The sequence below is a fragment of the Mesoplodon densirostris genome, chromosome 9 (assembly GCF_025265405.1).
Source record: "Mesoplodon densirostris isolate mMesDen1 chromosome 9, mMesDen1 primary haplotype, whole genome shotgun sequence".
In the NCBI taxonomy this organism is placed as follows: Eukaryota; Metazoa; Chordata; class Mammalia; order Artiodactyla; family Ziphiidae; genus Mesoplodon; species Mesoplodon densirostris.
The window spans coordinates 107,409,038-107,478,874 of record NC_082669.1 but is presented as its reverse complement, the minus strand read 5'-3'; the positions used below and the strand labels follow the sequence as shown (position 1 = coordinate 107,478,874).

General features: G+C 52.2%; 3 protein-coding genes across 8 annotated transcripts; all 3 read right to left on the bottom strand.

Annotated features, from left to right (window-relative positions):
- Positions 1-29,135: 29,135 nt before the first annotated feature.
- LOC132496360 (zinc finger and SCAN domain-containing protein 2) lies at positions 29,136-32,545 on the bottom strand. 2 transcript variants are annotated; one of them, XM_060108722.1, is made up of 2 exons: positions 32,483-32,545; positions 29,136-30,340 (listed from the first exon to the last, which is right to left on the bottom strand). In XM_060108722.1, the coding sequence occupies exon 2, from the start codon at positions 30,310-30,312 to the stop codon at positions 29,701-29,703; it is 612 nt and encodes a 203-aa protein (XP_059964705.1). In that variant the 5' UTR covers positions 30,313-30,340; positions 32,483-32,545; the 3' UTR covers positions 29,136-29,700. The 2 variants fall into 2 exon arrangements, with proteins under 2 accessions (XP_059964705.1, XP_059964704.1); XM_060108721.1 differs by lacking the exon at positions 32,483-32,545 and adding an exon at positions 32,054-32,118.
- Positions 32,546-40,175: 7,630 nt separating this feature from the next.
- On the bottom strand, positions 40,176-60,848 carry ZNF775 (zinc finger protein 775). 2 transcript variants are annotated; one of them, XM_060108351.1, is made up of 3 exons: positions 60,773-60,848; positions 50,285-50,365; positions 40,176-42,369 (listed from the first exon to the last, which is right to left on the bottom strand). In XM_060108351.1, exons 2-3 carry the CDS (start codon positions 50,316-50,318, stop codon positions 40,847-40,849), a joined length of 1,557 nt encoding a protein of 518 aa, XP_059964334.1. In that variant the 5' UTR covers positions 50,319-50,365; positions 60,773-60,848; the 3' UTR covers positions 40,176-40,846. The 2 variants fall into 2 exon arrangements, with proteins under 2 accessions (XP_059964334.1, XP_059964336.1); XM_060108353.1 differs by lacking the exon at positions 60,773-60,848 and adding an exon at positions 60,338-60,364.
- A 3,559-nt stretch (positions 60,849-64,407) lies between these two features.
- On the bottom strand, positions 64,408-69,594 carry REPIN1 (replication initiator 1). Of its 4 annotated transcripts, none has more exons than XM_060108601.1 (3): positions 69,448-69,594; positions 68,585-68,770; positions 64,408-67,191 (listed from the first exon to the last, which is right to left on the bottom strand). In XM_060108601.1, exons 2-3 carry the CDS (start codon positions 68,727-68,729, stop codon positions 65,477-65,479), a joined length of 1,860 nt encoding a protein of 619 aa, XP_059964584.1. In that variant the 5' UTR covers positions 68,730-68,770; positions 69,448-69,594; the 3' UTR covers positions 64,408-65,476. The 4 variants fall into 4 exon arrangements, with proteins under 4 accessions (XP_059964584.1, XP_059964582.1, XP_059964583.1 ...); XM_060108599.1 differs by having other exon boundaries at positions 68,585-68,699; XM_060108600.1 differs by having other exon boundaries at positions 64,408-67,188; positions 68,585-68,699.
- Between the last annotated feature and the right edge of the window lie 243 nt (positions 69,595-69,837).

Below are 69,837 nucleotides of genomic sequence, written 5' to 3'. Positions count from 1 at the left end.
CATCAACAGACGAATGGATAAAGAAGATGTGGTACATATCTACAATGGAATATTACTTGGGCATAAAAAGGAATGAAACTGGGTCATTTGTAGAGACGTGGATGGACCCAGAGACTGTCATACAGAGTGAACTAAGTCAGAAAGAGAAAAACAAATATCAAATATTAATGCATATATGTGGAATCTAGAAAAATGGTACAGATGAACCGGTTTGCAAGGCAGAAATAGAGACACAGATGTAGAGAACGAACGTATGGACACAAAGGGGGGAGGGGGTGGTGGTGGGATGAACTGGGAGATTGGTATTGACTAATACGTATAAAATAGGTAACTAATAAGAACCTGCTGTATAAAAAAATAAATAAAATAAAATTCAAGAATTTTTTAAAAACTTTAAAAGAAAAAGAAAAATCTTTCTCCTGAACTCTTGCTGAGATTCTAAAGCAGCCTCCACCTTCTTCCCAGGATATAGCCCAAGGGGGACGAGGCTTCAGGCATCCAAGCAAAGCTTCCAGTGATGTAGGGATTTGTCCCACATCAGGGGCAGTTCAGGTGCACAGAAAAAGGTGGTCAGAGAAGCTTCTGGAGCCCGGCCTGGAGAGAACTCAGTCCCAGCCCAGCAGGAGGAAGGAAAAGAGTTCATGGGTGAGAGCCCAGGAGGCTTAAATTTAGATAAAATCAGAAAGAGTGTTTTTGGCAAACACTGACCACTTTCAATGATCAGTTAATGGAATCCTAATCGTGCAAGGGCTGGGAAATATCGGGAGAGTGAATGTGAAAAATCAGTGTCCAAACGGCCGGCTTCCCTGCCCGCTTCTTCCCAAGGAGACAGGCAGCTCCCGCTGACTTCCCTGGGGTGAGGGTGGGAGTTTGCTTTGTGTCACAGTCGTGAAGTCAGAGGATGCGGGGGGAGCGGACCTACCCCCCTTTTTCTTCCAGGCCTTCATCTCAGCCCTGGGTGGGGCGAGCAGCCCCCTCCCAGACCCGCCTCTTTCTAGGAAGGCTGCCCACAGACACGACTCCCCGGGGAGGGGGGTGACCTCTGTGCCCCCCCAGGCTGGGGAGACCTGCGCTGGGGCGGGAGGAACATTCCAGAGCCCCTGAAATCAAGCCCTCCAGGTGGCTGTCTCCCCGCCCTGCGTCGGCCGCCTTTCCCATCCTCATGTTTACGTGTCCAGCACAGAAACCGCCACCACGCACACACGTACCTCAGTCCTGTCCCCTGACCGGTCCCAGTCTCAGAACCTCCAGGTTCCGCCCGCCTCCGTCCCTGCATCGCTCGGCTGGGTGAAGCGGCTACTCTATCCCCTCGGAGGATGGAGCAGCCGCGCGGAGAGAGGAGAGCAGGGTCTGGACCAGCTTCGCAGGGTCGGGATCTTCCTGACAAGTGTTTCTGAGGAGGGAGAGGTTTTTAGAAATAGGTTTTCAATGCAGTCAGAGGGGAAGTTCAGAAGTGATGCCAGATCACAGGGTGAGAACGTCTGGGTCCCGAAGGGACCGCGCTCACCTACCCGGCGCGGCCAAAGGCTGGTGGGAGGTGGAGGGCGGAGGCTCCGCTGGGGCTGAGGGGACCCGGGCTGAGCCCCAGCCGAGCTTCGGAAAGGTCCCTCGAGAAGGATCGCTGTGCCGACGGCACAGGCGGCCGTGCGGAGAACAATCGGGGGCTTTTCAAGGCTTTGCGCGAGCGGGGAGGGGAGGTGGGGGGGAGGGCCCGGAGCAGGTGTTTCTGCTCCCAGCAGATCCCAGACTTCACCGCTCAGCCCTGCCCTTTCCCGAGATTGGGGTGAAAACCCAAAGACATAGTTTACCTTCTCCCACCAACTCCTCGCCCTCCGTCTGCCCTGCAGCAGCCCTTACAGCTTCCTGTAACAGCTCCTCTCCTGCCTTCCAGAGGGCTCTCCCCCAACGCCCCCTCCGGAGAAACTCGGGGCCTCGGACCAACGCTGCTTCCCAGGAGAAAGTGTGCTTTCCTGGAGCTAGACAAACATTTGAAATGCTAGAACTTTGATGCTTTCAAAGAGCTCATAAAACAAAACCCTATTGTGAGCCAAAGCGTTCAAAGCTTCCTTCTAGAGAAGGAAGTGAAACACAGAGAAAGACCTTATTTTATTTTATTGTGCTAAAAAAACAAACAAAAAAACCCACACATGCAACATTGAATTGACCATCTTAGCCATCTTTAAACGTACAGCTCAGCAGCTTCAGGTGCATTCTCGACATTGTGCCAAGAGTTCCAGAACTATTCCATCCCACAGCCTGAAGCTCTGGACCCATTAGATGCTAATCCTCCTCCCCCCTCCCCAGCCCCTGGTAACCACCATCTACTTTCTGTGTCTATGATTTAGAAACTTCCTGTGACTGGAATCAGACAGTATTTGTCCTGTGTGACTGGCTTTTTTCACTCAGCTTAATGTCCTCCGTGTAAGAGGACTTTCAATCACGGTGCAGAGGCCCCTGAGCTCACACTGTCACTCCAGGCTGGGTCTATGAATTGTCTGAGGTGGGGCTGAGCCTTCCAGAGACCCCATGGAAGGAGGAGCAGGGGGGGCTGGACTGGGCTTGGAGGGGCTGCCATGTCTCCTGGGGTCCCCCTCCCCTCTGGTCTGCAAGTTCAGTCTGCTGGCACTGCTACCAAGGGCTGGGGTGACACGGCTACACTTGGAGGGAAAACCGAAAGAAGGTCTCCCATCCCCCCACCCTCTTAGTAAGGAGGACCAGGTCCAGGAAGAAGCCCCACCCTCCATGGGGCACTAGGTCAATTCACATAAAATCAACACATCAAAACCATCAGACAGGGACTTCCCTGGTGGCGCAGTGGTTGAGAATCTGCCTGCCAATGCAGGGGACACGGGTTCGAGCCCTGGTCTGGGAAGATCCCACATGGCGCGGAGCAACTAGGCCCGTGAGCCACAACTACTGAGCCTGTGCGTCTGGAGCCCGTGCTCCACAACAAGAGAGGCCGCAACAGTGAGAGTCCCGCGCACCGCGATGAAGAGTGGCCCCCGCTTGCCACAACTAGAGAAAGCCCTCACACAGAAACGAAGACCCAACACAGCCAAAAATAATTAATTAATTAATTAATTAATTAAAAAAAAAAAACCATCAGACAGAAGCCTGCCACATGGCCAATCATCCCAGCTGTGTCTGTCACTCCCAGAAGTGGAGGTCAGGTCAAGGCAGGGTCAGAGGCCTGGTGGGATACCATTTCTCCAAAACAGAGAACACAGTAAACTGAGATCAAGAAAAGCTCCCTCTTTCTTAGATGAAATATGAAGCTTTGGGGAGCACTCTGAATAAAACCAGAGCCTCAAATAACTCCACGATGAGTTAGCAGTTGGTTATTTGCTGAGTCAACGAGTTTGCAAAATGATCCTCAGCACATCAGCTTTTGGAGAATGGACTTCTGTGGGGAAGGCAGCTGATTCTGGTTGGGCCCGGATCTAGGGAAGGATGGGGCTTTCCTGCTCCCTAGTGGCTGTGTGGGTAATGACAAGGGCAGCAAAAGCACTCCCCAGGGGGCTCTTGCGAGGACTCCGCAGGTAAGACACCCCTCTTTCCCCTCCCTCTCCCAGACTCTCAAAGTGGCGGGAGGGAGAGGGACTGGATTTTCAGAAGTACACATGTAACATGTGTACTTCCTCCTGGAAGGCACAAGTTATGCCAACAAGGAGGAAGCTACCAGGACCCAGCCCTGTATCAGACACAGAGGCTCAAAGACTCTCCAGACACATCCCTGGCTCAAGGAGCTCAATCAAATGACAGGAAAAGAGACTAAATCTATGGATATGAAAAGTGTACATGTGCTGCCATAGAAGCGTGTTCAGGAGGCCATGGGAGCAAAGAGGAAGCCTGTCAGCTCTGCAAGATGGAGAAACAACCAAGTGGGAAGCAAACTTATCAACAAACTCATAAACCAGCCCTTTACTGTGCCAGGGACTTTAATGGAGGAGATTAGCAGGCACAGTAGAGGCAGAAGCTACACAGGGGAGCTTAAGCCTACCCGCAGTCTTGAAGGACAGGTAGAAATTTCCCTGGGAAGGACACTCAGGCAGAGGGAGAGTGGCAAATGCCACAGGCAGTCAGCGTGATGAGAGCAGCTTCGGCATGTGGAGGAAATGGGGTCAGGCTGCAGGACCACTGAGAGGCTACTGCAATAGTCCAAGCTAGAAACAAGGACATGAACGAAAATAGTGACAGGGAAAATGGACGTGGAAAAAGGAACAGATTTATGATAGATTTAGGAGCTAGAAACAGCACAAGAATAAAAAAGACTCATTCAGGGTTGCTCTTACAAGTGTTCCAAGTTGTCACATCAAAGGGAGTGCTACTCACAACATAGACATTTCTTATTTCGAAAAAAAAATTTATAGGTTGTTTTATTTCCAAGATAGGACATGTGTGCTTACTACAATTTTGGCAGATGGCAGTAAAAGTGTCTTGTAACTAAATTTGTATATTTTGACAGTTTTCAGATGTAATTAAAATGTCTTATTCAAACAGACTCCTTGTTTGTTACAATATTTATTATTAAGAAATAATATGCAGCCCTGAACCAAGATGGCGAAGTAGAAGGACGTGCTCTCACTCCCTCTTGCGAGAACACCAGAATCACAGCTAGCTGCTGGACAATCATCAACAGGAGGACACTGGAACTCACCAAAAAAGATACCCCACATCCAAAGACAAAGGAGAAGCCACAATGAGATGGTAGGAGGGGCGCAATCACAGTAAAATCAAATCCCATAACTGCTGGGTGGGTGACTCACAGACTGGAGAACACTTATACCACAGAAGTTCACCCACTGGAGTGAAGGTTCTGAGCCCCACGTCAGGCTTCCCAACCTGGGGGTCCGGCAACGGGAGGAGGAATTCCTAGAGAATCAGACTTTGAAGCCTAGTGGGAATTGATTGCAGGCGACAGGACTGGAGGAAATGGAGACTCCACTCTTGGAGGGCACACACAAAGTAGTGTGCGCATCGGGACCCAGGGGAAGGAGCAGTGACCCCAGGGGAGACTGAACCACACCTACCTGCTAGTGTTGGAGGGTCTCCTGCAAAGGTGGGGGGTGGCTGTGACTCACCATGGGGACAAGGACACTGGCAGCAGAAGTCCCGGGAAGTAGTCCTTGGTGTGAGCCCTCCCAGAGTCTGCCATTAGCCCCACCGAAGAGCCTAGGTAGGCTCCAGGGTTGGGTTGCCTCGGGCCAAACAACCAACAGGGAGGGAACCCAGCCCCACCCATCAACAGTCAAGTGGATTAAAGTTTTACTGAGCTCTGCCCACCAGAGCAACAGTCAGCTCTACCCACCACCAGTCCCTCCCATCAGGAAACTTGCAGAAGCCTCTTAGATAGCTGCATCCACCAGAGGGCAGATAGCAGAAGCAAGAAAAACTACAATCCTGCAGCCTGTGGAACAAAAACCATATTCACAGAAAGATAGACAAGATGAAAAGGCAGAGGGCTATGTACCAGATGAAGGAACAAGATAAAACCCCCAAAAAACAACTAAATGAAGTGGAGATAGACAACCTTCCAGGAAAAGAATTCAGAATAATGATAGTGAAGATGATCCAGGACCTCAGAAAAAGAATGGAGGCAAAGATCGAGAAGATGCGAGGAATGTTTAACAAAGACCTAGAAAAAGTAAAGAACAAACACCTAGAAGGATTAAAGAACAAACAAACAGGGATGAACAATACAATAACTGAAATGAAAACTACACTAGAAGGAAGCAATAGCAGAATAACTGAGGCAGAAGAACGGATAAGTGACCTGGAAGGCAGAATGGTGGAATTCACTGCTGCAGAACAGAATAAAGAAAAAAGAATGAAAAGAAATGAAGACAGCCTAAGAGACCTCTGGGATAACATTAAATGCAACAACATTCGCATTATAGGGGTTGCAGAAGGAGAAGAGAGAGAGAAAGGACCAGAGAAAATATTTGAAGAGATTATAGTCAAAAACTTCCCTAACATGGGAAAGGAAATAGACACCCAAGTCCAGGAAGGGCAGAGAGTCCCATACAGGATAAACCCAAGGAGTAACATGCCGAGATACATAGTAATCAAACTGGCAAAAATTGAAGACAAAGGAAAATTATTGAAAGCCGCAAGGGAAAAATGACAAACAATATACAAGGGAACTCCCATAAGGTTAACAGCCAATTTCTCAGCAGAAGCTCTACAAGCCAGAACAGAGTGGCATGATATACTAAAAGTGATGAAAGGGAAGGACCTACAACCAAGATTACTCTACCCGGCAAGGATCTCATTCAGATTCTAAGAGGAATCAAAAGCTTTACAGACAAGCAAAAGCTAAGAGAATTCAGCACCACAAAACCAGCTCTACAACAAATGCTAAAGGAACTTCTCTAAGTGGGAAACACAAGAGAAGAAAAGTACCTACAAAAACAAACCCAAAACAATTAAGAAAATGGTCATAGGAACATATATATTGATAATTACCTTAAACGTGAATGGATTAAATGCTCCAACCAAAAGACACAGGCTTGCTGAATGGATACAAAAACAAGACCCATATATATGCTGTCTACAAGAGACCCACTTCAGACCTAGGGACACATACAGACTGAAAGTGAGGGGATGGAAAAAGATATTCCATGCAAATGGAAATCAAAAGAAAGCTGGAGTAGCCATACTCATATCAGATAAAATAGACTTTAAAATAAAGAATGTTACAAGAGACAAGGAAGGACACTACATAATGATCAAGGGATCAATCCAAGAAGAAGGTATAACAATTATAAATATATATGCACCCAACATAGAAGCACATCAATACATAGAGCAACTGCTAAAAGCTATAAAAGAGGAAATCGACAGTAACACAATAATAGTGGGGGACTTTAACACCTCACTTACACCAATGGACAGATCATCCAAAATGAAAATTAATAAGGAAACACAAGCTTTAAATGACACAATAAACCAGATAGATTTAATTGATATTTATAGGACATTCCATCCAAAAACAGCAGATTACACTTTCTTCTCAAGTGCGCACAGAACATTCTCCAGGATAGATCACATCTTGGGTCACAAATCAAGCCTCAGTAAATTTAAGAAAATTGAAATCATATCAAGCATCTTTTCTGACCATAATGCTATGAGATTAGAAATGAATTACAGGGAGAAAAACGTAAAAAACACAAACACATGGAGGCTAAACAATACGTTACTAAATAACCAAGAGATCACTGAAGAAATCAAAGAGGAAATCAAAAAATACCTAGAGACAAATGACAATGAAAACACGACGATCCAAAACGTATGGGATACAGCAAAAGCAGTTCTAAGAGGGAAGTTTATAGCTATACAAGCCTACCTCAAGAAACAAGAAAAATCTCAAATAAACAATCTAAACTTACACCTAAAGGAACTACAGAAAGAAGAACAAACAAAACCCAAAGTTAGCAGAAGGAAAGAAATCATAAAGATCAGAGCAGAAATAAATGAAATAGAAACAAAGAATACAATAACAAAGATCAATAAAATTAAAAGCTGGTTCTTTGAGAAGGTAAACAAAATTGATAAACCATTAGCCAGAATCATCAAGAAAAAGAGGGAGAGGACTCAAATCAATAAAATTAGAAATGAAAAAGGAGAAGTTACAACAGACACCGCAGAAATACAAAGCATCCTAAGAGACTACTACAAGCAACTCTATGCCAATAAAATGGACAACCTGGAAGAAATGCACAAATTCTTAGAAAGGTAGAACTTTCCAAGACTGAACCAGGAAAAAACAGAAAATATGAACAGACCAATCACAAGTAATGAAATTGAAACTGTGATTAAAAATCTTCCAACAAACCAAAGTGCAGGACCAGATGGCTTCACAGGTGAATTCTATCAAACATTTAGAGAAGAGCTAACACCCATCCTTCTCAAACTCTTCCAAAAAATTGTAGAGGAAGGAACACTCCCAAACTCATTCTATGAGGCCACCATCACCCTGATATCAAAACCAGACAAAGATACTACAAAAAAGAAAATTACAGACCAATATCACTGATGAATATGGATGCAAAAATCCTCAACAAAATACTAACAAACAGAATCCAACAACACACTGAAAGGATCATACACCATGATCAAGTGGAATTTATCCCAGGGATGCAAGGCTTCTTCAATATACGCAAATCAATCAATGTGATACACCATATTAACAAATTGAAGAATAAAAACCATATGATTATCTCAATAGATGCAGAAAAAGCTTTTGACAAAATTCAACACCCATTTATGATAAAAACTCTCCAGAAAGTGGGCATAGAGGGAACCTACCTCAACATAATAAAGGCCATATATGACAAACCCACAGCAAACATCATTCTCAATGGTGAAAAACAAAGCATTTCCTCTAAGATCAGGAACAAGACAAGGATGTCCACTCTCACCACTATTATTCAACATAGTTTTGGAAGTCCTAGCCATGGCAAATCAGAGAATAAAAAGAAATAAAAGGAATACAAATTGGAAAAGAAGAAGTAAAACTGTCACTGTTTGCAGATGACATGATACTATACATAGAGAATCCTAAAGAAGCCACCAGAAAACTACTAGAGCTAATCAATGAATTTAGTAAATTTGCAGGATACAAAATTAATGCACAGAAATATCTTGCATTCCTATACACTAATGATGAAGAATCTGAAAGAGAAATTAAGGAAACACTCCCATTTACCATTGCAGCAAAAAGAATAAAATACCTAGGAATAAACCTACCTAGGCAGACAAAAAACCTGTATGCAGAAAGCTATAAGCCACTGATGAAAGAAATTAAAGATGATACCAACAGATGGAGAGATATACCATGTTCTTGGATTGGAAGAATCAATATTGTAAAAATGACTATACTACCCAAAGCAATCTACAGATTCAATACAATCCCTATCAAATTACCAATGGCAGTTTTTACAGAACTAGAACAAAAAATCTTAAAATTTGTATGGAGACACAAAAGACCCCAAAGAGCCAAAGCAGCCTTGTGGGAAAAAAACGGAGCTGGAGGAATCAGACTCCCTGACTTCAGACTATACTACAAAGCTACAGTAATCAAGACAATATGGTACTGGCACAAAAACACAAACATAGATCAATGGAACAAGATAGAAAGCCCAGAGATAAACCCACGCACCTATGGTCAACTAATCTATGACAAAGGAGGTAAGGATATACAATGGAGAAAAGACAGTCTCTTCAATGAGTGGTGCTGGGAAAGCTGGACAGCTACATGTAAAAGAATGAAATTAGAACACTCCCTAACACCATACACAAAAATAAACTCAAAATGGATTAGAGACCTAAATGTAAGACCAGACACTATAAAACTCTTAGAGGAAAACATAGGAAGAACACTCTTTGACATAAATCACAGCAAGATCTTTTTTGATCCACCTCCTAGAGTAATGGAAATAAAAACAAAAATAAACAAATGGGACCTAATGAAACTCAAAGCTTTTGCACAGCAAAGTAAACCATAAACAAGACGAAAAGACAACCCTCAGAATGGGATAAAATATTTGCAAACGAATCAACAGACAAAGGATTAATCTCCAAAATATATAAACAGCTCATGCAGCTCAATATTAAAAAAAGAAACAACCCAATCCAAAAATGGGCAGAAGACCTAAATAGACATTTCTCCAGAGAAGACATACAGATGGCCAAGAAGCACATGAAAAGCTGCTCAACATCACTAATTATTAGAGAAATGCAAATCAAAACTACAATGAGGTATCACCTCACACCAGTTAGAATGGGCATCATCAGGAAATCTACAAACAACAAATGCTGGAGAGGGTGTGGAGAAAAGGGAACCCTCGTGCACTGTTGGTGGGAATGTAAACTGATACAGCCACTATGGAGAACAGTATGGAGGTTCCTTAAAAAACTAAAACTAGAATTACCATATGACCCAGCAATCCCACTACTGGGCATATACCCAGAGAAAACCATAATTCAAAAAGACACATGCATCCCACTGTTCATTGCAGGACTATTTACAATAACCAGGTCATGGAAGCAACCAAAATGCCCATCGACAGACGAATGGATAAAGATGATGTGGTACGTATATACAATGGACTATTACTCAGCCATTAAAAGAAACGAAATTGGGTCATTTGTAGAGACGTGGATGGAGACTCATACAGAGGGAAGTAAGTCAGAAAGAGAAAAAGAAATATCGTATATTAATGCATACATGTGGAACCTAGAAAAATGGTACAGATGAACCAGTTTGCAGGGCAGAAATTGAGACACAGATGTAGAGAACAAGCTTATGGACACCAAGGGGGGAAAGCGGCGGGGGTTGGTAGTGGTGGTGTGATGAACTGGGCGATTGGGATTGACATGTATACACTGATGTGTATAAAATTGATGACTAATAAAAACCTGCTGTATAAAAAAAGAAATAAAGGAATTTTAAAAAGAAATAATATGCCTATTTATACATTTATTTATTTATTTTTGGCTGCCTTGGGTCTTTGTTGCTGCGCATGGGCTTTCTCTAGTTGCAGAGAGCAGAGGCTACTGTTCATTGTGGTGTGCAGGCTTGTTGCAGAGCATGGCCTCTAGGCGGGCGGGCTTCAGTAGTTGTGGCTCGCGGGCTCTAGAGCGCAGGTTCAGTAGTTGTGGCCCACGGGCTTCGTTGCTCTGCAGCATGTGGGATCTTCCCGGACCGGGGCTTAGCTGTGGGATGTCAGGGGTCACAGCACTTTCTAGTGGCCTTTGTGCAGCTGGGGCTGTGAGAGACGGGGGTTTTCCGGGAAGACAAGCGCCTCAGCTTGGGGACACAGTCTGAGGCACTAGAGGCAGGGCAGGCAGGGAAAGCCAAAGGGTCATGACTGATTCCTGTTTCCCACGTTATTCACGCCAGCCCTCCCACTGAAAACAACTAAAACAAAACAGGATAAAGGTGAGTATGTGTGTATAACTCAATCACTTTGCTCTACAGCAGAAATTAACACATTGTAAATCAACTCTACCTGAATAAAATAAACTAAAACAACAACAATAGCAACAGCTGCAGCAGACAAAGGCGACCAGGCCGGGAAGACTGTTCGAGGCTCTGATAACAGGGGAGAGAGGCCAGAACTAAGACTGAACCCACCTCTGAAAACGCTGGAAAAGTACTGGAGGACGTCAGAGGAGCTGTCAGTGTAACAAGGCCATGTGTGCTCACTGGAGCCCATCAAAGTCAGGCTTGACCCTCCCGGGGAGAAGGGAGATGGGGCGCTATCTCCCTTGGTCGTTACATTTCAAAGGGATGGACGCTCTCACATCTTTGAGAAAGATAGATCTGGGTTGTAAAACTGGCAGGAAGCTTTTAAAAAGAGTTACATCTCAAAGGGGCAGAGAAAGAGTTTGCAATTACAAGTTTTCTAAAATAAATGCTTCAGGGAAAGGGAGGTCAAGAGTCAGGAAGAGGGCAGTCTGAGGCTGTCAGGCAGAGGAGAACATGAACGTGCTGGGGGAAACGTGGCGCGGATTCATCAACACCATGCCTGCGCCTGCACCGCTGAGGGCGCCGAGGGGAGACACAGAAACCTACTGGCAGAAGTGGCTTTACACTAGGATCACCATCCTCAAGGGGCTCTAATGGGGCATCATCCCTCTGTGTTGTAGTCCATTCACCTCCCCCGCCCCCCAGTCCCATAACTCTCCTACCTTCTCCTCCCCCATCTTTAAAAAAGAATATTCTCTCACCCCGCTTCCCCCTCCAGCTGCCATCTAATTTCTCTCCCCTTTCTGGCACATGATGCTGATGTAGGTGTCTAGACTCAGCATCGCCTTGGGAAGAGGCGTCTCTCAGGGCTGTAGTCCCCTCGCTGGGAGGGAGGCTGGATGGTGAATGCCAAGGGCTGCTGCTCCATCAGCAGGTGCTATCATCACATCTGGCAGGACTTTTCTACCACCTTGGTTTTATCAAAAGGACATCTGTCCCTGCCATCTGGGCTGCTGGCTGGCGGGGAGGCAAGAGCAGGATTTTTAATGAGCGGAGGAAGGCGACATGGGTGCACCAGGAACAAGTGGGGCCAAAACACTAGTGAGAAGCCAGGGATTTCCCTGGTGGCGCAGTGGTTAAGAATCCGCCTGCCCATGCAGGGAACACGGGTTCGAGCCCTGGTCCGGGAAAATCCCACATGCCGCGGAGCAACTGAGCCCGGGCACCACAAGAGAAGCCACCGCAATGAGAAGCCCGCGCACTGCAATGACTGCTCACCGCCCATGTGCATCAACAAAGACCCAACGCAGCCAAAAATAAATTAATTAATTAAAAAAAAAAAAGAAACAGGTAAAAAGCCAGGAGCCAGAAGGGACCTCAGAGGCCGATTGCTTCTTGCATCTTAAACCCAGGTGCTCCTGCTTCATTGGCTGAGGGACAGTGCCCGGGCTCAGATAGACCACAGCCCAGCCATGGCCCACCTTCCAGAGCATTTTATTTTATTTTTTTTAATATTTATTTATTTGGCTTTATTGGGTCTTAGTTGTGGCACGCGGGATCTTCTTTGCGGCACGTGGGATCTTTCATTGCAGCACGTGGGCTTCTCTCTAGTTGCAGCATGCAGGCTCTAGAGCATGTGCACTCAATAGTTGCGGAGGCAGGGCTTCCCTGGTGGCACAGTGGTTGAGAGTCCGCCTGCCGATGCAGGCGACACGGGTTTGTGCCCCGGTCTGGGAAGATCCCATATGCCGCGGAGCGGCTGAGCCCGTGAGCCATGGCCGCTGAGCCTGCGCGTCCAGAGCCTGTGCTCCGCAACGGGAGAGGCCACAACAGTGAGAGGCCCGCGTACCGCCAAAAAAAAAAAAAAAAAAGTTGCGGAGGGCAGGCTCTCTAGTTGTGGCACACAGGCTCTAGAGCATGCAGGCTTAGTTGCTCCGCGGCATGTGGGATCTTAGTTCCCTGAACAGGGATCAAACCCACGTCCCCTGCACTGGAAGGTGGATTCTTAACAACTGGACTGCCAGGGAAGTCCTCCAGAGCATTTTAGATAAGTATGGATAGATAATGAAGAACAATTCAACACTCCTAAGAACTTTTTTTGTTTGTTTGTTTAATTTATTTATTTTTGGCTGCATTGGGTCTTCGTTGTTGCGAGTGGGCTTTCTCTAGTTGTGGAGATCGGGGGTAACTCTTCGTTGCAGTGCGCGGGCATCTCATTGCAGTGGCTTGTCCTATTGCGGAGCACGGGCTCTAGGCAGGCGGGCTTCAGTAGTTGTGGCTCGCAGACTCTAGAGCACAGGCTCAGTAGTTGTGGCGCACGGGCTTATTTGCTCCGCGGTATGTGGGATCTCCCTGGACCAGGGCTCAAACATTGGCAGGTGGATTCTTAACCACTGCGCCACCAGGGAAGCCCTCCTAAGAACTTTTGAGATAAACAGAAACATCCCCAAAAGCCTAGCTTGCAGCCGGTGGCCTTGGGGTCCCCACAAGCCTCTCTCTTTGGTGCCCAGGACTGAGTCAGCACCTTCTGAGAAGCAGAGAATGAGGTTAACCGCATTATATACTTGAGAGTCGTTAAGAGATTAGATCATAAATGTTATCACTACACACACAAAAAGGTGAGGGCAGAGGTGTTAGCTAACCTCATTGTAGTAAACATTTTGCAATATACACGGTTATGAAGTCATCTCATCATACACCTTAAACTTACATATGTAATATGTCAAGAATATCTCAACAAGGCTAGAAAAAATTAAAAATTAAAAAGTCACCCTTCTATTTAAAAAAAAATAAAGTTCACCACAAAGGTGTGACACCCAGGTCCCCTGACTTCTGGTCACAATGTTTTCTGTCTTTCATTACATGCATTCCAGAAGCTTAATGAATTATAAGAGAAGCCAAGCATCAGGCATCCAATCTTCCTGCAGCTTCTCCAGGGCCCCACAGAGCACCTGGAATTAGTTGCTCATCAGAAGATGTTGGCAACTCTCCTAAAAATAACCCACCAAGTAATCACAATCTGCATCAGTGAAAACAGGAAGCAGGTTTTATTATCTTGCTTTTAGAAAGGGAGAGCTGGGGAGGTACAGAAAAACCTGCGGGGTCCCAGCTGGCAACAGTGGAGCAGGTGTCTTGGCCACTTCCTGCAGCTCTGGGCTTTCTCCAGAAGTGACACCTTGGTCGCCAACTTGAGGGCATCACCCCTCCTTGCAGTTGGAGGACCTGTGGATCCAAAGCACTCCTCAGGCTCAGCGCCTCTCTGCCGTGTCCCACCAAGGGGATCCTGGCTTTGGGCCCTAGCATCTTCCCCACAACCTCCAATCCCACCCTGCCTGGAGCAGCCTTCCAGGCACACTTGGTCCAACTTTGCCCTTCTCTCCTCCAACTGCCCAGGGCCCAGAAACCCACTGGGCTGGGCCTGTTGCAAGAGTCTAGCTTGTGTGGACCCTCCTTTGGGTTGGTTCAGGCGTTTCCCCTGGGAGCCCAGCACTAGGCTCTCCCCACACCCACCTCCTGCATCTTCTCTCCATCTCCAGGCCTACATTCTTTGCATCCTCTCTCGGTCTCCTCCACACCAGCCCTGTACGTGGTTTTACTTTTGTGCAATGAACTTACAGCACTTTCCTCAAACACCTTGTACATTGCCTTCCGCCAAGATATACTTGTTACAGGTGAGGCCTGAGACCCAAACAGATTGGGGTCTTTCCAGCCCAACTAGACCTCCTCAGCTCCCCTGTTTCTGGATGGCACAGCACCCACCGCAGCTCACGGGCTTCCTCAGATCTCATCTGGCCCCAGGACGATTCCAGCCAGAAAGGAGGGATCCGGGCCTCACCAGGTGGGACTGCAGTATCTGGAAAGGGAAGATGAGGCTCGGGGGGCATTTCAGACTCAGCAGCCCACCCAGTGGGGGGGACTAATGGCTGGAAGGTGGTACCAGTAGAAGGGTTTCAGGCACTAAGTCCAACCCAAGGAAAATTTGCCTCCATTCTATTCACTGTGGAAATGAAGAAACGTCTGGAGCCCCCGCTTCCATTTCTAAAATCCCTCAAACTAGAGAAACAGAAATTGCTCATTTTATTCTTCCAGCCTCGAGTGAAAGTTCTGGAGGGTTTATTGGGGCCCTTTTAGAAGTCCTGGAAATCTCAACCCACTGACAATTCCATTTCCATACCCCTATCCAGGTTCAGAACCCTGGGGCCAGCCATGCCCCTCCGGGCCCGAGGGTCCACTTGACTTTCCCCATCATGCACCTCCTCCACCTGCTGGCTGAGAAGCAGGTGGCCAGGAGGGGGTGGTGCCTGTGCTCAGCTGGGGCAAAGATTGAGGGGTGCAGCCTGGAAACGGACATCGAAGGAAGTGCTTTGGAAAGAGGGGGACACATCATACTGAGTGAAGTGAGCCAGGCAGAGAAAGACAACTATCATATGATAGCACTTACATGTGGAATCTAAAAGGATGCAAATGAACTTATTTACAAAATAGAAATAGACCCACAGACATAGTAAACCAACTTATGGTTACCAAAGGGGAAGGGGGGAGGGAGATTTTAGGAGGATGGGATTAACATATACACACTACTATATATTAAATAGATACCCAATGAGGACCTACTGTCTAGCACAGGGAACTATACTTAATATTTGTAATAACCTATAAGGGAAAAGAATCTGAAAAAGAATAGATATATAGATAGATATATGTATGTGTGTGTGTGTGTGTGTGTGTGTGTATATATATATATATATATATATATATATATATATATATATATACACACACACACACATGTGAATCACTGTGCTGTACACCTGAAATTAACATGGCATTGTAAATCAGCTGTATTTCAATTTTTTTTAAGTTAGCAATAAACAACAAAAAAAGAAAGAGGGGGACGCTCCCCAACAGGCACTGGTGCCTTACTTCGGGCAACCTTTGGAGTGCAGAGAACCAGACAATTCCTGTTAGGAGCCAGTTTCCCCAAGATCCCAGCTAGAAGTGGCAGAGCTGGGATTCGAACTCAGTTTTAACACCAAGACCCATGCTCTTCCTACCACAGCCATTTCTGTCTAGTGGCCACTGAAAAGTCAGCGGAAGCCTCTTCAGTCCAAATATCTACTTCTACCAGTCCCATGGCATCACCCCCCGCCCCACCTTGTCCAGAAAGAAGACCCAGAGCATGGAGCCCAGAACCTGTCTCTATTGGAAGTTGACATTAACGCTGCATTTCTTGATGTGATCCCTAGTCGTTTCTAGTGTTCCTCAGAATTTTTCTAAATTAGGGCAAATACGGAAATTACTTCCAAAAATTCACTCACAGTATTCTGTTACAGCTGGGCATCAACCTCTGAAGTACTGGCTGGGGGCTCAGTGTCCCCCACCTGCCCTCTTAGTATTCCAGAGGCACCGTGCTGCCCTCCCCCCGTGGGATCACAGCAGAATCATAGTCACTCTAAAGAACTGGGATTCTCTCAAAAATTATTTATGTCATATTTCCTTTTAAAAACATTTAGTTCAAAAACAACAACAAAGACCCTCAAAGCATTCCAACGTAGAATTAACATTCTAGAGGTCAAAAGTCGGTTCATACTCAACTATCTGATGGACAGCAAAGAGGTCTTTGCTGTAATTTTATTTCCTCAGTAGCATTTGGAAAACTTTTCAGATTTCCAGTTAATCTATCCATAAGTCAATCCGACCACAAAATGATTTGACTCAATTATCTAATTAGAGCATCTTTCTCCATCTTGAAAGGACTAGTATATTGACATTACCCCCATGTAAATTAAGCAGGGCATCTTCTTAGCCCCTCCCCCCTCGCAGCCATCCTGATCTCTTGGACAAAAGGAAAGGGCTCCAAACCAACACTCCCAGTCAGCCTCAAACACCTCCTCTGCCCCAAAACATCCACAGCACTTCAGTTTTTTCAGGAGTATTAAGAAGGGAACTTTCAAAAGGCTAGAAGGATTAGGCACAAACATACCTCAACTTGTTATTACGGAAGTTTTCCAACACACGACAATGGTAGACAGAAGGCTCTAATGAGCCTCGGTCCCCTCTCGCCCAGCTTCAAATCATCAACACACAGTCAACACTGTTTCATCTCTAACTGCACCTTCTCACACCCATGCCCCAGACGATGCTGAAACAAATCCCAGAGAGCATTTAATTCCCTATGTATCTCTGAAAGCTAAAGATCCTTTTATTATGTAAGCACAATAACCTAATTGTAACTGAGAAAAAATTAACAATTCTGTATTATTGAGTATCCAATAAGTGTTCAAATTTCCTCAATAACATCTACATTTTATCAATATTTTTTATTGAAGTATAGTTGATTTACAATGTTGTGTTAATTTCTACTGTACAGCAACGTGATTCGGTTATACATATACACATTCTTTTTTTATATACTCTTTTCCATTATGATTTATCACAGGATATTAAATTTAGTTCCCTGTACTCTACAGTAGGATCTTGTTGTTTATCCATTCTATATATAAAAGCTTACTGCTAACCCCGACCTCCCACTCCATCCCTCCCCCAAACCCCTGCCCCTTGGCAACCACCAGTCTGTTCTCTATGTCTGTGATTCTGTTTCTGTTTCGTAGATAGGTTCATTTGTATCATATTTTAGATTCCGCATGTGAGTGTAACATCTACATTTTAAAGATTTGCTTACAGATAAAAACAGCCCACAGCTTTTCAGCTAGTGGTTGTTTTTCCCGCTCTTATTACGTGCTTCCTTCTCTCGCACCCTGTGGTTGACACAGCCAGCCGATGGAGTTGGCATAACAACCCCTTTGGGGTCTACTCCCTTTTTAAAAGTCCCTCTAATACTTTCATGAGCAAACTTTCATTGCCAGCTTTTTGGCTCATTCTGTTTGGAAAGTTACTCTATGTTTTCTCCTTCTCCCTTCTGGAAACTCAGAAAAGAAACATGTGTCGAATTTCATTACCTCCAATTTTCTCTTCTCCCCTGTATTAGCCATCAACCTTCACTTCATCTCTAAGGGGACAGTTAACTTTACAACTCTGCTTTTATTTATTTTTTTACTCACTTCCATAGGGCACTCTGAAAAGCCTCATGGTTCTATTTATTCATTCAGCAAGTATTTACTGACCGCCTACATGGTCCCTGACTTGCGCATTATAATAAAAACGTCGCCAGGCTGGCTTTAGAGAACAAAAGTCCAATTTACTCAGCATCAGTTCTCCAAATGTGCGCTAGAGGGCGCCACTCTCCCATTGGCATCTGTTAGAAAAGTCTGGCGTGACTGACTATGCAGCTTATGTAAGCTCTCTGTACCTCACCACATAGTCAACCAAATAAAGAATCTCACACAACTTTCCCCTTAAAAACGAAATAAATTCCGTTTATTGGATGCACAGACAAAAAGAGAGAGAAATTACATAATTCCCCCAAATAGGTCCATTTTTCCATTAGACATCATAGACAGAAAGCCTAAGGCTTATAGGTTTTGCAAAATTATAAAAATGTTACAGACTATTTTTTCATTGCAAAATACCAAAAGAAAACTGAAAAGTTGAAATCAATAAATATCTACAGAGAGCAACATATCAGCGTTGTTGTTACATGTAGTCTCAAAAGTATTTCATTACATTTGAAACTATTAATAAGTTTAATTTGCTATATTATAAAATTTCCTGAATATGCCCCAGTAATGGCCAAAAAACCCGTATCAGTTAACACAACAAATATTTATATACCACCTGACGTGTGCCAGGTATTGTACTGTCCTTGGTGCTTACATCTGAAGGGGGAGATAATGAACAAGCAAACATAAATAAACAAGGTCATGTTTGTGATAAATGCAAGAGAGAAAATAGAGCTGGTTGATGTGAAAAAGAATAGATGGGAAGTTATTGACCTAGAGTGTTTAGAAAAGACCTCCATGAGATGACAGCTATACTCATACCTCAGTGACAAGAGAGCCCTGGGAATATCTGGGAGCAAAACATTCCAGAATATTCCAGGAAGAGGGAACAAAGGCAAAGGCCTAGTGGGAGGGAGACGCAAAAGGGAGGAGATATGTGGATATATGTATATGTATAGCTGATTCACTTTGTTATAAAGCAGAAACTAACACACCATTGTAAAGCAATTATACTCCAATAAAGATGTTAAAAAAAGAAAAAAGGGCAAAGACCTACCCATGAAAGTGTGATAAAGAAGAGTAGGAAGACCACAACAAACAAGTGCTGGAGAGGGTGTGGAGGAAAGGGAGCCCTCCAGCACTGCTGGTGGGGAGGTAAAGTGGTGCAGCCACTATGGAAAAGAGTATGGAGGACCCTCAAAAAATAAAAATAGGGTGATCATATGACCTAGTAATCCCAGTCCTGGTTATATATCTGAAGAAAATGAAAACATTAATTCAAAAAGATACATGCACCCCAATGTTCATAGCAGCACGATTTACAATGGCCAAGATATGGAAGCAACCTAAGTGTCCATCAACAGATGACTGGATAAAGAAGAAGTGATGTATATATACAATGGAATACTACTCAGCCCTATAAAAGACTCAAGTTTTGCCATTTGCAGCAACATGGATGGACCTGGAGAGTATTATGCTCAGTGAAATAAGTCAGACCGAGAAAGAAATATACTGTATGTTATCACTTATACATGGAATCTAAAAAATAAAACACGTGAATGATATAACAAAACAGAAACAGACTCACAGACATAGAGAAATAGTAGTTACCAGTGGGAAGAGGGAAGTGGGGAGAGGCAAGATAGGGGTAGGGGGACAAGAGGTATAAAATAAATAAGCTACAAGGATACATTGTACAGCACAGGGAATATAGCCTATATTTTATTATAATAATTTAAAGTATAATTTATAAAAATTTGAATCCTTATGTTGTACACCTGAAACCAATATGATGTTGTAAATCAACTATACTTAAAAAAATTTTTTTTAATTAAAAAAGAAAAAAGCAGCAGAGGAGGAAGATATAGTGTAATGGGAAGGGGGAAGTATTGCACAGAACAGACAATAGAGGTAACCCTAGAAAGAAGCTCTGTTTGGGCTTCCCTGGTGGCGCAGTGGTTAAGAATCCGCCTGCCAATGCAGGGGACACAGGTTCAAGCCCTGGTCCACGAAGATCCCACATGCTGCGGAGCAACTAAGCCCGTGCGCCACAACTACTGAGCCTGTGCTCTAGAGTCTGCGAGCCACAACTACTGAAGCCTGCGCGCCTACAGCCCGCGCTCCCCAAAAGGAGAAGCCACCACAATGAGAAGCCCGCGCACCACACTGAAGAGTAGCCCCCGCTGGCCGCAACTAGAGAAAGCCCACGCGCAATAACGAAGATACGATGCGTCCAAAAATAAATAAATAATTTAAAAAAAAAATTCAGCTTTGTTTGGTTTTTGTTTTGTTTCGTTTGCTTGTTTGGGGTTTGGATTTTTTTATTGCAAATAAATTGAATTTTAGCAAATGCATTTCCTGCATCTATTGAGATTTTCATGTTTTTTCTCCATTACCTGCTGCAGTGGTATATTTCTTTAATAGAATTTTCTGATGTTGAACCATCTTTATATTTGTCTGATAAAGCCTTCTTGGTCATGATGCCTTTTAAAATATATTTCTGGATTTTACTTGCCAATATCTTATTTTGGATTTTTGCGATTCTACTCATGGGTGAGATTGGCTGAAAATTTTCCTTCGTTGTCCTGTCCTTGTCTGGTTTCATTGTCAAGGTTTTACCAGCCTTATTAAAAGAGTTTGGGAGTATTTTTCACCCTATTCTCTGGAACAGTTTGTATATGAAGAATTATCTCATCATTAGAGGTTGACAAGCCTTCCCAGTTAAAGCTATCTGGGCTCCTATCTTAATTTACTTTTATCTTTCTTATTATTTTTCTCCTTCTTTGGGCATATTCTGTTGTTCGTTTCCTAACTTCTTAAGTTAAACTCTTGACTTTTTGATTTTCAAAATGTCCTCTCTTCTGATGAATGCATTTAAGAGTAAAATTTTCCTCTTGCATGACACAAGGTAGGAAACGTAGTGTTTTCATAGTCATTCATTCATAAATATTTTATCATTTCCAATGCAATTTCTTCTGTAATCTGTAAATTATTAATAAGTGTGTTTTTACATAAACACATAAATTCCTGAATGTACAGAAGCTTTTGTGGGGTTTTTTGTTAATTATAGGTACATACCGTTTTATTGTGCTTCACAGATAATGCATTTTTTACAAATTGAAGATTTATAGCAACCCTGCGTCAAGCAAGTCTATCTGCGTCATTTTTCCAACAGCCTTTGCTCACATCATATCTCTGTGCCACATTTTAGTAATTCTCACAATATTTCAAACATTTTCGTTATTATAATATGAAATAATATGTTAATACTTATGTTACAGTGATCTGCGATCTTTGATGTTACTACTGCGACTTACTGAAGGCTCCGGTGGTAGTTAGAATTTTTTAGCAATAAAGTATTTTTAGATTAAGGTGTGTACCCTGTTTTTTTAAAGACATAATGCTACTGCACACTTAACAGACTACCGTATAGTGTAAACAGAACTTTTATATACACTGGGAAACAAAAAAAATTCATGTGACTTGCTTCGTTGCGATATTTGCTTTATTGCGGGGGTCTGAAACCGAACCAGAAATATCTCAGAGGTGTGCCTGTATTTCTAATTTTATTGCATTCACAGAATATTCACAGATTGTATTCACAGAATACGATCTATCAGTGATATCTGGTTTTTTTTTTAACGTTGTCCAGTTAGTGGGACTTCTGTATTCACTGGCTCTGTTTCTTGATTTTCTCATACTGCAAGATTTCCTGAATATGCCCCAGTGATGGCCAAGCGAGCAGTCCCATTTTATATAACCCTCTCCAGGAGTTAGGGAGAAGTGACTGTAAACATATACCAACCAGGGAGAGGCAATAGGAACAGAAAGAAGATCCAAAAGGGATGTTTTTGTTCCAACTCCAGCATGCTACCCAGAGCATGAATCCAGTGAAAACCAACATTCATGCAACAAGGCCATCTACCTGGTCACTGGGGGGCTGCAGAGAGATTTGCACAGTAAAAGTGAGGGAGAAACCAGAGCACCGGCTGGACAAGCCAGACAGCCCCGGACCCTGTCAGCCCCCTCCTGGGAACATGTGCTCAGGCATCCCTCAGAGTTCCCGGGACTCATATTTTGCCATCACCCTGGCCGGAGCTATTGGGTCTGGAGTGTACCTGCCCCCTGGATGCCAGCTCAAGGCTCACAAGCCACATCGAAGTGTGGGGAGAATGAACGCTGTCCAAGGGATGGTGACTAGTCACACCAAATCTGGCTCTGGGATTCTGTGGGGGAGACAGAGAGGGACACACAGAGCAGAGGGCGGAGATGTCAAGGGCAGTAGCAGAGAGAACAAGCATTAACCTCAAGGCAGCAGGCACCGTGAGCTAGCGCGGAGACGAGGTGGGAAAGCGACGGCCATGGTGTCCCGCTCCACCAGCCTGAAACATGCTGCTTCTTTTGTGCAAATAAAGATGGAGCGCTCCCCCGCCCCCAGAACTCTATGGTGTCCATTCCTCCTGCAGGAGACCACAACGCACACACCCCCAGTAATTTCTGGGAGTGCTTGCGTGCAGTGGAGGCTGCCTGTCCCCTCCGTCCCTCAGCCACTGTCTCTGCCACCTCTCGGGACCCACATGCACCATCATGCCACCTGGCTCCGGAACGCCTCTTGCCCCACACACGGACACAGTTCACGCTGCTCCTATAAACTAAGGTTCTCTTGAACCCACGTGCTTGAAACCTGATCTCAGGAGTTGCTGCTTGTCTCCTGGCAGATTTCCACAGGCTGGGGAAGGACCAGCTCAGCCCCTCGGGTCTTTCCCCCATCTCAGAGGCCCCTGTCCCCAGGTGTTCTGACCAACAACAGCCTTTTTTAAACGATTATTATTAAACACAACAGCTAACATGCTGGTCTGAAGCATCTGCGTTTGAAATGCTACCCAAGTCTAAAGCTAGGTCGAGAAAAGCAGTGGGTATTTGTTCTACGTGGGTTTCACCATCTCACAAAGCACACGGCCACCTGCAATCTGTCCATCTACCAGCAGCTCTTTGATGAAAGCCTACAGCACCACGCAGAACTAAACAAAGATACTAGTCACGATCTCTTGTCTGTGCAAGATCCTTGGAGCGTGTTTCCCTCTGAGACACTGCCTTAGGTTGGGGTCCTTGGAAGCGAAGCCTGAGTCAAGGATTCTGTTCAAGGGGAACGAGTACTGTTGGGAGGTGCTCTCTGGAGAAGGGAAGTGGGAAGTAGGCTCAGGTGGGGGAAGGAGCCAGGGATGTGGTCTCAGCAGGAGCCCAGTGTCGCCTGTTCCCTCGGGAGCCCCGAGCAGATGCTGCACTGGAGCTGGCCCCTCTGGGGTCAGCAGTCACTCGCAGTGGTAGGGGTGGGCTGGGGGCAGCCCCCTGAGCTAGGCAGCTGTGAACCATTAGCAGCCGATGCCCACAATAGCTTGGAAAGGGGATCCAGCGGGGCACACAGCATCCACGGCACACATCCTCTCACTTGGGCGTTATTAGGGTGAGGAAAGTGAGGCTTCGTGATGTTTTGAAGGGGGTCATAAGGTGGGGGCAGAGACCGGGTGGAGGAACTGCTCTGCTTTCTCGGGGCTGGCCTTTTCCTGGGCTTTTCTCTCCTGTGCTGTGTTCTGTGCTAATGGAAAATTCTCATAAAGCCAGGCTGGGCCGGCCAGGTCAGGATGGGCACGGCTGATGAATGCTCTGGTCCCCAGGGCTGGGGGGGAGGGGCGACCGTGGATGGGATCCTGGACCCTGGTGGAGGCATCTCGTCTCTACACCCCACAAGCTGCCTAAGAAAAAACACGCTTCAGTCTGCTCCCTTTGGACAGTAGGGTTGATGGCGTGTCGGAGTCAAAAGGCCCCCCTCAAAGCGGGGGGAAGTGAGGTTGGGCAGACCACCTGCACACACGACGACGGCCTGGGCATCTTGTTAAAAGACAGTTTCGGGGACTTCCCTGGTGGTACAGTGCCTAAGACTCTGCACTCCCAACGCAGGGGGCCCGGGTTCGATGCCTGGCCAGGGAACTAGATCCCGCATGCATGCCACCAACTAAAGAGTCTGTGTCCCCAACTAAGACCCGGCGCAGCCAAAATAAATAAATATTTTAAAATAATAATAATAAACCCGTTGCTGTTTTTGTATATATTTAAAAAATGCTATTTCTGATTAGAGTCGGGAGGGGGGCTGTGATCTTGCGGTTATAACAAGCCACCTGGAGTCCACTCACCCGCCTTCTCGCCTCTGGGTTTCCCTGGTGAACCGTCCCTTCCCCACATGCAGACCACGGGCTCCAGGCGGAGCTGACCCTCTCCAGGCGGTGTGTGCCCAGGCCTGGCCGTCCAGCACGTGGCATTCCCCAGGCCTGGTGCAGCCACTGCCCTGGCAGCAAGCAGCAACCGATTCCAGCCGACGAGAGTAAGCCCTGCAAGGGGTTCAGACCATCAGGGAAGGAGCTGAGCCTGAGCTGGCGGAGGGCCCAGCTACTGCCCGCGCCTTCCTGCCCCGCGAGCTGGGGAGGCAGCTGACATGAGGGAGAGCAGAGCCGGCGTCACAGTCAAGTCCCTGCCCGTCTCAGTTACGGAGCCTGCGGTTCCCCTTTCTGGTGTTCGTGGATTTGAGTTGAACAAGGATCCTGCCTGATTCACCCCCATCAGCCCCAGGTCTCAAAGACCCTGTCGTTGCGTTACTACCACTCAGGACCCTCTTTGGCTGATAGAGACAATCGATGCAGCCCCAAATCGGAATCAAAGAGCAGGGCACAGAAGGAAGGTTCTGGAATGACCTTGGCCATGACCAGGCCCAGGCTCTCACCAGGAACAGGAGGGAAATCGCTCATCCAAGTCTCGGCAACGCGGTGGCAGGCCTGGAGTAACTCCACTCTCCAGAGCATCCTCTGCTGCAGAAGACTCGTGGGCTGTGAAGTGAAGTGTCAGCGGCCAGGCCCACCTGCGGCAGGAGACAGTGTCAGGACAATGACGGCAGCCCCTGCCCCTACGTGGGGCTTCGCAGTGCGCACAGTGTATATACACACTCATCCGATTCTCACAACCCATGAGGCAGGAGGAGCAGATAAGGAGACCAGAGCCGGGAGAGAGACGTGACCGGCCAGGGCCTCTGGGTGGGGATGGGCCAGCCCTGGAGTGGCCCAGCACTCAGGTGCTGAGGGAAGCACCTCGAAGGTTCTCAGCAGGTCTGCCTCACTGTGCATCGAGCAAGCTGCCGGGGGACTACCCCAAGGGGCCCCGGTATCCATTACCCACATCCAAGTAGCAGTCATTATCCATATCGGGGAGCCTGAGCTGACTCACTGCTGTGGCTTTTGAGCTATGTGACCTTGAATGTAACTCCTCAAGAAATGATGGAGGCGGAGCTGGAGGCCACCTCCCTGCTCCCAGCTGAGCCCCAAATGACCACTCCTCACATGAGCTGATGTTGAGAGAACATTGATTCCCCTTGGTCAGCTCCAGCAAGTGTCAGCAACCTATGGAGACATCCAGCCTGGACAGCCATTGACGCACACTCCTGCGGATTCGATGGGGGGGGGGTCTCTCCTGTCCCACTGCCCCAAGGAGGGGAGAAACCAAGGCCTCCTGCAGCTGTTATTGCCCAGGAAAGCCAGCCCACAGCCAATAAGATACACTCACCAGAGGACTCACGTCCCTCTCCCCGTCACACCTCCCATCGCCTCCCACCCCACAGCCTCCAGCATTGGACCCACCAGCCAGTCGGCAACTACTTCCTGAGTGTTATGAGCCCAGCCCTGTGCTAGACCCTGCTGGGGTTCAAGAAGGAATGACACAGCCCTTGCCTTCAGGGAGCTCCCGGTCTCAGTGGAGGTTTCACATGCACACGCGCACGTGCGCACACATGGGAAACAGGAGTACCGTGAGTCCCCTACATACGAACGGGTTCTGTTCCAAGAACATGTTCGTAAGTCCAATTTGTTCACAAGTCCAGCAAAGTTAGCTTAGGTACCCAGCTAACACAACTGGGGGGGCAAACTGCAATTTCACTCACACCTGACGCTGATGGAATGCGCGCTCGCGTCTTTGAAAGTTCGCAATTTGAAGGTTCGTATGTAGGAGACTTACTGCATAAGACTCCACACGAATTTCAGGCGTGTGATAGTGTGTTAACACGGGGACTGTTCAGAGAAGGGCGGAAAGTGGGCTTGGTGGTCGGGAAGGCAGCCTGGTAGAAAAGAGGGCTTGGCCGGGGGGCGGGTGGTGGGGGCGGCACAGGCCAGAGCAACAGCAGGGGAAGCAGAGGCAGGACCGAGGAGGGAGATGAGAGAAGGGGATCTGTGAGGGTCCCCCGGGTTGGGCGAAGGATCAGAGAGAAGGAAGTTCCAGAAGCACAGGGCCTCATTTCTCTGACCTCCCCCAGAGCGGCCTGTTATCCCAGAGCCTGGCCTGCGGCAGACGGTAAGAACCTACGTGCAAAGTGCACTGGAGACAGGAACCCATGGGGGCCTCCTGGCAACCCTGACCAAACCTCAGCTCAGCCCTGGGACCTCTCACCTCAACACAACTCCCCCACGCCCCCCAGCACTCATGTCCCTGGGATTTGACCTACATTTCATGACTAAAGGCCTCTCCCCACCTCCAAGGGTTTCACTAACTATAAACTACCTCATGAAGTCTGGTTGTCATCACAACCCAGCCCCACCCTAGTCCGTCCCACCTTTTCTGATGGGTGGTCCAGTCTGGGGAGGCTGGGGAGCTCCAGGCCAACCTGCGCAGGTGTGAAGCCCGGAGGAGCCCTCGCCCTGCTCCTGGCCCGGCACCACCCTCCTCTTGTTCCGCTGTGAAGTCCGGACACACAGAAGCTTGTCTGCCGACCTCTCTCCCTGCCCGGAGCCAGCGGGCCCCAGCAGGGAGGCTCCACTTCAGCCCCAGCCTTCCCGCTACCCTGCCGAGGGGCAGCCAGGTACAGCCAGAGCATGCAACTGCAAACCAGAGAAGACCAGCCCAGCCCAGCGAGCTTCCAGCAACATCTGGGGAAGGGAAGTGAGGCTCCAGAAACCTGATGCGCTGTTTGTTAGGTTTGGGAGATAAGAGAGTGACTAAAAGAGGCCCCTCCTCAGAATTCTTTATTCCTGAACAAGGGAAGAAAGGGCAGGGGTTGGGGAGGGCAGGGGATGAAATGCGACTCGAATGGAGGCCCTGACCCGAGACTCTGTGTCAGGTAAGGAAGGGGTGGCGGGTTAGTCCCGGGGCCAAGGATCTTGGCCTGGAGTCCAGGAGCTCCTGGGATTGCTCGTAGATTCTTGCATCCACGTGACTATCTGTGTCTTCCTGGGGAGAAGGTTCATAACCTTTGCCATCTCGTCAGAGGGCGTCACGACCCCAAAAGCGTTAAGAACGTTGCTTATGAAAGAAGAGCGAAGCCTGCAGGTATGTGCACACATGGGGGGAGGTCTTGCCTCTGGAGCCGAGTCTGCTACCAACTTGCTGTGTTCTCCTAAGCAATTCTCCTCCCGTCTCTGGTGGGCCAGGCGGGAGCAGAGAGGCAGGCTCCCCACACAGGCTCCGTCCCTGCTGCCAGGGGAGAGGGGAGGTTTACAGCCAGGAGGCCAGCACGAGCTCTCCTTCAGCTGTGACTCCCAGCAGGTCCGGGAGTTTTTCCACCAGGGCGCAGAACCTGCCTCCAGTTCCAGCCATCGGTCCCTCTGCTGTCACCTCCCGAGGTAGGTCTTCTTAGGGGACGTGTCCTCATGCCAGGGCACAGGCCCAGGGCCCCATTCCTAGTCACTGTGTCAGATGTGCCTTGCACACAGACCAGAGGTCCTGTACATTCCTCATCTGTTCACAAAGACAGAGACCAGGGTCAGGTCTGGGGTGGGACACGGCCCTGCCCAGCCCCCGTCAGCCATCTCTCCAGGGCTAGGAGGGAGCAGTCATGGGCCCCCTGCACCCATCCAGGGCTTTGAATCCTCTTAGCCCCTACCGAGCACCCAAGGATTACTAATCCCATTTACCAATGAGACAACGTGGCTTCAGGGCACTTGGTGACTGGTTCCAGATGTCCTGGGTCCCGATTTAATCTCTTAATCTCCACCACTAAGTACTAGTCCACAGTGCAACAGCCACCTAGGGGTGGCAGGCAGAGGACAACTGATCGCTGAGAAGCCCCGTGGCTCTAAGGAAGGGCAGAGGGCAGGGATGGGTCTCCAGCGCTGAGCACGGGGCTGGGCGTGGAACAAGGGCTCTATGAGGGCAGGTCCTCTGCCAGCCCCCCAGCTTCCTTCCTCCCAACCCACTACCCAGGATGCCATGTCCCCTTCAGACACCCACAGCCCCTAGCGATGCCCCTGCCCAGGCTCACGTTCCCACATCCCCAAAGTCCCATTTTCCCACCTGTAAGAGCCTCTCTTAACAATGATACAGTAGAAATGAAGGGTCTTGGGGTCCAGAACCCAAAATGAGGTCCAGGCTTCCACTGCTGCACCGCTAGCTCCTACATGTGATTTAGGGCCAGATTGGGTGAGCCCCAGTGTCCTTGTCTGCCAAATGGCTGAGAAGCCCATGCCTCCGAGCATCAGCTTGGAATCTGAGGCCCGGGGGATGGGTCCTGGCTCTCCCCTTTCTCACTGCATGAACTTGGCCAAGCCTCTTGGGGGGTCTCACTTTCTTTTGCCCAGGTGACCCCGGGACCCTCGAGGCTCCTGCCCATCCCACTTCCATCTCTCCCCAGTGCTTCCAGCTGTCCCTGAACTGCACTTGAGATCACTGGGCTCTTCCCATTAAACATCTCAGTGTCCCCTCTCCCTGCCACAAAGTCCTTTGTAGAGCAAATGTGAGCCTCCAAGGTAGGACCCCTGCCTTGGAGACCTTCCACACCCTTGTTCTCCCTATTCATCCCCAGGACCCAGTTCAAGCCATCAAACTGCTTTGGGCGACGCCATTCACCTCGCCTCCCAGAGCACTTTGCAGTCTGTCCCCACGAGAGCCGGTAAGTCGGCATCACCCTGTATGAGCGAGCACCCCAGGGGACAGGGCCTGTGGCTGTGCTCTTCCCAAGAGCCCTGCGCAGCACACTGCTTGGCACGCTGGGGAGCTCAATTAACGACGTCACCCTCTCTTGTCTGCTAACAGCAATTACAATCCTCACAATATACCAGGGAGGAGGACCCCTCATCGTTAGCCCCAACTCACAGATAAGCAAACTGGGTCATGAAGTGAAATGACTTCTCAAGGGTACCACATAGTAAGTGCTGGTGCCAGGAGACCCTAGGGGCTGGGGGTGGGCCTGAGGATTGTGGAGAGTACCCTCTCCAGGTCGCTTTCAACTCTGACATTCAGGGAATGAAGATCTAGTAAGAAGCTAGTCGTAGACCTAGGAGCTCAGTACGCCCCACCTCCCTCACCTGTCCCCACCTGACCCCGAGCGCCTGAGCCGGGCTCTGGCCAGCGCCGGGTCTCACCTGCTCTAAGCCGGGTGGGCCTGCGGAGGAAAACCAACGCAGGGGCCCAAAGCAGCTGTGTGCAGCCAGCCAGAGGGTCCTGGAGAAGAAGCGGAAGGAGGCGGCCCACTCCTTTGAGACCCCAAGCCAGCCCTCCCCGTCTCCCGGGATCCCAGCCAGAGAGGGGGCCAAAGCCCAGCGCCATCTCCAGAGGTCACGGATGCGGCAGGTCCAGCGCGCATCAGAGCACGCGGCCTAAATGGGCCGCCTGGCCCTCGGGGCCGTGGCCGTGGCTGCGCTGGTGGGTCTTGAGCGAGCCTTCGCGCGCAAAGCTCTTGCCGCAGCGGGCGCAGAAGTAGGGCCTCCGCTCCCCGAAGACGCCGGGGCGGCGCGGGTGCGGCGCGGGCATGCGCGCGTGGGTGCGCTGGTGGTTGAGCAGGAAGCGCGGCTCGCGGAAGCAGCGGCCGCACTGAGCGCACTGGTGCGGCTTCTCGCCGCTGTGGATACGCTGGTGCGTGAGCAGGTTCTGCTTGAGGCTGAAGCAGCGCCCGCACTCGGGGCAGGGGAAGGGCCGCTCGCCCGTGTGGGTGCGCTGATGCACCTCGAGGTTGTGCTTGACGCTGAAGGCCTTGCCGCACTCGGGGCACACGAAGGCGGCCGCGCGGCCCACTCCGGCATGCGCCTTCTGGTGCCGCACCAGGCTGGGCTGCTGCGAGAAGGTCTGGCCGCACAGTGGGCAGCGGTGCGGCTGCTCCTCCGCAGGGTGGTGGATGACCAGGCCTCGATCGTCCCCCAGGCCCTCCTCCCCGTCCCCCGCAGGGGACCTGTCCCCGGAGGACGCCAGTTCGGTCATGGGCACTTCCGGCTGCAATCACTGGCCCCTGGGGAGGCAGAAGCAGAGTAGTCAGGGGGCACCCGAGGATCACCCAGGCCCCAGCCTCAGGGAGGACACTCCCCTGGGCTCCCGCGGCTTCCAGAACCCGCCACTCTCCAGTCCTGTTGGAGCCTGTGTCCCCCTGCTGGAATGCCCCTCTTTCTCTTCTACCCCTAATCACATCCTACCCCTCCTGCAGGCCCTTCTAAAACGACACTTCCTGCTAGAATCCTTCCTTGACCTCTCCAGCCCCTCCTGAGCCCCGTGACCCAACCCTATGACCCTCACTCATCACACAGCATGCTGGTCTGTCAGGCCACCTCTGTCTCCCTGCCCTGTGAGCACCTTAAGGACAGAGCTGCTTCCTTTTCTGCCCCACATCAAACACTGTGCCTGCCACACAAGGCATGGAATAAATGCTGATGAGGAATACTCAGGGACTCCTAGTATTGTAAGTTATACTGAACCTGGATGCGTCTTATCTTTCCAACCAGATTCTCAAGAAGGGGGGTAGGGAGGTGCATCCCCAATCTGGAGGGAAGGGTGGGTCAACAGTGGTTTAAAGATATTTTTGCAAAGCTTCAAAAAAGAAACAAAAGCCCTGTAAGCTTGAAAGTAACCTCAGTTAAACATTAAGGCAGCAGCTCTTTGTTTATCAAAATGAGGCATGCCTGTAAAAGGTTTGCAAGTCACTGAACCACAGTGTGAGCTCCCAGAGGGCGGGTCTCAGCTTGATTCCTCTTGGCATCTGGCATCGCCCCAGCAAAGCCTGGCCCAAGGCTGAGAAACACTCAAAGCTCAACAAACACCCCCAAGTTCGGTTCCATCCCGTTCACACTGGTTCTCCTAAGGATCCTCTTTCCCAGGACACTGTGTTCCTCTTAAATTGTTTCCCACTGTCCTCACAACAGCCCTGAGGAAGGGGCAGGCTTATTGAACCCCATTTTATAGATGGGGAAACTGAGGCTCAGTGAGGCCCACTTACTTGCCCAGGGTCACACAACAAGGTGAACCAAGACTAGGCCTCAAGTTTCCTGTCAAAAGCTCTTTTCAACATAGTAGCTGCTCACCAGCTAAGTTCCCCTCAAAACAAACACACACACACACACACACACACTAGACCACCACCCTCCTGGCCACCATCACAGAGCCATCAATACCCAAAGGACCACTGCTTCTGGGTCACTGCCTGCGGCCACCACCCTCACACCTCCCCAAAACCCTAGGCTCCTTCTCGCTAGAGCATAGAGCGCTGGGGCTGCTCGGAGGGAAGGAGCTGGCCACTCCCCTGCATTCCCCCACACCCAACTGGGAAGCTTGTTGGCCCTTCTCCTGGTCCTCCATGCAGACCTTCTCCACACTTCCAGATCTCTCTGCTAACCACAAGCTCAGTGGACCTATCGGCAGAGTGGGGTCCCAGAGGCACCCCCTCTGTCACCCCCTACCCTCAGGCTGGGGTGGAACACCACTCACCCAGGGGAAGGGGACAAGTACTACTTGCAATAGACCCCACCCACAAGTCTTTCCCCAGGCAGCTGCATGGACGTTTGCAAGGACAGATCATCACCGTCCCCTTGGCCAATTTCAGCCCGGCCTTGTCTCTGGGCAGCCTCCCCACTCTCCCAGCTATACCCCTGACCAAGGGCCCCGCCCGCCGAGAGGGTCCAAGGCCATGGCCCCCCTGTCTCCCCCAGGTTCCTCCATCCCATCCCACACTCACAGACCAGGCTGCGCCCCAGTTCCTCCGGCCTCCAGCAGTGGCTCTTTCCTCGAGTCTGCGCTGCCCAAGGCAAATACGGTAACTCTCCGCAGCGCCTCCCGCGCCCCTTCTCCCTCACCCTCATAAAGACGGCCAGCCTCCCGCACCGCTGTTCTTTTCAAATAGCGGCATTAATCAAAAGAGCTGACCCCACCCACCCGACCCCCCCGCGCACAGCCTTGCCAATTCCTGAGGCCGGAGCGATCCTGGAGAAATATGGTAAACTCTGCGTCGCAACCCCACCCCCACTAAAATATGTAGGCCTCCCACTCTGCTGCTGCAACCCACCCCATTCCGCTGCAAGCCCCGGCTCCCTTAGGGAATTCATGCAACCCACGCCCTCCCGCTCCCGCAGCGTCCGGGGGGAACCACGCAACCCTGGATAAATACATAATTAAGTCGCTGCGCTCGCCACTCCCGGAAAGGGTCTGCGCGGCTCCCGGCAAATACGGTAGCGCGCCTGTAGTGACCCGCCCCCAGGGGACGGCACTGGCCTCGGTAAATACGGTAATCTCCCGCCGAGGCCCCAGCCCTGGCCTGGCCCGGGACTCACGTGGTGCCGCCTCCCCAGCCCTCCGTCTCCTCCGCAGCGCCGCAGTCGCCGACGTCGCCGCAGCCGCACAGCAGCCCCGTGAGGCTGGGAGGTCTAACTCGCCAACAACCTGGCTGGCGAAACAAGGAGGGCTGCGAGCCCAGCGCCCGCCGGGGCAGGAGAGGGAACCAGGCGGGGGCCGGTCCGGAGGCAGAACGCCCCAAGGGCCGGGTCGCCCCAACTCCCCCCGGGCCCCCTGCCCCAGCCATTCCCGGTTCAGGATTCCCCTAGCTCCCAGTTCAGCAGTTAGAGCCTCCTCCTCACCTCCCTCATCCCACGGCAGGGCTAGCCTGGTCAGGCCCGCAAACTGACCCCAGCGCCTAGGAAACTGGGTCTGGGGGCGCTGGAGGGACAGAGCCTTTCCTTGCAAGAGAGAGAAGGGAGTGAACGCAGGAACGCCCCCCGGCAGAGCCTTTCTGAGCAGGGGTTTCATGGGTGGGAGACAGCTCGGGTTATGCTATCGGGATGAATGGGGGAATAGAGGAGACACGTATACCCCTACGGTCCAGTCCTCTTCAGAAGTCAGCCCATTAGAGTCAAGACGAAGATATCCTGTGAAAGCCATGTATAACACCCAGGGGAACCAGTTGGCGTGGACAGGGCGGGGCTGAATTCGTTTCCAAATGTCATTTAATAATGCCCCTTACTTATATATTACTTCTCTTATTACAATGTCCTTTGTCATATATTATCTCGCGGGAGCCTTCCAATAATCATGTGCCGTCTAAGTTCTACAGGTATTATTATCCCATTTCATAGATGGGAAAGTAAAATAAAATTGACACACTGAGCAGCTCCCCCACCCTCCCTCCTCCCCTGAGACCCTCAGCTCTACGTGGCAGAGCTCAGTGGAAAGGGAGGCCCAGGTCACTCTCACGGCATCACTCTGGTGTCTCGACCTGCAAACAGAAACAGTGTGCCGACCGGGATGAGAGGTAATCATCTCATCCAGAGTGAGAAAATGCCTCCAAAGTTACATTTTATAGACAAAGAAACTGAAGCTGGAGAAGGAAAATGATTTTTTTAATTAGAAGTGCTAGAGGGGGCTTCCCTGGTGGCACAGTGGTTAAGAATCCATCTGCCAATGCAGGGGACACGGGTTCGAGCCCTGGTCCAGGAAGATCCCACATGCCGCGGAGCAACTAAGCCCGTGTGCCACAACTACTGAGCCTGTGCTCTAGAGGCCGCGTGCCTAGAGCCGGTGCTCCGCAACAAGAGAAGCCACCGCAATGAGAATTCCACACACCGCAACGAAGAGTAGCCCCCGCTTGCTGCAACTAGAGAAAGCCTGTGCACAGCCAAAAATAATAAATAAAATAAATAAATAAATTAAACAAAATAATAATGCAAATTGGCTGGCCCAGTGTAGTATATAAGTAAGCTTACAATAAATTGTGTTTTTTTTTTTTTTAAGAAAAAAGAGTGCTAGAGGAACATCAGCTAGCCTTTTCTTCCCCGGCCCTCTGTAGCTGCCAGGTGGATGAAGCAGCTGGGATTCCGGAAGGTCCAGGCAGGGCTCCTTACAGCAGACAGTGGATATGGCTGTTAGGATGGCATTATCCCTGATGAGGGGCTCTAGAAGACACAGGCCTCCCAGCCTCAGGAGGTCCCTCCTGCAACTCTGCAGGCGCCCAGTGTGCCTTTCAGAGCCTGGGAAATGAATTCCAGGTGGGGTCCAACCCTCGGAGTAAAACCAACCCCTTTCTCCCGACACCAGACCTGAAGGTCAGGCCTGCCAGCTTTCACAGCTCGCCCTGTGGACCAGTCCATCTCAGCAGGTCCACCCTGGGTCACTGTCAGCCTCTCAAGGACCCACCCCACCCCTACCCCCATCCATGCTGCTCCTGTAGCCCCTCACCAAGGTATGTGGAGCTTCATGAGTGAGACATCCCAAGGAGACTGGTATTTCAAATAGAGGCAACAGGGAAGGAATTCTGGGAAGCCCAAAGAAATGAATCCACCAGGATAGATGTTTACCCCAGGGTGCTCTCCTGGCATTGACAAAAGGATCCCCTAACCACTGATGATAACCCATACCCACACTCCGCCCCGGGGCCTGTGGAGCTTGGTTCATGGAACAGCCGTGCCTCCCAGCTCTCCAGCTCCTGTTGCAAAAGTTGTCACCTGCCAGAGGGACCAGCTTTCATCCCTCCTGCAGGCTGCAGGAGAAATGGGGACACTTAGTAAATGACCAGATTTTTTCAAAGGCAAAATCAATAATATACCTGAGGATGTCACCTATATTTTTAGCAGCATTTTCTAGGTAACCTGTGCCAACATAGAAAGGAACACAGCTGGGGACAGGGGAGGGGGAAGCCGACACCACCACCTATAACTCATCTCTCTCAGTGGGAATGCCAAGGGCTCTGGGAGGCCTCCATCCCCTGCTCTGCCTGTGTGTGTGGGGGGGGGGACTTCTGCTGAGTCACTTCGTTTCTCTGCTTTCATACACATACACTCCCACACGCATCTCCCCTTCCGTTTTCACGTGCTGTGGTGAGCACAATAGAATGGAAGTGCGGAAACATTCTGCAAATGCAGCCATGCTTCTTCGCACAGGCAGGGCCAGAGGCTGGCGTGGCGATCCCCACCACTCCACAAGGCTCATGTGACAGCTGCACTCTGGCCCCTAACAAAGGCCTGGGCTTCTCACAGCCAAGAACAGCTGGCCGGTGACCTCATTCTGGGAAGAGGCATGTGCAGCTCAGCCGAGTCCTGCCCAGGGCACTGTATTCCCTCCCCCACCTCCAGGGTACACCGGCTGGACAAACGATCCCCCAGTACTCTTCTGGACCCGCGTGGTCCCTCGCAGAGATCAGCCTGGTCATCCTCTGGCTTCCCTGGCTCTGGGCTGCATCCCCAGGGCTTCTGCACTCAGCTAGGTGACCATGCTGCCCCCCACCAGCTCCTCCCATCTCCCCAGATTGGACAGTGATTCCTAACCTCCCTCCCTAAGGCACTTGTGCTGACTTCAAATAGGGATTTAGCTCACTTTTGTTTTCCCACCAGGTCCTGAGCTTCAAAGGGCAGGGACTGTGTTTTCAGCATCTCTGTATCCCAAGTGCCCAGCATATCATAGGCCCTTGGTCAATGTCTGCTGAATGAATGAATGCACGTCTGCAGATTCCACCTAAGAGTGGTGGAGGGAAAAGGTGGCCCCTTGGCCAGCAGGTGTGCCGATGCAATGTAAGGGATGAGGGGCCCCAGACATGGCTCTGAGGGCTGGGAGGCACTGCGAGACCTGAATGGTGATGGGCACGAGTTGACATCTGCTTCAAAGTTCTTTTTCCTTGAAGTTAAAACCCAAGATGTGACCTAGGACATCAGTTCAGCCTCTAAGCTTGCAGTGTGCTTGATACCAGTTAATTTCTATGGCGACTGAGCTCTGTTTGGGGAAAATCCTTTTCTTCTTCTTCCATGGTACAACTTCCATTGCCACAAATGCCGTGCAAGTAGCCACATGGGGAGGTTATTTTTAAAATGACCATAGCTATCATTTATTGCCTGCTGTGTGCCAGGTACTACACTACATGCCTTACATAGGTCCCTTGCCCAAGGTCCCGCAGCTTACATGGTAAAGCCAGAATTTAGCCCCACAACTGACTACCCACTATTCCCAGCGTCGAAAGAAAGCTCTTTCTACATTGGGGTGAGAGGCAGGGGTGACAGAGAACATTTCTACTTCTTCTCAATAGGAGCATTATTCCCAAGGCTGTACTGTCCAATAGCCATGTGTGGCTTTTTAAATTTAAATTAATTAAAATCAAATAAAATTGAAATTTCAGGTCCTCAGCCTCACCCGCCACAGTTAAGGCCTCGACAGCCACACGTGGCTGGTGGCCATGGTTTTGGGCAGCACAGATACAGAACATTTCACCATCACAGAAAGTTCTCCTGAACAGTGCTGCTCTAGGGTACCTCCCCCTCCAGATCTGAGTGACCTGGGAGACACCATTCTCTTTTCAATCCAGAGGTCAGTCCATGGGGACCCATTCATTTCCCTCCCTCCACTAGGATCTAGTCAGAGCAGTGATATGTGAAAACATACTATCTTCAGCCACAACACTCCTCTTGTCAAAGGTCAAGGATAGTTCTTTACCAAACCCAAATTACTTTAAAAAGAAAAACCAAAGGCCTCAGCAGCAGCCCCTACTCCTGCCAGGCGCTCTCTACGAAGTCCCTGCTGGTTCCGCTCTCTCCCCTGGTCAGGGCACCTCTCCCTGCAGCTCCCTGGGGCTGGGCAGCCGGGAACCACACCCTCCCAAGCAGGCTGCCGCCTGGCCAGCTGACTCGAAGCTCACGTTCCATGCCAAGGAGGAGCACTTTCCCCGTACCTAAGTCATTTGTCTTAGCTGCCAGGCTGCTCCTAACAAAGGACACAAGGGTGACGAGGGCAGTTCCTGGAACTCCAGCCCCACCAAGCTCATCTGGTGTGTTGCAAGCTTGGCCCTGGGTTCCCATCGCAGACAGGCACTTACCTGGCTGTGGACAGGCTATAAATAAGTCTTTTAAGATCTTGGTTTATTTACTCATGGTTGTTTTCTGTTCCCCATGCAAGCCTTTAATCTCAGCATGCTCCGGAACATTTTGGACTGTAAACCACGAGGATAGGTCTGACCTTCTTGTCTTTTGATTTTTATGGCGTGTCTTTTCCTAAATTTTCTCTGACCTAGTTTATTTTTAAATGAAATGGAATTAAAATTGAAGTTGACAATGCCAGGCCTCCCTTGGAGAAGACTGCCATCGTGACAGCGGAAGAGGTTTAGGCTAACAGGAGACCTGGGACCTGCCATCCACTTGCAACGTGACCCGCTGGACTAGTCCCACCGTCCCCCTCCCCCTCCCCTGTATCACTGTCCTGCCCAGGTCATAACTCGCGGTGAGATGGTGAATAAGAACGCCTCGCTGACAGAGCTGGGGCTGGGAACGATTTGTCGAAGAGTTGACTGTAGAGATTGTTCTAAGCTGTGTATCAAAATGAGTTTCCACGAAGGCCCAGGAGCTCCTCAAGGGTGGGGTCTGTGACTGCTATGGACTGCATTGTGTCCCCGCAAATTCATGTTGATGCCCTACCCTCAATGTGGTGGCATCTGGAGATGGAGCCTTTGGGAGGCAATTAACAATTAGGTTTAGGGCTTCCCTGGTGGCGCAGTGGTTGAGACTCCGCCTGCCGATGCAGGGGACACAGGTTCGTGCCCCAGTCCGGGAAGATCCCACATGCCGCGGAGCGGCTGGGCCCCTGAGCCATGGCCGCTGAGCCTGCCCGTCCGGAGCCTGTGCTCCACAATGGGAGAGGCCACAACAGTGAGAGGCCCGCGTACCGGGAAAAAAAAAAAAAAAAAAAAAAAGAATTAGGTTTAATTGAAGTCATGAGAGTGAGGCTCGCCTGGTGAGATTCGTGTCTAAGGAGAGGAAGACCAGGTCCTTTCTTTCTCTCTCTTTTACTTCTCCTCCACTCCTTCCCGCCCTCCCACCATGTGAAAACACCAAGAGAAGGTGGTCATCTGCAAGCCAGTCACCGTGCCCTCACCAGAAAAAGAATCTGCCAGCACCCTGATCTGGGACTGCCAGCCTCCCGGACTGTGAGAAATGCATGTCTGTCATGAAAGCTCCCAGCCTGTGGTGGTGTTATGCTGGCCAGAGCCGACTAAGACAATGGCTTATTCATCACAGCATCCCTGAGGTCTGACACAGTGCCTGGCACACTGGAGGCTTGTTTAGTAAATCACTGCTGTGCCACCATGCCATCCCAGCCTGGTCAATGGGACGTGCACCTCGGTAATTCTTCACTCTGATGGACTTGGTCTTGTCCCCATTGTGACCCAAAGCACCCATTTTTGAAGAGGTAGGTCACCTGGGGTCAGTGAACAGGCATTCATTCTCATGACTTTGGTGGGAGAGGGGAGCTGCAATCAGACCTCACTGACCCCAAGTCTTACCAGTGCAGCTGTTTGACTGATCTGATCATTAAACACAGGCCATTTGTGAACGATAACACATTCTGTTGTACGGAAACTCCTGGTCAACTGATCTCTTCAGTATCTGCCTGCCCTGCCCCTCAGGAACGTGGTTCAACAGGCCTCTAATGCAGACATGGTACCTCTGGGATGCTTCCTGGAGGAGCAGGGCTTGCTTGAGTTGGCCTCAGAATTTGAGGAAGCAAACACCCCATCATTAAAGTGGGTTTTGATGAGATCCCAAGCGTTTTGCTTCCCTGAGCAGGGCAGGCTGGGGGAGGAGCTGCAGGAGAGGGGCGGGGCATCGCAGGGAGACAGGGGAGCACCTAGGACTGGGTCAGAGAGCGTGCTTAGGAAAACCCTTCTGATTTGGCCCCCGGCTGGTCCTCAGAGCTGAACTCCCAGATGGGCACACCTCACCCATTCGTGAGGTTTCACACAGCATGGCTTGTGATCAAAGGCCCGGACCACGAGTCAGTGGCCCTGGGTGAACATTAACCATCACCAGAATTGTGTTACCCAGGTAAGCTGGATCACCTCCGTATGTCTTTTTTTTTTTTTTTTTTTTTTTGCGGTATGCGGGCCTCTCACTGTTGTGGCCTCTCCTGTTGTGGAGCACAGGCTCCGGACGCGCAGGCTCAGCGGCCATGGCTCATGGGCCCAGCTGCTCTGCGGCATGTGGGATCTTCCCAGAGCGGGGCACGAACCTGTATCCCCTGCATCGGCAGGTGGACTCTCAACCACTGCGCCACCAGGAAATCCCCTCCATATGTCTTTTTGTGATGCTACAACACTTCGAGCTCCTGCCAGATGAAAGGGATTAAACAAAACCTGAGAAGAGGGGTGACCGGAAGCACAGCTCCTGGAGAAGGTAACACTTCTCTGAGTTCAAGGGAGAACCAGGCGGGCCCCTGGAGGCAGGAAGGCACAGTTTCTCCTCCTACAGAATCACCCTAGGGTTCCCCTTTTTCCTCCCACTTCCCAGCTATCCAAGCCTGGTACCCCAATACCCCCTCTGCAATCCCCTCCCCTCCTGTGGGAAGACATGGTCCAAGGCTACAGCCGGGCTGGAGCCCTGGGCTCTTCTGCTAGCACTAGGGCCCCAGCCGACCCTGCTTTTGGAAGGGTATGAGGGGTGACTTCTGAGGGGCTAGAGGTCAAGGGGGGTATGTGGGAAGTGATCAAATTGTCTTGGAGAGGGAACAGGGGAAGAGAATACTGCCCTCCACCCCCAGCAAGAACTGGCCATGGGGACTGGCTATGCTCATGGCCAAAGCTCCCTGCCCTCGTCCTGGGGCAAATGGATCCCTCCAAGCACACAAGGACCCAGAGAACAGGAAGGGTGGCTTAGAAAGGAGACCACATGAGACAATCAATCCTTCATTTCTCTCTTCTGCAACACTGGCGTTGATAAGGATCCCGGGCAGTGCCCACTCAGTCAGAGCAGCACATTCGCTGCTCTCCTGCTGCAGGCCCTTCCCCAAGGTACCAAACCCCAGCTGAGACCACCCCCGCCCCCCGCGTCCCAGCCCGACCATCACACACACACACACACACACACACACACACAAAACCAGTCCCAGGATCAAGCCAGCCACCATAGCACCCTGGGCAGTGGGGCACTCGGTGTTGAGGACCATCAAACCATTCCCTCCTTCCAAAAACATGTCTTGAGTAGCCATTAAGTGCTGGGCACTGGCCTCGCACGGGCATAGACGTGCCCCTCCCCAGCCCCAGCTCCCATCTGGGTATCAGTCTGTTGAGACTCCCCCACAGGGACACCCCTGGGCTATCTGGCAGCTGAGCGCGGCTGGCTGGGGCCACAGCTGACCAGTCCAGACCTGCGCCATCTCACCCAGGGAGCCTCGCCCAGGGCCGTCGACAGCCCCCTGCACTCAATGCCCGAGGGCTGCGGTCCCACCTCCGAGGATGGACCAGACGGGCCTCAATCATCACAGACACATCCAGGCTCCAGGGTGAGGATGTCTGATCTTACCTCCTCCCTCAGCCCTTCCCGGGACTTTTCCCGGTCCCCGTTTTGGGATGCTTGTGGAATTCTGTTCTCAGGTCTGAGAGCCTTGAAGAAAGCACCTTTTGATAGGGTCTCACCCCCTGGGGTTCTAAAAGCCACCATTCCTGGTCATTCCCCACACGCACCACGCAAGCATCCCACCCCGCCCATGGGTCTGCTTGGGTCCAGGCCCCCTAGAGCGCCGCGCCCTTGGCGCTGGGGGTGGGCGCCAGGGCGCCCCGGTGAACGCGCTGGTGCTTGAGCAGGTGCTGCTTCTGGCTGAAGCCGCGGCCGCAGGAGGCACACAGGTAGGGCCGCTCGCCCGTGTGGTTGCGCCGGTGGCGCGTCAGGTTGGGCTTCTGGCTGAAGCGGCGGCCGCACTCGGGGCACGGGTAGGGCCGCTCACCCGTGTGGATGCGCTGGTGGATGGTGAGCGCCGACCACCACGAGAAGCTCCTGCCGCACTCATTGCAGATGAACTGGCGCGGCTCGCCTGGCCCGGCCGCCCGCGCCCGGCCCCACGGCACGTCCCCGGGCCCCCGGGCCGGCGAGGGGCCGTGCGACGGCGGCGGCGGCAACAGGCCGGGGGCGCCCTGGGCGGGCGGCTCGGCGGCGGCGGCGTGGGCCTGCTGGTGGGCCCGCAGCGCGGCACGGCTGGGGCGCGGCGCGGCCGGGGCGCCGGGCAGGTGCGTGCGCTGGTGCTTGAGCAGGTGCTGCTTCTGGCGGAAACTGCGGCCGCAGTGCGCGCAGGGGTGCGGCCGCTCGCCCGTGTGGTTGCGCAGGTGGCGCGTCAGGTTGGGCTTCTGGCTGAAGCGGCGGCCGCACTCGGGGCACGGGTAGGGCCGCTCGCCCGTGTGGATGCGCCGGTGGATGTTCAGCGCCGACCACCACGAGAAGCTCTTGCCGCACTCGTTGCAGATGAACTGGCGCGGCTCGGCGGGGGCGGCGGTCCGGGCCCCGGGCTGCCGCCACCAGCTCTGGCAGAGCCCCAGCCAGGCCCACTCGGGGCGCCCCCGCCGGGGCCCCGGCCGCGGGCGACAGCCCCAGTGGGCCGTGGCGTCCCGGTGCAGCGCCTGCAGCCCGGCGCGGGCGCCCTGGCGGTCCCGGGCGTGCGCGCGCTGGTGGATGCGGAGGCCCACCTGGTGGCGGAAGCAGCGCTCGCACTCGGGGCACGGGTGGGTGGCGGGCCGGGAGTGGGTTTTCTGGTGCTTGAGCAGGTGCTGCTTCTGGCTAAAGCGCCGAGCGCACTCGGGGCAGCAGAAGGGCCGCTCGCCCGTGTGGTGCCGCTGGTGGCGCGCCAGGTTGGGCTTCTGGCTGAAGCTCTTGCCGCACTTGCCGCACGGGTACGGCTTCTCGCCGGTGTGGGTGCGCTGGTGGATCTTCAAGGACGACCACCAGCTGAACCTCTTCCCGCAGTCCGGGCACACGAAGTGACCCTCGCCGGCAGAAAGAGCGGGGCTCAGGGGGCTGGGGGTCACCCCCGGAGCCCGGCCTGCCGGCCCGCCGTCCTGCTCAAGGGGAGGGGTCCACCTTGGACCCCCAGTCTCCTCCTGTCCCCCCCAGGCTCGAGGCTTCCCCACGGCCTGGCATGGCGGGAGGCTCCGACGCTGCTGGAAAATGTTCTCCTTATCCTTCTGGGAAAGCGCGGCCTGTGGCCCCAGCGTCTGCAGCAGCCATTCTGGCTTCTCTTGCTTGATCTTCATGACCAGCACATCTCCTGCCGGACGCAAAGGGAGAGAGACGGGGAGAGTCATTCGGTGCTCGGTGGGGTGGAGGGAAAGGGTGGGAGGGAGGGAAGAAGCGTCAGGAGGGCAGAGCTTGGCAGAAAATAGGGCGGGAGAAAAGGATGCAGAAGGAAGAAGAGAGGAGGGAGGATGGAAAAGAAAGGGGAGACTGGGGTGTGCAGGAGGGCAAAGAAAAAAGACAAGAACGAAACGATAGGTGAGCGTTGCTGTGCCAACGACTCCGCTGCCCGCCTCCTCCACCCTGAGGCCCAGGGGATGCAGAGAAGGTAAACAAGCCAATCCAGGGAAGTCTTCCGACCCAGGCAGCAAGCAGAAAGTGGCCAAGTTTCAAAACATCTCCTTCTCTTGCTAAGGGGATGGATGTGCTGGACACTTGCTGGACGAGTGCACGTCCAGTGCCCCCAGGGGTTGGGCAGCCAAGCCCCGCATCACTGCCCGGCCTCTCCGAGGCATCAGCCATGGTGCGTGAGCACCTTACCTTCTTGGCAACCTCACCTTCCTTCAACACAACCATGAACAAGAAAGTAGGCCAGAAAGGTCTCAGCACCCAGAACAGGGGTTGCCTCGTCCTTGTACTAAACGAATCCTACACAGCAGCAGCACACTCTACTGCTAACCCACCCCTTACACTGTGCTCAGGTCAGAAGGGTGCTTTGCTTCTGGGCTCATGGACATAAACCATGATGGGAAAGGTGTGCTATAGACACTGCATACAGACTGTCTGATTCCATTTATGCGTAGGTCAAAAGCTGGCAACTAATGGATGAGTTAGAAGGGTAATGGCCCCCTGATAGAGGGCACTGTGGTTGGAAGGGGGCCTGGGGCACTTCTGGGGCTCTGGCAATGTTCTCCTTCTGGAACTGGGTGCTGGTTACGTGGGCGTGTTCACTTGGATAATTTATATAGCCTGTGACCTGTGCACTTTTCTGTGTTATACTTCAAGAAAAAGTTTATGTTCTGTAAAAAATAAATGAAACAGTTGTGAACAAAGAAGAGAAACTCTAAACAACAGTTGCCAATCCACCTGCCAATGCAGGGGACACGGGTTCGATCCCTGGTCTGGGACGAGTCCACCCACCACGGAGCAACTAAGCCCACGCACCACAACTGCTGAGCCTGCGCTCTAGAGCCTGCGTGCCACAACTACTGAAGCCCGCGTGCCTAGAGCCCGTGCTCCTCAACAAGAGAAGCCACCGCAATGAGAAGCCAGCGCACTGCAACAAAGAGTAGCCCCCGCTCGCCGCAACTAGAGAAAGCCCACGTGCAGCAACAAGACCCAACACAGCAGGAAAAAAAAAAACAAAAAACAACCGCTGCCAATATTAAAAAGACAACAAAGCAAACCCCAAGGAAGTAAGAGGAAGGAATTAATAAAGACAAAAGCAGAGATGATAGGATAAAGGGAACATAAAGATAAAAAAAGGATTCTGATAAATCCCAAAATACCATGTATAGACATTATATCAATTTGAAAAATCTATGTAAAATGGATGATTTCGCGAGGAGAAATAAATTAACAAAACTGACTCAAGAAAACGTAGAAACCATGTCTATAGATACAACTAGAAGAGACTGAAAGGAAAGCTAAAGTTCAACCTCGAAAATGGGTAACAGGCCACTGAACTGTACAAAGAGGTTCTACGAAAACTTCACGGGAAGGGCCGTTCCCAGCTTACATAAACTGTGACCATGACTAGGGCAGGGGGAGGGGGGAAGCTTACATGTTAACATGACCCAGAATAAGACAAGGGTGGGGTAGGCAGGAAATCATAGGCTTATCGTTCTTTGAAAGTAGATGCAAAAAACAAACAAGCAAAACCACTGGCAAAGCAAGTTTGGCAGTGTTAAGAGAACAATCTATCATGGATTTGCTGGATCTTCTCCAGGAAAGCGAAGATGACTCAACACAGTTCATGACATTAACCTTTTAAACATTAAAAACCTTATACTGGGCTTCCCTGGTGGCGCAGTGGTTGAGAGCCCGCCTGCTGATGCAGGGGACACAGGTTCATGCCCCGGTCCGGGAAGATCCCACATGCCGCGGAGCGGCTGGGCCCGTGAGCCATGGCCACTGAGCCTGCGCGTCCGGAGCCTGTGCTCCACAACGGGAGAGGCCACAACAGTGAGAGGCCCGCGTACCACAAAAAAAAAAACCCTTATACTATCTCAATAGATGTGAAAAAGTCCCAGGATAAAATTCAACATCATTTCTGGAGGGAGAGAAGAAAAAGGGAAAGGAGGGAGGAGGAAGAGAGGGAGGGGTAAAGACAAAAGGAAGGAAGGAAGCTCTTAGCAAACTAGGAACATAAGGAAGTTTTCTTAGGTTGACAAAGGAGCTGTATTAGAAACTGCAGCAAATGTTATAACTGAAGGCAAAAGATGAGAAGCCTATTCAAGTTAGGAACGAGGTGAAAAAAGAAAGATATATATAAATATTGGAAAGGAGGAGAGAACGGTCATTTGCTGACAATTATTAACCTGGAATGTGCGTGAGAATCCACTGATGAAGTTTCAGAAATAAAAGTTTCAACAAAACTGCCAGATAAAAAACATTAAAATTCATAACTTTTTTAAATGGCAACAAAGTAACTGTAAGTATACCTAATATACAAGTAAAACGTAAAGAAAATGATTAAACTTTATTGAAGGGATAAAATGTAAATAAAACAACACGTACATCATATTCCTAGATAAGAAGCTCTCCATTCCAAAATGTTTAAATTCAGTGTAATCCTAATTAAGTAAATTATAACATTTACTATGTGTGTAAATCACCCAGAAATTCTAAAAATGAGCAAGGAAGAATTTGGCTTATGCAACATTAAAAGCTAAAATACTATCACCACACACCCATTAGAATGGCTAAAACCCAAAACATCGACAACACCAAACACTGACAGGGATGTGTAGCAACTCTCATTCACCGCTGGTGGGAACGCAAAATGTTAAGGCCACTGTGGAAGACAGTTTGTCTGTTTCTTACAAAACTAAAGATACTCTTACCATATGATCCAACAAATCACTCTCCTATGTATTCATCCAAAGGAGTTGAAAACTTATGTCCACACAAAAACCTGCACACAGATGTTTATAGCAGCTTTATTGATAACAGTCAAAATGTGGAAGCATCCAAGAGATGTCCTTCACTGGGTGGATGGATAAACAGTGGTACACCATACAATGGAGTATTATTCAGTGATAAAAAGAAATGAGATCTCAAGTCATGAAACGACATGGAGGAAACTTAAATGCATACAACTAAGTGAAAGAAGCCAATCAGAAAAGGCTACACACTGTATGATTCCCACTATATGACATCTGGAAAAGGCAAAACTATGGGGACAGTAAAAAGATCAGTGGTGGCCAGGGGTTGAAGGGTCAGGGGGAGAGGGATGAATTGGCCGAGCACAGAGGATGTTCAGGGCAGTGAAACTCCTCTGCAGGATACTGTAATGGGAGGTACAGGACATTAAGCATCTGTCCACAGAACGTACAACACAAAGAGGGAACCCTAATGCAAACTATGGACTTTATGTAATACAAATGTGTTAATAAAGGTTCATCTATTGTAAACAGTGCACCCACCATTCTAATGCAAAATGTTAAGAACAGGAGAAACTGCAGAGAAGGGTACAGGGCACTCTTGTCCTTTCTGCACATTTTCTCTGTAAACCTAATACTGCTCTAAAAAATAAAGTCCATTTAATAAAAGTCTTGACTGATGCAGTTGTATTGACATGGCTGTTCCATAGTGAGCCAGGTGAGGTGAGGCTGTGAGTGAGAGTCCCTCCCACCACCAAAAAAAAAAGCTAAAACCAATCATTAAAAGCATAGAATAGGGCTTCCCTGGTGGCGCAGTGGTTGAGAGTCCACCTGCCGATGCGGGGGACACGGGTTCGTGCCCCGGTCCGGGAAGATCCCACATGCCGCGGAGCGGCTGGGCCCGTGAGCCATGGCCGCTGAGCCTGCACGTCCGGAGCCTGTGCTCCGCAACGGGAGAGGCCACAGCAGTGAGAGGCCCGTGTACCGCAAAAAATTTAAAAAAGAAGTGTAGAATACACATAACTGACAGATACATCAAAAGAACAGAAAAGTTTAATATGCGATACGAGGTAGCAATTCCAAGTCAACAGTGAAAGGCTGGCCTATTCATCAATTTAGGACCAACTAACTCTCCATTTGGGAAAAATATTCAAGTTAGATTTGTAGTTCATACTGTTTATAAAAATCAGTTCCAGATGGATTTAAGTGCTGGTTTAAAAGAAGCAAATACAGTATTAGAAGAATTAGGAGAATTTGTTTCGAATCTAGAGGTAATTGATAATCTTCTTAAACAGGATGCAAAACATAAAAACTAAATTTAAAACCCCTGTACGACAAAGGATACTGCACATGAGCGAACTAGAAACGATCGTGCGGGGCAGCCCTTTCCAACAGAGCTTTCCACAGAGTGAAAACATTTTACATCCGAGCTGTCTGATGCATGTGGCCTCGAGCCACGGGTGGTTACGGAGCATTTGGAATGTGGCTAGTACTACCAAGGAACTGAACTTACTTTTTAAAATTTAAATTAAATTAAGTCTAAATTTAAATTTAAATAACCATCTGTGGCTATTGGCCACCTACTGGACAGCACATGTCTATCCAGAGAATATAAAGGACTAATATCCAGAGTATATTAATATCCAGAGTATATAAAGGACTCCTGTAGATAGGATGAAAAGAGGTGCACCCTCGCTAGTAATCAGCAAAGTGCAAAATAACAGTGTAGCATCTTTTCACCCATCACAGCAGCAAATATTGAAAAGGTTGATAATATCCCGACTTCACAATACACATGGAAATCACACAGGAGGATAAGTACAACATGGATATGCTGGGGGCCTAAACGAATTCAGATTCTTTGAGGACAGCTTGACAGTGCTGATTAAAATTATAAATGTGTACAATCTTCCACCTCTTTCACCCAGCAATTCACTCTAGGTGTTTATCCTAAGAAATACATATGAGTCCAAAGAGGAACGTCTAAGTATATTCACTGAAGTGCTATCTGTAATTAGGAAAAAGGGGGGAACAACCTAATTACCCATCAATAATAGCCTAATAAAATTTTCACTCCCTTCATAATGTGGAATACTATGCAGCAATTGAAAAGAGCTATATATACTCAAGTGAAAAGATTTCGAAAACATTTTAAGAGAAAAAAACAAAATTGAAAATCAGTATCAGTCGTCTGATCCAACTTATGGAAAATAAAACCATACCCCTCTGTGTACATACACATGCCCGATCCAGGACGGTTCACACCAAACCCAAGATGGTGGCCACCCTGCCGGTGATATGGACCATAGCAGGACTAGATGAAGAAATCAAAGGGGACTTATACTTTACATGTGTTATTTGAATATTCTCATAAAAATTCAAACATTATAATTTTTAAGTCTTTAAAATATCTTTAGGAAATAAAGAGAAAACCTCCCCTCTAATCTGGTGGCCTTGAGTTTTGAGGCCAAAGAGTTCTGCTCCACTCCACAGCCTCACTGGCCACATGGGGGCAAAGAAACCGATGTGGTGCCCATGGGGGCGGAGGTGGGAGGGTGGGAGTGTCACAGGAAGCACCTGCAAGGGGCCAGCTTTCCACCTGGCGAAACGACGCTGTGAGGCCTCCCCAGATGCTCGGTTGTGAGAGGTCATTTTATCAGGAGTAATAATTTGAAAATGAAAGTGGTGATTTAAATTGTGTACTGGCAGGAATTGAAAACGCATGTGTAATGAGCTTCATTGATTCAAAGAATGTTTCCTTAGATGCACTGAACTGTTGGCCAGCGGAAGTATTTAACAGGGCTAGCTGTCCAAATTGGTGGTCATGTAGTGAATCCAAAATATACTCCAGTCAGAGGGGCACCACTGTCCCCAAGTGACTGGGCACCCATTAATGCCCCAGAGCCCCACAAAAGCCACTGCCCTTCCCTGATTAAGCCTGGCCTTGATATCCATCACGGTGGCTGGGTTGCATGAAGAGGCCCTGAAGCCCAGCGGTGGCACGTGTAGACCTGTGACGTGTGTTGCTGGGACTTCAGTCGTCACGGGCACCTTCCCGTAGGGATCAGACACTGATACAGAGGAAAACAGGCTTCTGCCTGCCTGTTCCAAAGGTACTGGTCCTCAGTCAGCATAAAAAGCATCAGTTTTTATCTAAATGGTTCAGATAAAATAAAAAGGTGCTAAAAAGAGAGCTATTGCTTAAAGGGTAGCTTCTGACATTATGGGGAAATTCGAGAAATGGATAGTGGTGATGGCTGTACCACAATGTGAATGTGCTTCACACCACTGAACTGTACCCTTAAAAATGGTTAAAATGGTAAATTTCATGTTATGTATAATATATTTCACCACAATTTTAAAAAACACATAAAATAAATATAAAGTAAAAGGTACTTGAAAGAGGTAAGCTCCCAATTATCTGAAAGCTCTGGCCTTCCAGAAGAGTCATTCCTTCAGCCTGGCCAGCAGGCGTGGCAGCCTGTGGAGGCTGAGCTCACGGGGGCCCCCAGGCCCCAGTGGCTCCAGGGTCCAGGCCGGTGTTTTTCTACCTCTTCCCGAAGCTGCAGCTGCCGTACGGGGCAGAGAAGGCCCTGGTGGAGCCCATCTCTCACGTCTGCATTAGGATCTCTCTTATGAGTTTACGTGGGCAAAAGGGTCCTTCAGCTGAAATGTTTGGAACTGTCTGCCCTAGGTTTTCCTGTAATTACTGTAATGTCAGCCACACACACACACACACACGCGCGCGCGCGCACGCGCACACACACACACACACACACACACACACACACACCCTCGAGTGCTCTCAGCATTCAAAGCGACAGCCCGGGGCAGGGGTTGGGGGGGCACTGGGAAGTGGGGTGGCTGAACTCACTGCTGTCTGTGTCAGGACCCAGCCCCGGAACACTGTGGTGTCCATATATCACACTGCCTTCTTTGAGCTGGTGTTTTGTTTCTCTTTTATCCAATTGCCTGATTTTTGTCTCATCTTAGGCCCACTGCAGTGATTGTCCTGGGAGGGCGGGGGCTCTGGGGTCCATGGGGCAACTCCCCTGGAAGGGGTGGGAGGTAAAGAAGCCTGGTCACTGTGCTGAGCGAGGGGCAGAGTCCCCAGGCCTGGGCCGGTCCCCGTCTCCCGGGGCCAGAGCCACCGTGCAGCCCAGCTACACCCAGAACAGGGCCTGCCACAGAGGCTGAGAGTGGGTCTCAGACCAGGGGCTGCTCCATCCCAGAAGCGGGAAGCGGGTGGCTGCGGAGGGGTCTCCACAGGGCACTTCCCACTCTCAGCGGCGCCTGCCCCCTGCCCAGGAGACACCAGGACTAACTGCTGTGTTTCTTCACCACCAGCTCCAAGTGCATCAGCTGACACAGACCATGAACTGTGTGACCCCGGGAAGCTTAATGGACTGAACTGGAGACACTCTCCTGACCAACCAACAGCAGGGCTTGTTGCGACCACGTGTCCTCCCCAGAGCGCTGGCTTTCAGTGTGTGATCAGCGCCAACACCAAGCACTCCCTGATCTAGCGCTTGACAGACACTTGATCTTCCCCCAGCAGATTTCTGCACGGGGTGTGTGTGTGCGTGTGTGTGTGCATCCGTGTGTGTCCGTGTGTGACCGTGTGTGTGTGTGTGTGTGTCCCTGCCTGGCAAGCACAGGCTGGGCTTTGTCAGTTCTTAGCCCCCTAGTCTGTGTTTGCTCCATCCTTGGACGTGACCTCAGTGTCCTGGTCCCACCGTGTGGTTCTACAGGCCACCAGCAACTCCTGCTCAGCTACAGAGGGACGGGGAAGACGGGGCTGGGGAGGGGGCCGCGGTGGGCTCCCACCTGCCCCTCTTCTCTTACCTGTGCTGCTGTCGCCAGCCAGGCCACCGTCCATCCCCGGAGGTCCCTCGGCATCAGCACGGCGGCTCCCTGCCCGGCCGTCTGTGGGTGAGATGGGAGCAAAGGAAAGAGAGTTGGCCTGTGGGACAAGGACGACTGCCACTCACAGGAAGCAGCCCCTCTTTTTCAAAAGCTTTTCTATGACCTCTGTCGAAATGAGCAGGATTTTTTTTAAAAGCACATATACCTGCTAGGCAGGTAAAATGTGTATAATTCCCATTTTATGAAGAATAAACTGAGGCCAGAGAGGGCCGCTGACATGCCCCAAGTCACAGAGGTGGCCGAACGGCAGAGCTGGGCAAGGTCCCTGGGCTTCTAACTCCCAGACCAGAGCCTCACGCCCACACTCTCATCACCTGCGGGGTGGGGTGTGAAGGATGCCACAAGAGACAACCAGGAAACTCAAATAAGTTTAGAGACACCCCCTACCCTGCAACGTGGTCATGAGGACACCCTGGAGGGAAGAACCATCCCTCCAAAATCGCCAGTCCCCCGTCTCCCAAAGCCCCTGTCCAGGTTCCAGCGCAAACCCTTCTAGGGCCTCACAGCCACCCCCCACCCCCCACCCCCCACCCCTGGGCAAGAACACACGTGGCCAACCTGGGTCCTAGGGACCTGATTCCTCATCCACCAATCTGGGGCTCATCATTTTTTACTCTTCAGTCTTTTTTTTTTTTTTTTTTTTTTTTTTGCGGTACGCAGGCCTCTCACTTTTGTGGCCTCTCCCGTTGTGGACCAGACGCACAGGCTCAGCAGCCATGGCTCACGGGCCCAGCCGCTCCGCGGCATGTGGGATCTTCCCGGACCGGGGCACGAACCCGTGTCCCCTGCATCGGCAGGCGGACTCTCAACCACTGCGCCACCAGGGAAGCCCCCTTTTGAACATCTCCCGACTGGCTCATTTGGTGCCTGGCACGTGGTCGGGACGGGTCCTGCTGCTCTGACCCCTTGGCACGGCCCCTGCCCCTTCCAGGCCCCAGCCTAAATGCCACATCCTCTAAGTGGCCTTCCCTGGCAACCCCGTGTAAAGTCACAACCCTAACCCCACCTCCCATTCCTCCCTGACACTTTTCGCCGCCGGACAGGATATTTACTTTTCTGCTTATTCCCTGAAAGGAATTGAGGACTTCCCGGGCTCACTGCCGAGTGCCAGCGTCCGGGACACAGCCCACACGTGGAGGGCACCAAACAGCCGTGTGTGGCACCAACATGCTTCTGGTCACGTGCACTCAGAGATGTGGCTGCTGCACGTGGTGCTGTGGGCGGCCCCCCCGGAGGACGGGGATCTCGTTTCCTACGCCTGCACCCCCGGACCCCCTGCACTCCCAAACAGGCCCCAGCCTCTGCCCCATGAGACGGGAGGCCGGGCTCACGCTGCAGGACCAGGAACCAACCTCTCCTCGGCCACCGCTCGGGCTCGGGGAAGCCAGCCTCCCCTTGCTCCACACCTCGGGCCCCGGAGAGCCTCCCAGAAACCCCATTCTAAGGGTCTCCCTGCTTCCTTCTCCCAGGTCCTCTTCCAGTGGTTACTCCGGGGACAGGGACCCAGGCTGGAGATGTGGACCCTGCCCGGAGAGGTGGGGGGCAGGGGTGTCAGGGAGATACGAATCTGAGAAATAGAAAACTCACCCTCCCTGGTGCAGAAAGGGAAAGAGAACAACCCTCCCCTTTCTTTCAGAGTATTTTCTTTAGAAAACTTCTGATTGGAAGTTCTTTCTCTGCCCCTTTGAGGTGTATATAAATCTTTTAAAGCTCACTCAGCCTCTTGCTGGCTTTACAACCCAGGACTGTCTTTCTCCAGGACCTGGGAGCCATCTCTCCAAAATGCAAACATCAGGTGAACAGCGGCCAGTGTCCCCTGCCTGCGGGAGGTGGGAGCCTACCTCTCCAGCAGCACCGGGCTCCGGGCTGCAAACCTCCTCCCGTCACCAAGATACAAGAAGTGGATGTTTCCTTTGCATAAAGGCAATTAGCTATCACGGGTGGCCACCAATTCCAGGCGAATTTAGGGTGAACTCTGTGTGACAAATGGTCAAGTCTTCTTACCCAAGGACTGGCTATGCTTTCCCTGGAGAACACGTGTGCAGTGGGGTTGCCCCTGCTGGACTGTGTAACAAGTGAGATTTCTGTCTATAGTCTCTTAGCAAGTTGCCTGTGGTGTGCACCACATTCCAGTCTAATGCTTATTCAGTTAAAAACTCGTTTTCTTTTTTGTTTCTCCCTACTTTTGCGGGGAGTTTTTCTGAGTTGGCAGGAGATTTGGTTTTTAATTCTATTTCCCCAAAAGGGGTCTGTTACGCACTCCTGCTGTGGGTTACTATAGACACAGAAACCTGCCTGTGGTGCAGAGAAAAGGGGGCCACAAATGAGGGCAGGAGAAGGCCCCCCTTGGGGCCCCTGATGGATGCCAGTGCTCCTGCCTTCACACCACATTTTCCTTCCAGGTCACTCTGCATCCCAGGCCATGGGGTAGCCTCTCACCGACTGGAGATTTAATGTCTGCCTAAGTAGACTCAGAGGACTGGTGGACAAAGAGGCCACTTTGATATGGGGACTCTCAGACATGGGGGTGGAGGCTCGGGCCACAATTCAGGGCGAGGACAGCGGGTAGGACTTGGGCTCATTCACAAAACCCCTACACAACACGACTGAGGCCCCTGAAGCCAAATCAAATCAGTCCTCCCTGATCCATTCTGTCTTAAGAGGTATTACAAACTCAAAATCGCCTCAGGTGGCGGAAGGGCTTCAATTCTCGGTGACCAATTCACAGGGAGTCACTGAGCGGCACCAGAGCTCATGGTCCGAGAAAGAACAGAAGTGGAAATGGAAGGAAAGGACCCTCATGGGCCCGAGGGGAAGAAGGAAGAAGGGAGAGGGCACAGAGGACAGGAACAGGGGGCACGGGCTATGTCTTGGGGGCCCATCTCCACCTGTGTGCTCAGGTGGGATGTGTCTGGAAAACAGGCCAACAGGTGTCCTCAGACAAACCCCTGAGACGAGCCGAACGGCAGAAAGTCCCGCGTCTTTCCAGGCCGGCCAGGCCCCCGCACACCCCACCCTGATGCACCGCACTGCACACCTCTTCTCGCCCCACCAGACACATCACTCAGCTGACTGGAGAGAGAGATGCCCAGGGACACGGCGAGCAGGCCGCCCAGCAGAAGACCCTGGCCAGAAAACAGGAGGCAACGGGGGCCGATCCCCATCCACCAGTGCCCACACCGAGTCCCTAAGGGCCACCTGGTCTATCACCCAGCTCCCCGACCCCAATCTCTGATGACCTTTCCCCTTCCTGCCCAGCAGGTCCCGTGGAGGGCGGGACACACGCAGGGGGTGGGTCTCAGGACAGGGCCCCAGTCACCTCCTCCTTCCCAGCCCCTGGCTCTGGGTCAGGCCGCAGTTGGGACGAGAGCCCCTTGACGGGGAGGCTTTGCGGGACAGCTGCCATGACAACTGCCCCGTCACACAAAGCGGGACTGTGGCCTGGGGCAGGTGCTGAGGTCTGGGGGCAGGGAAGGTAACAAAGGGGCTTCGATCTTAGCAGAAATTTGGGGGGAAGGCAGACAGCAGCTGGGGGTGGACAAAGGCCACGGGCCAGGAGAGGCGGTGCAGGGACACGTCTGGGTCACTCCACATCCTCCAGATCTCAGGGCCCTGGACCTTTTCCACCAGCCAGGTACATCTCTCTTCACAGACTCAGGCCCCACATGGGGAAGAAGGAGATGGCACCTCATGTGTCCTCTGTCACCAGTGGAGTGGGGACCAGCCATGTGCCCTCCACCAGTACCTCAGGCTTTGAGGGGTGCATCTCCCAAACTCCAGCCGAAGGCCCAGCTCACAGGCCCTGCTCAGCTAGGAGCCCCACCCAGGGCGACACCATCTGCCACTGTTCACCTATGCACACAGTCCCTCCCCACAGGAAACCGCGCACAGGAGGCAGTCTTCCCAAAGTACCCTGCCCATCAAGCTGACTGCCCTCACACCAGTAGGTCAAGTCCCCCGGGGAGCAGCCCAGGCCAGCGTTTGGAAGGGGATGGGCGAGGGCCCGCAGGCTCCAGCTAGCCCTCACCCTGAGGGTGTGCTCTCGGAGTCCTCCGGGGGGATGGAGACTCTGTCTGTCCTTCCCTCATTCACTGAGAGGGCGGGGGCTTCCCTGGTCACCTCGGTATTGACCTGGCTCTGGAAAGAAAAGGGGGTGACCAGCCAAGACTCGGTAGGGACAGGGAGACCGATTGTGTAGCAGGCACTCAGCAAGCACCGCCCACTTCATCCGAAGGAGCCACGGCTCTGAGACGTTAAGCGGTTTGCTCAAGGTCACACAGCTAGTTAAGTGCTGGAGCCAGGACCGACGGACTGGGGTGGGCCTGCCCCAGCCAGAGGCCCTGCTCCTGGGCCATATGCTGCCTCTGAGAGAAGGTGCACAGTGTACCAAACCTTAAGCCACCAGGGCCTCATTTTTAGGAGTCTGGCCTCTAGACCCACATGCTGGTTATTTAAGTGTGTATAAATTAAGTTTAAAATTCAGTTTCTCATTCACGCTGGCCACGCTTCAAGTGTTCAACAGTCACAGGTGGCTAGAGCCACCGTAACATCCAGCAGAAAAGAAGATTTCCAGATTCACGAAGTTCTGCTGGGAGACACTGCACTAGATATAAAGCTCCAGGATGGCGGTGGCCCTGCCTGCCCGGGCCTGGGATGCAGAAGGTGCCCAGTTTATACTGGATGAATGAATAAATGAATGAACGAATGAAAAAAAGGGAAGACTGAAGACGGGGCCCCTCTGGCCCCAGTGCTTCATCACCAACAACAAATACCTCAGGACAGGTTAATGATGTCCCCGGCCTGGGAAATGGATTTCAGTTAATATCAGTGGATGTTTCATTTAAAATATACAATCAGGGGCTTCCCTGGTGGCACAGTGGTTGAGACTCTGCCTGCTAATGCAGGGGACACGGGTTCGAGCCCTGGTCTGGGAAGATCCCACATGCCGCGGAGCAACTGGGCCCGTGAGCCACAACTACTGAGCCTGCGCATCTGGAGCCTGTGCTCCGCAACAAGAGAGGCCGCGACAGTGAGAGGCCTGTGCACCGCGATGAAGAGTGGACCCCGCTTGCCACAACTAGAGAAAGCCCTCGTATAGAAATGAAGACCCAACACAGACAAAAATAAATAAGTAAATAAATAAAAAGCCAAGCATTTGAAGCCCTTTAAAAAAAATAATAAAGATGAGAACGTGATTTTAAAAAAATAAAAAAATAAAAAATAAAATATACAATCATAGGTGGTTGCCAAGGGGGAGGGGGGTGGGGGAGGGATGGAGTGGGAGGTCAGGGTTAGCAGATGTCAGCTTTTATATATAAATGGATAAACAACAAGGTCCTACTGTAGAGCACAAGGAACTACATTCAATATCCTGTGATAAACCATAATGGAAAAGAATATTAAAAAAAAGAGGGCTTCCCTGGTGGTGCAGTGGTTGAGAGTCTGCCTGCCGATGCAGGGGACGCGGGTTCGTGCCCCGGTCCAGGAAGATCCCACATGCCGCGGAGCGGCTGGGCCCGTGAGCCATGGCCGCTGAGCCTGCGCAGCCGGAGCCTGTGCTCCGCAACGGGAGAGGCCACAACAGTGAAAGGCCCGCGTACCGCAAAAAAAAAAAAAAGAAAGAAAAAAAAGAAAAGAATGTATACATGTATAACTGAATCACTTTGTTGTACAGCAGAAATTAACACAACATTGTGAATCAACTATACTTCAATAAAAAAATTGATAAAATACAGTCATAGGCATACGAGAAGAAACTGATCTAAACACTAAATGGACACAAACATATCCAGAGACGATCATATCTAACATCCAAGGCGGCTAAGTACACAAACATTCAAAGATGCAAAAATACAGAGATACTCATACACATGAGAATACCTGCAAAATTGCATATGCAAAGTACAGAGAGATTGAAATATTAAAAAATCCACCCATACACCTACAGATCCAGAGACACAAGTGTGCCAACGCGAACCGCACGAGCACAAATCACTCCCCTTTCACACTGGAGAAAACAGCAATGGACTCCCTGCTGACACAAGTATCCTCACAATCCATGACCATCCCTCCAGGTCCACTGCTCCAAGGAACGGAACTCAGGGGATGATGCAGCCACCGGGAGAGGAAGCGACAGCGGGTGACGGGGAACAGTCACCTGTTGGGGTGCCGGTGGGGTAAGCTGAGGGGAGGGGGGCGGCGTGCGGCAGCGACGCTGCAGCTGGAGGGGAGAAGCTGGAGGGGCACAGAAAGCCCTAGAAAGAGGACAGGGCTCTGCCCGGCAGGCCAGCGCAGCCCGAGCCCCAAGGCCACGCTGCAGGGGTCTGGCCAGGAGGCGGCGCGGGCCATTCCCCTCTCCCCTGGGAACCTGAGCCCAGACTCCTTGGCCGAGTCTGCCCCTCGCAGTGCACCCGCATTGGCTGCCCCTCTCCTCAGACCCACGCACGCCTGGACCCAGGATCAGAGGCCCTGAGTTCTAGCCCACCTGTCCTTGGCAAATCACTTCACCTCTAGGCCTAGGTTCCAATGGCGAAGGTGACTGAAAACGCCTGCTCCGGGGGCCTGCTGTGAGCATCAGGTTGGGGGAAACACTAGACTTTCTAAATGGTCTTTTCTCTCTTTCTCATGGCCTGAGAACAATCCACACCCGAAGGTTCTGAGCCCTCTCTCCGAGCACCCCACGGCCAGCTCACCCTTCCTAAACCGTTACCCTTCAAGCTGCTTCAGCATCTCTGGGGGCCCCCGGCGCCCACACAGGAACCCCAAACTCTGCTCAGCAATGGGAGCCGGCCTCGCAGAGGAACCGGGCGTGGACAGCTTTCACGGTCAAGGCTACCTGCAGAGCTGTGCTGACAGAGCAGCTCCAGGTACCGCCTCTCCCGGGAGATGGAGACTGGGTGGGGAGCGGGCCTCCTCCGGGCCAGGCTGTGGGCCAGGGGTAAGGGGAGCAGGGCCGGGTCCGGGCCCTGAGCGCCAGGCAGGGGGCTGGACTAAAGAGAGCCGTGGACGCTTCTGCCGGCTCAGCCCCGCGGCCGCACAGCCCGACTTTGCTGCGGGGAGGAGCTCGTGTAGCCTCTGTCTCCCAGGACTGATCGCACAGCCCCCAGGCCCTCTCCCAAAGCCAGTCCTACGCAGGCCACTCCTGCGCGAGGCCTGGTCCCTGGGCCTGTGCTCTGGCTGATCTCTGGATAATCAGCACTCCCTCCAGGCACCGGTCCCCCATCCCTGCACCCACTTCACCTTCCTCTCCTCCGGCGTTTCTGACCAAGGAGGACATGCAAACCATCCCCAACAAGTGGCTTTAAAATGGTATCGGAAAGGCAGGGCAACTGCTGTTCCCACCTTCTATGGCCCAGTGCCCGAGGACAGACAGGCAGGCCGAGGTCCTAGGCCAGACCAGGTGAGCGTCACCTCCACCCACCACCTAGAAGCCTGCCTCCACCCCACATCCCAGCATAAGGCATGCCCGGCATCCTTCTAGACTCCCAGAACAATCCCCGAGCCCCTCCAGGGCCCCCCCACCATCCTTCTCTACCATCAACCTCCCTGCTCCTCCCTCATTCCTCTCCGACTTCCCGGATCTACTCACCACCGGATCAGGTGTCCCCAGGCACCCTCACTGTCACCTCTTCCAAGCACTCCGCCCGTCCTCCCCCTTCTCCCCATCCCCCCCTTCCTACTCCAGCATCTTCAGACCTCAGCCTCCCAAACACTGTGGGGTCCTCAGTCCCAGGAGAGGGGACAGCGGTGGGGAGGAAGAGGGCGGGGCAGGCCATCGTCCCGCAGAAAGACCACACGTAGCAGAAGGTGCCCAGGACAGGGAGGCCAGAGACCTTGGGAGCGGGTTTGCTTCTGGTTAGTCATGTGACCCTGGGCCAGCCACCTTCCTTCCCTAGGCCTCAGTTTCCCCATCTGCAAATGGAAATAATGCTTGGTCCTCTGTATAGAACTGTTATATCAAGCGGTGGGAGGGAAACATTGCAAAAGGGCTCTGGAGAATGTTCACAAAGGTGCAAGATGAATTCTTGTTAGGTCACTGCATTGCCATCACCCCCTCCCCACTACCCAGTTGTCAGAACTGATAGCAAGAGCCCAGTTCAGTGACTTCAGTTTGCTTCCACCAGCATTCCCTGGGGACCAGGTCCAGGGCCGGTGAGGGCAGCCAGGGCAGCTGCCTTATCCCATCATGCCCGCCCATCTCCCAGAGGTCCCGGATTCAACCCCATGCCAGTCCCCAAGGCACCTCCTCCAGGACCCCTGCCCCACCTGTCCTGCCCAACATGCACACCTTTGCTGGGACTGTCACTCCCCCACGCCCCCGCTCCCAGGCCTGTCCCCCACCCATGGCATCCCCATCCCCCGTCTTTGCTCACCCATCTCCCTTTAGAGGATACAACGTCACCCACATTCTTCTGCCCCAAATCTAAGGCTCAGGAGCCTGCCAGGGCCTGGGGACCCCCATTACCTGATCGAAGGCAAGGGATGAAGCCAACTGCTAACAACACTTTGGACAGCTGTCACATTTTGATTTATAAACACTTTTTCACCCTTGCTGCATTCAAAGGAGCTTGGCAAGGATAAGGAGTGTTTCTCCCTTTTTGGATGAGGAAAGCAAGTCCCAGAGGGGACATTCCCTGCCTCAGAGAAAGTTAGAACTCAGGTCTCCTGCCCACCTGGCCCACTCTCCCTTGCAGGCCACCCCCATCCTAGGAAACCTTAGATTCTTCAGCTTAACCCTCACCAGGGGAGCAGGTGCCTGGACCAGCTCTGCACTTGGCCCTGGGCATCCTTTGCCCCTCCAGGTGGGACTCACCAGGCCTCTCAAAACTGCCACCACCTTTCACTACCGCAGAGCACAGCCCTCACAATCCACAGGTCACTAAATCATACCAGTGCTGTTTTCATACTTCCAGCATCTGCCACCGCTGCTGCCTTAGCTCAGGCCTCAGCACTGCTCACCTGGAGACTGCACTGCTATCAGAGCTCATCTTGCCCCTCCAATCCATCCACCACCCAGACTCAAAGCAATTTTCCTAAAATTACAATTTAGACATGTTACTACTTTGCTTAAAACACTTCAGTGGGTCCCCAGCACTTTCAGGTACTGCTAAAAATTTCTTGGCAAGCCCATTTAAAATCTGGCCTCTGCTCACCTCTCACTGTACCACCAACCTACCCCATTGTTCCCAGATGCAACTCCCTGACCTTGCCGTGTCTAGGGACACCTGTGATCAGTCTTGGAATACCCTTGCCCAGCTCTTCTCTGCCCAGCCCAGATCCAGGATCACTTTTACCAGGAAGCCTTTGTGGATACACCAGGCTCAGTTAGGGGCCCTTCTCTGTTTAACCTGTGCACCCACCCAACCCAGTACCATCTACATAGTATAATAATAATTTGTTTCCACAAGAAGACTGTAAACATCTTAACACAGGGAGTGTTTCTCTCTCCCCAACACCCAGCACAAGGTCCAGCATGCTGTAAACCATTAATAAAAATTTTAACAAAGGAACATTTAGATAAAAGAAATGTAAGTCCAAAACAGATTAGAAGCATAGAATCATGGAACCTTAGCATTGAAAGGAGACTAATACCCTCTAATATTTTCATTTTACAGATAAACACCTGGACCCAAAATGCACACCTAATAGTGGAGCCTGGACATAGCTGGCCTCGCGTCGGGGCTTTGACCACACCCCACCCCAGGTCTGGTGGACCAAGACACACACCAGGCTCCATCCTCCCAAAGGGCTGGAGTGGGCAGCATCTCTATACCCTCCACCTTCACGAGGGAAGAAACCCCCAGCGCCTACCCCCAGCTCCACTGAGATCTTGGCTCCTATGCCTGTCTTCCTAGAATGGAGGCTTCGGGGAGAACCCTACACACACACCTCCACTTTCTGTGGTGCTTCCCTCTCATTGTTCTCGCCCCCGATCCTCAGGCCCACTCATTTAATCATTTATGAAGCACCTACTATGTGTCACTCTGCGGCGAGCACTGGGGTTCCCGCCCTGCAGGAACTCGATCTTTGGGGGAGGCTGACACCGCTCCCGAATATCGGGACAGGCTCTGGCAGAGCGCGCCCGGAGGAGCCGGGGCGCAGTCCCCGCGCTCACCTCCGCGCCTCTCCCGCTCTCACGCCCCCCTCCAGCTCTGAGCCGGCCTGCAGCCCCTTCCCACGCACGACCCGGGCCCCTTTCCCCGTGAGCTGTGCGGGGGTGGGTAAAGTTCGGGGCTGAGAACGCGGGGGGCTCGGGGGACCCCGAGGCCGCCTCCAGCCGGAGTCTGGGTGGAGACAGCGCGGGAGGAGCGGGGCCGGACGGTGGCCCCGCGGCACGGTCCGTCCCTCCGCACGCCCCTCCCCGCCCGGATTCAGAGGGACTCGGAGGGAGGGGACGGGAATAAATACCTTTGACTTTGTGGCTAAGGTTAACGGGAACTGCCACCCCGGGGCGACTTGGGCACTGAGCTCCCCGGCCCCGCCAGTCCCGGGGCAGGCGGGGCGGGCACGCGCCCCTGATTGGCTGGCGGGCCTGGCCATCCCCGGGGCCGCCCCGCCACCTGATTGGCTGCACCTCTCAGATGACCAGCTCAGCCCTATCGGAGAAGCCTTCGGGGCGGCTCCTTTGTTCTCAGGAGCCAATGGCCTGCGTGGGCGGGCTGACCTTGCCTCCCGAGGGGCCAGCCGCGGCCCCGTCAGGCATTAAAGCGTTGGCCGTGGGGCGCTGGGCCCGGTCTCCCAGGGGAGGAGGGGCGGGGGCAAGTCCGGAGGGCTGGCGACCCGACGGCGCGGCAGCACCCTCTCCTCTCCGTGGAGCTCTCCCTCCCCGTCCAGGCCGCGCAGACGCGCGCTCTGAAACCGATCCAGTCGCTCGGCAACTCTCCGTCCGACGCCTGCGACGCGCCCGCACCGCCCTTGGTGGCGGGATCCGGGGGAACAAGACGCACGAACCCCGATCCGACGATCACACTCGAGTGTGCATGTGACATGGTTGTGGCACTTGGCACTACGGCACACCAGGTGTTAGAGTGAGATGTGCGAGTCTCGTGCGACGGCAGAGAAATCGCCCTCCGCACTCACGCGGCCCTAGGCACGTCGTAGCCGCGTGATAAATGAACCTGGGGTCTCCAGGAGAGACTTAGACATCATTAAATCCACCCCCTCCCTTTTTGTTGAGGAAAGAGCGACCAACGTTCCTAGGTCGAGTGTTACTGCTGATTTAGAGGCAGGGTCCAGACGGCCAAGGAGGGTTTTCTGTTCCCAGAGACCGTCAGGAAAGAGAATTTTCACATCTACTCACCCAGATCGGAAGGAAATGCTCCTTTATGTCAATAAAATTCCTCACACTGCTACCTCAAAGGGGGCCGGCCAGCCAGGGCAACTCCCACTGGCAGATTGTCCCCGGAGCTGCCCAAAAACCGCCTCTGGGACAGGAGGTTGATATCAAGAGAAGCTGGCCTCACTCTGAGACTTGCTACAAACCTTACTGTTAAGCCTATGGACCTTATTCTAATCAGTCAGCAGCTGCCTACTAAGCGTTTGCCATGGGCCCAGCTGCCGTTAAGCCTCATAACACACCAGAAACGGGGGACCCAATTCTATCAGTTTTGCCACAATCTTCTTGTGCAGTTTTCACAAAAGATACTTTCTGTCCCTGGACTTTGACTTATTCATCTGTAAGAGTTAATAATTTTCTATTTACAGTCGGCCTTCCGTATCCACAGGTTCCACGTCTGTGATTTCAATCAACAGCAGACTGAAAATATTCAGGGGGGGGGGGGAAACTCCAGAAAGTTCCAAAAAATCAAAATTTGAATTTTCCCAGGCACAGGGAACTATGTACATAGCATTTACACTGTATTAAGTATTATAAGTAATCTAGAGGTGATTTAAAGTATACAAGGGGACATGAGTATGTAGGTTATATGCAAATACAATGCCATTTTATATATAAGGAACTCCAGAATCCAAAGATTTTGTATCCACGGGGGGGCGGGGGAGGGGAGTGCGGGGTGGGGGGCGGTTCCTGGAAACAATCCCCAGAGGATATTGAGGGACAACTGGGTTTTTGCAGGACTCTAATTGGTTCTATCCTCTACAGAAGCATTTGTAAAGTGTAAAAACCCTGCCCAGAGGCCAGAAATCACTAGGCCATCAACTCTTTAAATAGAGTCTCATTCATCCTATTTTCTGAGTACCTAGCGGGAGTTCAACCAAGACTTGTGGAATTCCAGCATTGTAGTTCCGCATCTGCCACTGGCTATGAGTAGGAAAGTCATTTCCATTCTCTGGGCCTGTTTCTTCCTTCCACAGAGTGAAAGACTTCCTCCAGGTTGACCTTTCATGACCAAGGGTACTTCAAGGGTGGAAAAAATGAAGGACACCTGGGATCCTATTTCCATTAAGCGAAAAAAGGGGCGGCTGCACGTGTGCGTTTGCATATGCACGGGAAAAATGTCTGGAAGGCCACCCTCAAACTCTTTACAGGATGCAAAGAGAAAAGCCATGGGGTCGAGGGAGTGGGGGAAATAAAGATAATAATAAAAAATAATTTAATACTTTTGTGATTATAAAAGAAGGAGAAACAAAAACACAAACCAAACCTAGACTCTTTAGAAGAGGGCAGTTCCCGTCAGCAAAGGGCTGACCCCTCCAACGGGGCAGTCCTTCCTTCAAGACTGCTGTCAGCCTGTGCCCTGCTGAGCAAGGACTTGGGACCCACTTGGCCCCCTAAGAGACTTGGGGAGGAACCACGGGCAAGTTCACTCTGTTCTTGCTTTACCAGCCCCTTCAAGGCCACTTCCATGGCTTTCCCTGAACTTTGGTCCTCTCCTCACCATCTCTGCCCAAAAGCAGCGGGCAGCATAGCATTAGAGGACACAATGCCGGGCATTTCCTTTACAAGTAATGATTTTTCGAAAAGTCAGGAACGCTGATCAGATTCCCTCTACTTCACCCTTCCTCTCCCCCATCCTAACCCTAGATACCTGAGGACCTGTCCCGTTCCCTGCCCATAATCCCCAGACATCTAGCTACTTTCCTCGTCACCCCGCAAAAAGCACTGCTCCTGTCACTTGAAGCCCTGAGCTCCCTTAGAGAGACATATTTAAGTGAGGCTTTCTGGAGACAATGCTCCCAGGCCCCGAGAGAGAATTTGCCATCAACTACACAGGTTTTGAAGTGGCCTCCTAACCCCATAAAGCAACATAAAGCTCTGTCTGCTTCCATCCTACACACTTGCAACCCCACCAAACCCTCATCCATCTCTCTCCACTCACGATTTGTGTACAGGTATAAGTCCCCCCACACTTAGGCATCTTAGGGGTAAAACTGAGTCTTATTTTTGTAAACCCCCAGTTTCCATCACATCAAGCACACATTAGACATTTAATACTTGTCTTCACCAAAGGCAGCAGCACTGCAATCACCCAATAAACATGCAGCAGTGGTCAAGAGCATGGGTTTTGGGTTGAACACACCCGGGTTTGTATTGCCTCTGGTGATTACCAGTTTTATGACCTTGAGCAAATGTTTTCATCTGTAAAAAGAGTACCTACCAAACTTTAAATTGTTAGATAATTTAGGTAAACTTCTTTGCAAGGTGCCATCGTATTAACAAATTGTGGTTGCACCAGGCTCTGTGCTAGGTGCTGGCAATCTATGCAGAAACTACTAAGACAGACAGGAAAAGGGCCTATTGATACCTGTCAAAAATAGGCACTCAAATGCATATGAAGCAACCAGTGCGGGGAAGCGTCCATGTCTGCTACAGATAGGGGAACTGTAGCAGGCCAGCCAAGGAGGCACGGCAGGACAGAACCAAGTCAGACGTTTTCTCCCTGACAACTGACACCCATCAAGGCTGACTTGACCCCTAGAGAGGAAACCCCACTTGCTGAGTATGCCTGACCCCACCCCGGGGAAGTACGGGCGGGGTGCAGAGAAGCTTAACAAGCCGGCCACTGGGCCTGTCACCCACCCCAACGCCCAACCCCTCCAACTCCACAGCTCCCCAGGACAAAGGAACACTTCTCAGCCACCGGTTCTAAAACCAGATCTTTATTCTCTAGTTTGAAAAGGAGGATAAGTGGTTGTGTTTAGTTCCAGAGAACAAGGCCCAACAGTAGAAATTACAGGGGAGCAGACTTCATTCATTATAAGGAAGAATTTCTAACAATCAGAACTATCCTACAATAGAACCAGGGCCTGGGGGGGGTGGGGGGAAACTCCCTGTCACCTAAGTATTCAAGCAGAGGCTGGGCATCCAGACGCTAGAAATGCTAAGGGGAAACTCACCCCCATTTCCCATCAGCTGGCCCTCCGTTATCAATGGGGCAGTCCTCCCCACTACATGCTGAGTTCTGAAGGGAGTGAAGGCAGGCTGCGGTGTTCAGACAAAAGCCCTGACGCACAGTGGCTGACAGCCAGGGGATGCCCTAAGCGCTGGGAGGCTGGTGGGTAAAGCAAGTCAGACAGATGGGGAAACGCCCAGGGCGGGGGACGGGATCTTCTGGGAGGAAGGTGAGCCAAGCACTAGCAGTAGATGGGTCTCTCCAAATCTGGGTGCCTGTGCAGGGGCAGGACGGAGGGGATGCGGTGAGGCAGGCTGCAGCAGCTCGGCTTCGCCTCCCAGTACTGGAAAAGGCCCAGGTGCCGCCCGAGGCCGGCGGGTTCTCCCAGGTATATCCATCTGGTCCACTTTTCCTCCCGGGCGCTCATTCACTAAGGACTGAACCACACCTACTTCCAAAAAACGAGCTGAAGGAACTCATAACAAGAGACAGAGACATTAAGGCGTTAACACCAGAGGAGAGAGGTCTTCCTGTCCACTGGCGGCCCCTCCGGCCGGAGGGCTCTAAGGGGGTGGGTGGAGCTGCTATTGCTACTTTTCCAGGGCGCCAGGCAGTCAGGACTGAACCTTAGCAAACACCAGCTGGAGGCCGGGGTCCCTGCTCTGCAAGTGGACTCCCTGACTGCAGGGGTGGAGGACCCCCCTCTCTAACGGGGCATGCTCACTCCTCCTCTCCCCTCCCTCCTACAAGCAGTAGCACAGGGCACAGTATGAATGACGCCCAGGCCCGACCTCCCTCGGCCCCCGCCGCCCCTGCCCCCTCAGACATCATGCTTCTTCTGATGGGCCAGGAGCTTCTCCTCGTCGTCAAAGGTCTGGCCACAGATGGCGCAGCAGAAGGCGCCGTCCCGGATGTGGCTCTTGCGGTGGGTGATGAGGTTGGACTTCTGACTGAAGCTGCGGTCGCAGTCGGGGCAGGCGTAGGGGCGCTCGCCCGTGTGGATGCGCCGATGCGACACCAGGTTGGACTTCTGGCTAAAGGCTTTGCCGCAGTCGGGGCAGACGTAGGGCTTCTCGCCGGTGTGGATGCGCCGGTGTGCGGCCAGGTAGGGCTTGTGGCGGAAAGCTTTCCCGCAGTCCGGGCAGACGAAGGGCCGCTCCGGCGCGTGGTCGCGCCGGTGGGCGGCCAGGTGGCTCCCCTGGGAGAAGCGGCGCCCGCACTCCTCACAGGCAAAGGGCCGCTCGCCTGAGTGGACTCGGGAGTGGGCCACCAGGTGGGTCTTCTTGCCGAAGTTCTTCCCGCACTCAGCGCAGGTGAAGGGCCGCTCGCCCGTGTGCTGCCGCTGATGCGCCCGCAGGAAGCGCTCCAGCCGGAAGCTCCGCCCACAGTCCTCGCAGCTGTAGAGAGAGGGCGGGGCCTCCGCCTGGTGGCCGGGGGGCTCCCCTGGGGCCTCCAAAGGCTCCGGGGCCGGCTTCAGCGGGGGCTCCGGGGCGGGCTCTGACGAGGGCTCCGGGGGGCCGGCGGGAAGCTGGGGGCTCCCCGAGCGGGGGGCACACTGCGCAGAGCCTTCGGAGCGCTTGTGGATCTTGCTGTGCGACAGCAGGTTGGGTTTGTGGCGGAAGCGGCGGCCGCACTCGGTGCACGGGTAGGGCTTCTCGCCCGTGTGGATGCGCCGGTGCGAGGTCAGGTAGGGCTTATTGGTGAAGCGCTTCCCGCACTCAGGGCACTGGTGGGGCCTCTCGCCTGTGTGCACGCGGCGGTGGGCGATCAGGTTGGGCTTGTGGCGGAAGCGCTTCCCGCAGCAGGTACACTGGAAGGGGCGGTCGACGGCGTCTCCACCGGGCCGGGGCGCGGTCACCGCAGGACGGCCCCGAGGCCGAGGCCCGAGGGCCTTGGCCGCCGCTTCCTCCAGGGCTTCGGCCACGTGAACCCGCTTGTGAGCAACCAGCTGGTCCCACTGGGCGAAGCTGCGGCCACAGTTGCCGCATATGAAGGGCCGGGCTTCGGGCGCCGGGGGGTGGCAGCGCCGCAAATGGGCCCGCAGCTGCTTTCTCCGCCAGAAGCGTCTCTCGCAATCGGGACAGGCGATGGGCCGCTTTGCCGCCGAGTGGGCCAGCAGGTGCAGAACCAGGGCCGCCCAGCCTCGGAAGCTCTGCCCGCAGAGGTGGCAGGCAAAGCCCAGGTCTGGGGTGGCGGCAGCATGGACCTGGCAGTGCAGTGCCAAGAAAGGGGCGTGGCGGAAGCGACGGCCACACTCGGGACAGGGCAGGGGCAGCCGGGCCTGGCAGCGCCGGGCATGAAGCCAGAGGGCCACCCAGCCCGGGAAGTGCCTTCGGCAGTGGGCACAACGGTGGGCCCGACCTAGGGCCTGGCTGCCCGACTGGGCCACGGCAGTGCCTTGTGACCTCAGCCCTTGGGGCTCCTTCTCCAGAGTCTGGGGCGACTCCTGGGAGGGCCCAGAAAGGAGTCGGGGCTGGGCGGGGCCCATGGCCACAGGGCCCCTGCAGCGACGTTCCAGCATCGGTTCTTCCTCTGCTGGGGGTGGAAAGGCACAGTCACTCTACAGAGCCACACGGCCTGCCCCCAGCTCCTCCCCTGCAGACCCCAGGCCCAAGAGGAGCTCGCCCCTCTCCATTCCTGGAGCCCTGGAATCTAGACTACTAGACTACTCTTCTATTTCCTTGTATTATATGATTTAAATTTTGGGCTTCCAGATACCATTTCAAGTATATCTGTCGTTAATTAAGTCCTTACTGACCCTGGAAACTACCAGAAGGAAGAACCCTGACACTCCTTGGAATCCCCCTCAGCCCGTGTCTGGCATGGAGTAGACACTCCAGTGTATGAACACTCCTGCCTTAGGACGGACCAGAAAACGCAGTCACCTCTCCCTACAGTGCTTTACGCTTTTCCAAGTATTTCCCTTCTGCCCTCTCCTTGTTTCTACTATTTCCTGTTGCCATATCGGAGCTTCACAGCAACTCAGTGAGGCTGGACCAGAGATATTAAGCTCCCTGCTTCATAGATGGAGCAACGGTGAGGCATAACAGGGTGATGGGACTTGCCCGAGGGCACAGAGTAAACCAACAGCAGAAGCAAGACTAGGGGACAAGTCTTCTAAACTCCCAGGCCAGTGTTCCTTCCTCTAAACTACCTGAGTTTGTAAAGATCTCACAGAAAGAAGTTCCAGTGGCCTCTCATTTCTATGATCCTCTCCTGGGCTCTAATCTAATCCAATCTTGGGGAAGGCACTTTGGCCTCCCTAACCTCGGTCTCTCACGGGAGCAGCCTGGAGCGCCAGTGAAATCGGCCCTTCTCAGGACCAGGAGGGGAGCACCGGATGCTACTACCGGCCCAGCATGATGCCAGGCCACTGCCGGCCCAGACTGTGCCCACGTTCTCCCCGCCTGCCCCCCTCCACCCGCCCCCCATTAGGCCGTTGCAGGAAGGAGAGCGCTCTTGAACCCCAGGAGCGCCCGCAGCCTGCCCTCGGGGGCGCTCCTGTCTCTGCCTCCCTCGGGTGATAGGGATTATTGGGGCAAGAAAAGGGGAGGAAGGAAGAGGCTGTAATCTCTGGCCGCTACCGGTCCTGCCCCAACCCCGCCAGGGGCTGCCCCACATTCAGCTCTTCCAGAGCCTGGGAGCGCAGATCCCTGCAGGGCGGAGTGACGGTTAGACTCCTCGGGACCTTCACTGCCTGCTCACAAGTTCCAGACACATCCTCCTCATTTCCGCAGAGCCTGTACTCCTCTCCAGCAGCACAGACATGACTCATTCCCAGCGGTCAGAATGAGCACAGGGAAGACTCCCAGGACGTGAGAGCCTGACCCCTTCCCCACAGACGCCCTCCTTCCAACCAGGATGGGGAGGCCTGAGCACGGGGGCCATGGAATGGTTCGAGAACCCAACAAAGAAGGCCACACTCTACCCTGGAGGCTGTGGAGCTGGAGATGAGGCTTTTTCCAGCTCCTCCCGGGGATGTTCCTGCGGCTGGAGCGCCTGCTTCCGCCCACACTCTGGAAGTCCCCAGACGTCAGAGAAAACTGCAGCAGTAAAGACACCCCTACCCCCATGGCAGAGCTCAGACCTCTGAGGGCAGAGAGGCCAGCCTTACCTGTGGGGAGGGGAGAGAAAACGTGCGTGAGGCTGTGAGCTCCCCTAGGGCAGTCATCTTTGTGTCCTCGCCAGCCACCCCTCCCCCACCCCTGCCCCACACCCCGCCTGGCAGAGTGACCTTAATGGATACTGGATTAATAAATGAACGTGCCCCCTGCACCAAGGAAGCACAGGGCCGCGTCTGGGGGTCACTTCCTCCACTGCTACGGTCACAGCATGAATTGTCCAGGCCGATGGCGAAAAGGCCGGCCTATGGCAGGAACTCTGGAATCCCTGCTGGCTCCCCTCCCCCCACCCTCCTCCCAGCAGGAATTCCAGGTCTGTTTCCCAGGGGGCTGCGCAGGCGAGCTCTTGTGACCAGGACTCAGTGAGAATCCGCTGGCGCGTGCTGGGAGGCAAAAGGCCGTGGAGACCCCACACCCCCCCTTCTGTATTCGCGCGTGTTCCCCCCGTCCACGTTCGCGGACACACGGCTACGCGCTCCCCGAGGGGGCCCTTTCCGGTCCCCACGCAGAGCGCAGCTCGCGGAGCCTGTGCGCAGGTGCGCGGACTCGCCCCCCCATTCGGTCCAGCAGTGTGCCCCCCCCAAACAGCGCGCACTCGGTCACGCGCCCGGCAGGTAGTGCCGCCCCGCCACGGGCCTGCGTGGAACCCCGCGTCCTGCCCGGGTCGAACCTCTCTGGCGGGGAGCGCGGAGGCGCGTCGCGCGTCCATGAGGCCGGAAAGCCGGCGCCGGCGGCCGCGCTCCCCACCCCGCCGCGACGACAGCAGCAGGTTCGAGTTCACCACTGCCAGGCCCGTGCCCAGCCCCCCCGCCGGTTCCCAGCGCCACGTGACTACAGGAGCTGCCGAGGGTCAGTCGCGGGCTCGGGCCGGCGGTCGCGGCCGGAGGGCGGGGCGGGCAGCGGGGCCGGGCGCGCGGGATCCCTCCCCCGCCCCCAGCGCCACCTCGCGGCCCGGGCCGGGGCCGGGGGCGGCCGCCGCGGGCCCGACTCCGTTGCCATGGCGACCACAGCCCGGATTTTCCGGGATGAGCCCGGCTCCAGTTTCCCGACCCTTTGTCCC

Bases quoted from the DNA above. Each gene is read 5' to 3' on its own strand.
- ZNF775 (XM_060108351.1), bottom strand. From the start codon at position 50,318: ATGGACGGTGGCCTGGCTGGCGACAGCAGCACAG. The intron at 42,370-50,284 runs GTAAGAGAAGAG...TGCGTCCGGCAG, and splicing joins GGCTGGCGACAGCAGCACAG to GAGATGTGCTGGTCATGAAG.
- REPIN1 (XM_060108599.1), bottom strand. From the start codon at position 69,486: ATGGACGCGCGACGCGCCTCCGCGCTCCCCGCCAGAGAG. The intron at 68,700-69,447 runs GTTCGACCCGGG...TTACTGCTGCAG, and splicing joins CCGCGCTCCCCGCCAGAGAG to TTTTCTCTGACGTCTGGGGA. The intron at 67,192-68,584 runs GTAGAGTGTGGC...TTCCACCCCCAG, and splicing joins CCAGCTCCACAGCCTCCAGG to CAGAGGAAGAACCGATGCTG.
- LOC132496360 (XM_060108722.1), bottom strand. From the start codon at position 30,312: ATGACCGAACTGGCGTCCTCCGGGGACAGGTCCCCTGCGGGGGACGGG.